Genomic DNA, 72,089 nt, shown 5'->3' with positions numbered 1-72,089 from the left:
ATCTCCAGAGGTCCCTTCCAGCCTTAATGATTCTATGATTCTGTTATTCAGTGTCTGAGAATTTGCAATGGAAAGGCACTGATACAAAGGAAACACAAGTTTCTATTTGATGATCCAATATTAATGCTGTAAACGAGGAAATAAATAAAATTTTCATTACAGTATGTGTCCCTCTCTCYTTATCATAAGCACTACCTATATTGTATGTTTGGGTTAGATGGTTACATTCAGTTATCTAGTAAGCCAGTGATCATTACTGAACTTCTTTTTCCTAAATCAGTGAGTATTTTAATCTATMTACAGTCTTCAACAGTGTTTTTCTGGTTGGTTAATCTTTATGCAAATGCTGAGTGGAGGCTGTTCCTGTTTTTTAATGCAGCTGTTGGTATTCTGTTGCTGGTTGCTGAGCAACAAAAGTATTTAATTTACTGATTTATAGGAAAAAAAAAGAAAAACTTTATCTGTGAGGCAGTAGATCTTCCATCAATAGAGCATCATTCTGACTGTTAACAAATTTTGTCAAATATACAACATAAGCACTTATAACAACTTTATTTTTTGAGCCTAGTAGATCAATTTCCTTTGAGTTGTCTGTAACCAATGGAGAGAAGAGAAATCAGGCTTGGGAAGTCTCCAGTGACAAATGCTGTCTGCTTGCATATATTAGAAATCTGGTACTGCTCTATAAGTTGTCAGTCAATCTAATCACAAAGCCAATCAAGGCTCACTACACTTTTGCAGAACTTGATTCTTATTTCTAATATAGTCTCAAATTTTGCAAATTTGCTGCATAACAAGGCTAGAAGTAGTATTTCTCACTTTTATAAGAACTATGCGTGAAATAAGCTTTAGCAAGTAAATGCTGAGTAGTAATTGACTAGAAATTACTGATTCACAATAACAAGAGTCTGCTTCAAGAAAGGCAGACAATTATTTGTGTCCAAGAAGGGTCTTATTCCCCCTGAAAGCTAACAGCACYGGTGAAAATTTCTCCCTCATCTTTTGTATAGCACAATCTGTGCTGTTTCTGTCTTTGTAGTGGTTGAAACTTTTGCTGTAGCAGTACAAACTCACTGAGAGTCTCTTTCCACYTTTTTTGCAGCTGCTCGTAATGTGTAAAAATCATGCTGTGAACAAGAATGTAAGTCAACRATAGATGTATCCCATGGAGCTATCAGTTCCTGGATGCAAGGGTACTTGAATCTGCAGATTTGTTTTATCAAATGAATGTTTAATCATATGTAACTAGCATGGTTCAGAGACTGAGCTGGTGTGAGCTCAATGATCCACTCTTTTCCTGAGGGTTTACTCTGATGATTAATTACCTTTCAGCATTTTTCATGGTGAGGATAAAGTAGAAGATCAGTAAACACAGCTTAAAGAAGTCAGGAATGGGAATGTGGAGTGCACTGTGTTAGGAGCAAATAAAGGCCTTCACAAGGCAAAGGTAAGTGTAATGGCAAACATTGGAGTGTTTGTCACTCCAATGATACATTAATCTCTATATATCAGAACATGAGGTGCCTGTTCTTCAAAAGCTTGMATGAAGGCTGTTGCAAATCCAGATTTGCAAGCTTAACTGAGCAGGCATATAAAAGGTGCACTCCACATGTAGAAGCAGGAATTAGGCATTAGATTTACAGACATATTGGACTTAGTAATTTATTGAACTTATACRGACTTGTACAAAGTATAGGTGTTTCACCTAACAGTGGAAGGGTGTAAGTGACAAGAAGCACCTGGATGGAAGTATGTCTATAATTCTATTTCTAATCTAATCAAACAGCAGAGAAGAGAATAATAAAAAAGAAGCTCTAGAGTTAGGGAGCTCTGGAGGATTGTCTGGAAAGCAAGGATCCGGAGGAGGAGTAATAAAAAAATTATAGAACATGGAAATAAAATTTGATGAGTAGAAGAGAAAGAAGAGGAAAAATAGAATATATTAAATGAGGAGTGCAGTCAGAAATGGTAAATCTGTTTGAGTACTGGAGGCTCTGTTTGAGTACTCTGGAAATAAAATATGCAATATATGAACTTTCTGAGCATCATAGAAGAATASGTGTTTTCAAAAGAAACTAGATAAGAAAATAGTCCCAAATCTCTCTCTCAATTTGCTAGAATCATCCTAAAGATTTAGGTTTCAGCCTTCCCAGAAACTGTCCTGCAAAGAAAAAGTGTCTCATCACTGGATGAAAAAAACATCAAAAATCAATTTATGAAACACTGAAGCAATGAACATTGCATAAAAGGTACTAAGTTCACAAAGAAAAGGCATCCTTGGGTTGCTGGAGACCTATTTTTTATGAACAAAAGAAAGCGATGTTACAAGCCTATGAAAGAGTGAGCAGCAAACTTCAACAGATTATTATTCAGTGAAAAATATGTAAGACAAGATAAAATTGGATAGCAGACTGTGATGAAATAACTCACATAAAAATAAAATCCCCAAAAGTATGAGACTTAAGTAACTGGCCAGCCAACAGCAAGAAGCAATATCTGTAACTTAAGACAAAAATGAATAGCTACAGCCAGAAGCTAAATCAGTTTTAAACGGTTGTGGAGCAGAGACAGGTGCATCTACATTACTAGTRCTGTACAGTTGCACAAGTACAAGTACTACTGCATTAAACATCCTTTGCCTTCCCAATTATTCCTCATCAGATAAGATAACTCTGATGACCTGGACATCACAAAAGAAGCAAATAGAAGAACATTTGTCATAGAGGGAAAAGTTGATGAATAAGATAGAGTTGCAAAAGGAATATATTATCTCAAAGATATTTATGTCTTAATATATACAATATGACTTTTTGACCATGAAGATAACCTATTAACATAATCAATATTGACCATGGGAGAAAAAATTCCTTTATAGTACCAAGCCATCTTTCCAAAAAAAACCCATATCCACACCAATTCTAGTAGTCTAGTGAAGAGAAGTCTATAGTATGATACAGTATAATATAGTCTCAGGTCACAAAATTAGGTTTTGGTGCAGAAGAACCAGTTTGTATCAAGCAAAGGTACTGGACAATCAAAGACTATGGAAGAATATCTAGATAAAAAAATAGATGTTGAAAACACATTTGATAATATCTTGTGGGGAGCACTCTAAGCAGTGATGAAAAATCAAAGTATCAGCAAGAGAATATCCTGGATACGCTTCATGGAAGAGCTGAGAACACAGCTCTTCCTGAGCGACTGATTTTGCATGGCAGCACAGGTAAGAGAGAATGTTTTCTGTTACCTTGTCTATTCATTCTTATCTGCCATATCACAGGGGCCATATCAGTTAGAAATATAACCTTCATTTAAAGGAATTAATCTGATCAAATGAAAAAGACTACACCTAACTAGAAAACGGAAATATTTTGCAACTGCCCAGATAAAGAAGATAAAAAGATAAAAATGAAGATTAAAAAAAAAAAAAAAAATAAGATAGTAGCAGTAAGAGAGTCTTTGAAATACTTGAGTGTAGGTTACCATAGAGAATACAGTTTATGCAATGCTTCTCTCTTTTGACTTTATTAAAGTCAAAGATAAAGAGTTCAGATTTGGAAACCTGTGCTGTAGATCCCCAGAAGTGAGGAATCTGGTGAGATAAATGCAGTAACACTGAGTAAATATAAAGTCAAACTGAAGTGTTTTAGCAATTTTATAGAACAGGCCTAACTACTAAAGTTGTGAAGTTTGCAAGAGACTGTAGCAAATCTTTTAAGAGGTAGTCCGTATGACTTAATCCAGTCCATAAGAAGGAAGGGAAGATGAAATGAAAGGGTTTTCATTTGGATAATAAAGGCTTTGCAGAGTATTTACCAGTATTTCAGAATGAGCACAAACTATTGARGTTTCAACATCAAAAAAGTCAAAAATCTTTTCAAAGATTTGATTTCTTCAACAACACTATAAAACACATTCTTATTGTATATAAATAAGCAAAGTTAACAGTCCATCACATACAAAAACCTGCCAAAATTAATTGTGCTGCATGAGCAGAAAAGGTTAGAGACAATCTGTCCACATTTGTCAGCAATTTGCAGTGGGAATTTTTTTACCCCAAATAAAATGTAAATAYATAGAGAAACATGTATTCACATATTTATACCTATAATACTGCAGAAAGGGTACATTTGATTCCACAGCAAATAAAACTGACAAGATAACTTGTCTTTTAATTGTTACTGGCACACTTCTGAAGTACTTTTCTGATAAATAAATGAATAAGCATGTRTATGTATGTATGTGTATGCATATCTATACACATACATGTATGTATACACATGCATACATACTCATATGCATGCATACATACACACACACACACACACCTAATTTTTTTTCATGAATCACATTCTTGCCTGAGTCTTCCCAATATCAGTACTACCCAAAGATCTCTCCTACTTTCTATGGTTTTCATTTTAGAGAGTGGTTAGCAACTTGGGTCAAATCATAAGATTCCCAGATGAGTACGCAATTTAAAAAATAGCACTTTGAATCTTTTCTTCTTTACATTTTTGTTTAGAACATATTATAATATTGGCTAACAAATTAAATGRGTCCAAGACAAGGTTTTGATGATCTGCATGTGATCTTCTATGTTGTTTATTCATTTCCATTCTTCCTTATGTGATTTTGGCCAAAATCATCTCATACAATGTCCAATCCCTGTTAATATACATCCTGTTTTCCAGGGATTATTAATCAATTTAAATGTAGCCACTTTAATTTGCRGAGGAATAAAATTAAGGCATGTGGACAAGAGCTATGCTTGTTTGATTTTGTCTTAGGGCCAGAACTCAACACATTACTCGATTTATTTGAGGTAGCCCTCAAATTTTGTGATTTTCTTTCTTATTCCTTTTTTTCACAAGGTAGGTATCTTTAGCTTTTCTTCAGAAGGATGAACCGTAAGACACACGTCTGAGGAGAGGGGAAAGTAACCATAATCTTATCCCAAAATGCTAATTTAGTTGAGATTTACATGTTACAGAACTGGCTGAGTTCTCTCTTGGGGAACCTAGAAGAGGTTAGACTCAAACTCTGCATCCCAGCTACTAACAAACGAACTCAGAAATGAAACCCAGAATGTTTTCTCTAAGTTTAAACCTCTATAAACATTCAAATATTTATAAAAGTGMAAATATCATGTCTATTTATGGCCCTGAATGTTTTTTTTAAACCTCTCTGCACAGCTACAGTTGGAGTGCAGCTTCAATYTAGAGGCCTGCATGTCACATACAATGCAGAGTAAGGCATTTACAATATATATCTAATCTATCTAATGTTAGACCTAATGTTCACTGGATATTTGCAACTATATACCAGGCATTTAATGTCTTTAGGACTATTTCTTAAAATGGCTCTATGTCACATAGGATGAATCTGCTAGGACKGCTATGTGTCTTATTTCTTTAGTTCATCACCTGAGGCTCAATTAGTTTAATGCTTTTCATAGTAATATCATACAGTATGACTATGAATTAAATCTCAATCTATGTGTTCAATTTTGCCTAAAGAGATATAACTGTTTAACAAAATCTAAAAACAAAGCTAAAAAGGATCATAAAAAGGAAGGTTATCTTATTGAACTGCCTAGCTGAAATAAAAATTATCAGTGTAGCTTTATTATGACAAGCATCTGTTCTTCTACTTGCAATTAAGACTGAAAAATGAATGCAAGGTAGATAATTTCTAGATAGGTTCATTAAAAAAGACATCAAATATTTGCCATGTATAGGCACCAAATGTTTTATTGAAAAGATTCATTGATTACTGTGTTCACAGTGAGCTTTGAAACATGATGGCAAGCTGGATATTTTTGTCACTTTTTGGAATTCTCAAAACAGAAGCCTTACCACTTCTTCACTGGCATTTTCATCTCTACTCAATAGCAAATCAGTAACAAAAATCTGGCTCAGAGTTTTCATAAATGGGTGGTTATGAAATCTAAGATAATAACGGAGCCATGGCTTCAGAGCCATGTATTGAGTTACACTTAAAGCACATACCCCAGAGTATTAGAACTGTTGTATAAACTGTCAAAATAATGTATTGAATATTAAAATATATTTTAAATACTTGAGGTCTGTGGAAATAGATATCCAAGAAAAAAAYATATATCCCATAGTAAAAGGAACAGCATTTCCTTAAAAAAGTGTAAGGAGCAACATGCTCTACTTTCAACAGAGGAAAATGGTCATTTAAACCCTCACAGTCCAGTACCCAGTCACTACAGATGAGTGTCAAACTTTAGCTTTACTTGTATCTCATTTGAAATRCATTTTTCAAGGACTACCTGGCAGTTAAAATAAGGAACTTCTGAAAGAATAAGCACTTAACTTAGAAGAAGGCACCAGAGTTACACTATAAGTAAAACCAAAGAATACCTGCAAGTAATTCCTCTTCTTCCTTTGACTTCACTACTTTGAGAGCACTTTTGCTCACGTAATTTCAGACTTACACTTCTGTTATCAAATGGTGGGTGGAAAATATGGATATACAAGGTGTAAAAGTATAAAGTCCTTATACAATATTCTAATTCCTTCTCTCAAGTGACCAGCAGGACTTATTGACATTTCTCATCAGATAATAAATTGGTTAGCTTCAGACTCATCTTTAAACTTGAATCTAAGAAAGGAAAGCGCTGAGCCACAACTACCCTACTGTTTTAGAGTAAGTCTTTTGAAATGGCAGATTATTTTATCTGATGCATTTGAATATCTTTCTCAATTTTCTTTTTTTCATTTTGTAGGTGGAAGGAGCTCTCCAGACAAACCTACTCTACTTGCAATGCAAAAAKGAAGAGTAAAACATTAATTAAAGCCAAGCAGGTGTTAAAAAAATCAATTACGTTTTCAAAATCATGCAAATATCAATAAATGCTAAGCAATCATAACATTAGAGTTTGCTACTATGAAAGCAACTTCTGTAAGCTAGCTAGAAACTTGCTTTTTTTCATTCATATGAAGCTTCTCATATGAATCATCTGAAATAAATATAAATAATTCCAATTACAGAGAGAAATTTCTATCCCTGTAAGTATAAAACTCTAGTCTTTTTCTTGAATGCTATTTCTATTTCTCCTATTTTTATAATAAWTTATTTAATTTAGATCTTCAGACTAGAGACCATAGGACCACTTCAAGTCACTTGATCTTCATGGGAATACTTCTATTGATTTCATTGAACTGTGATGATCTCTTGTTTCTTCTTTTCATCTTTGAGTGCACATAGCAAACTAGGTATAACTGCAAAATGAAGCATTTAAAATATTTTATTCCACTGCCCATGCAAGCTTTGGAACTGAGCAAATATAGTGTTATGTATGTCACTTCATAAATGATGTACCCCTCTTTCTCTTTCTCTCTCCAGCACTTAAGACCAATAACTGAACCATGAATGCAATATTTGGCTACCATTTGTTGAGAAATAATCTCAGTTTAACTCTTGAATCATCACCTTATGCATCATTTTTAATAGTACTGCATAATAATCATTATGTAAGAAAAATGTAATAAGGGCATATTTAGTCAACAAACTTATTAGTATGGTTTTACTTATAAACTCTGTTTTGAAGGGGAAGTCTGTGGTATTTACTCATTCATCATTATCTGTTAATGAAATTGAATTAGAATTTGAATTCCATTTTAGCTTCACTAACCATCCTGTTGTTGGTTAATTCCTGTTGGAATTCAGATTTAGTCACCTAAATGTGAACAATTCGTGGGTTTGATTCAGCACAAAGTGCCATCTGAGATTCTCTGACCTCCAGCTCTAGCTCCCATAGATCTTGTGTCATATTTCCAGCTACGTGTGGATGGCACTGTACATCTACATGGCACTGCATGTATTTTAGGTATCTATATGCAATTCAGGAATCTATAAATGAGCTAGATTTCTAAACTCCCATTATAGACATATGGGACATAGACATAGGAAATACAAGCTTTGATCTAGTTGCCTAAATAAACATTCAAAGTGCCATTTGAGATGCCCTGAGATACTTTGCCTGCTCTGCAGTTTTCTGTCTGGGAAAGCATATAGTCTCCCATAAGTCCTATGACATATCTTCCTGTTCCCTGAATATGCTTTCTRCTCTAGAAGTATCTACTCTAGGATGTTTCACATGACATTAGATACTTATGTTTAAGCAATAACCCTACTCAATACAATATTTTTGAGTGCTAGAGAGCTTTTCATCTCATTAAATGTAGTGTAAGATGAATAACTCTTCAAATTCCGTTAAATGTGCTGCCTAGATTTTCATTGACAATAATGGTAGCTTATGCATCTACCTCACACGTAGAGAGCTGTTTTAGCTATCTAAATTTAGGTGTCTGAACACAGAATTAAATTTAATTCGAAATTGTCAGTGTTTTCCTGATGGCAACAGAGACTTATTTACAAACTAAAAACCAAACAAATACTCAACATTTTTTATTTGAAATTCCTTATTTCAAATAAACACCAATGTTATATCCTTTTTAAAACTACCTGCCCTAAATATCGCAATTTTGTATTATATCGTGGATGTACTTATATATACATATATATATATATATATATATATGTATATGTGTATATATGTAAGTGCATATGTATATTTATAAAAGTTGTGGCTACAGGATAGCATCTGAATTTAATTTAATGCTTAAATAGAGTAGAATATGCTTAAATTTTAACATCTGTTGATCACTTGTTTTCTCACTAAGCCCATTTCCATCTAACTAAGCCTAAACTGTGGATATTTTGCATTTCATTATACTTTAGAATGTTGTAGAATATAATTACTAAATTATATATAAGAATATAATATACTGAAGAATAGATTACATAATTCTGCAATTTTTAGTAATTTTGTGTTTGGACAGAGGGTGGAAAACAGTGTCTTTGCTCTACTGATTTTTAATTAAAAGGTAAAAGTATACCTTTTTGTAAAAAAAAAAAATCCAGAAAATTGCCTTATTTTAATAGCAACAACAACAAAAAATTTGTTTTAAGGGTTGAAAGCATGACACTGCCCTATAATCCAGAACRAATTCCTCTTGAGTAAGTATTAGAACCCAGGGAGATTTAACCATTAGAGTAGTTACGTAGATTAAATATTTTATGTGTGTTTAGTGACTAGTCATCATAATATCTACTGAGTTCAACTTAAATTTCTATATAGCTCCTGAAGAAAGCGTTACTGGTCTCATAGTATAACATTTCAGTCCTTYACAAATCCTGTAGGACAATGTTACATGTCATTGAGTCTTATAGGATTACTTCATAGTCATCTAGAAATCCCTTTAATCCATCAGAAATCCTATAGGATGGTTTTGTAAAGACACGAAGGGACACAGTCCTGCTTCTCTCGCAAAGCGGTTCCCTTAGGATGCAGGAATCACATTCACATTTCCTTATAGTGTTGGTAGTAGKTTTCACTTCAGTTCATTGAACTGCTTTGTTTTCTGTGATAGAGATTCAAGTACATATCATATTTAAAGGTGTGTAATAGTTATAACTATTAAATAAATTCAAGTTGCTCTGTTGATTCTAAAAAAAATATAAATTCATCTGCCAAGTAATTACAGCTGCAGTAACACCCAATGTTAAATAAAAGTGATCCCTCTAACATCTAGAAACAACGATCAGTTTGAATCCTAATCTTGATTTCTGGGATCAGTAAATGCGTCTTCTGAATACACTAAATAAATTATCATTTTTCTACCCCCAGTCCTTCCTAGAGAAAAATGGTATACAGAATGAGTTTGAGACAACATGGAAACCATATACATATAAACTATATGCAGATATGCACACAGGGAGACGGAGGTCATTGGTTGAGAAGAAGACCTATGCTGTTTGACTGCAATTATATTACCCATATGAAACTTTGGAAAGGTTTGGAAAAAAGGGAAAAGGAAAAGGAAAAGAAAAATGAAAAGGAAAGGGAAAGGGAAAGGGAAAAGGAAAGGGAAACGGAAAGGGAAAGGGAAAAGAAGAGAGAAAATAATATTTTAGTTCTTGGACACTGTCTAAGTGAACAGGGATGAGGGGTTTGAAAAAAATTACAGTTGCACCTGTAAAGTGATATGAAGCACAGCAGGAAAGGCTTTTACAAGTAGCAGCAGTAGAAGACTAGGAAAAATGTGAATCTGCTGCTGAATGGGAGAGGTGACATAGTGACAAAGTTCTTGAAAAAGGATAAGATACTCAATATCTTCTTTTCCTCAGTCTTTACGGGTAAGASCAGCCTTTAGAAATCCCTGAGCTCTGTGGACAAGTCTAGAGCAAGGCATAGCGTTAATGGAAGCAGATTAGAATAGGAATACTTAAATAAACTGGATATAAACTGACAGTATGCGCTCTTGAGTCCTGAGGGAGCTGGGAAACGTCATTGTGAGGCTGCCTTTGTTGTTTTTGAAGGGCTGTGGTGATCGGGAGAGGTTCCTGAACACTGGAAGAGAACAAACTTCACTCCTATCTTCAAGAAGGGAAAGAAGGAGGACCTACTATAGGCCAAGCAGCCTAGCTTCAGTTCCTGGGAAAATGATGGAGCAAATAATTCTGTAAACCATTTTCTAACACATAAAGGGCAGGAAGATGAGTGGGAGTAGATAGCATGGTTTTATGAAGAGGAAATCATTCTTAATCAACCTGATAGTCTTTTATGATGAGGTGAGCAGCATAATGGATAAAGGGAGAGTAGTCAGTGTTGTCTATCTCAACTTTAGCAAGGCTTCTAGCTTTGTGTTCCATAACACCCTCATAGACAAACTGATGAAGAATGGACTAGAAGAATAGACAGGACTGAAAACTGACTGAACTGCTGAGCTCAAAGGTTTGTGATCAGTGGCATAAAGTCCATCTGGAGGTTAGTCACTGGTGGTGTCCCCCAGCAGTTAATATTTGTGCCAATTCTATTCAACATCAGCTCGATTGATTAGAGCATGGTGTTAATAATGCCAAGGTCRTGGGTTCAATCCCTGTATGGGTCACTTGTTTGAGGGTTRGACTAGATATCTCCAGATGTCCCTTCCAACCTTACTGATTCTRTGATTCACAAGTCAAGGAATTCTAAACAGCATTGCAAAGTCTTCCAGTATTTCAGATCATTAACAAGGTTTCATAAAGTAACATCTTCATTGATGATTTGGATGATGGGGCTGAGTGCACTCTCRGAAAGTTTGCAGGAGCTGAAAAGCTGGAAGGAGTGACCTAATACACCAGTTGGTGTGTTGCCTTTCAAAGGGCMCTCAACTGRCTGGAGAAAAAGGCAGAAAGGAAAKGAATAATTCTGTCCTAGACTTCCRGTTGAAATCCAGAAAGAAATAGAATGTAATTCTCTAAGTCTGCTGACCTCTGATGGTACATTCTTGGAAGTTTAATATGGGAGTCACTGAGTGAATGTCACCGATATTCAAAATAACATTTTAGTTTCAGACTCTGCAAGTAACTAAGTAGCAGAGTATGTAATGCCTATGCTCTGCAAATGTACTTCAAACTATTGTTACAAATATAATTATCTCAGAATTCATTTTGTAGCTAACAAACTTATTAGGTGCTCATTATTTAAAAATCAGAAACTAAGAAGAAGCTCATTATACAATCAATTAGAAGCTTGTTGACTTGAGTCCAGAGCTTGGTGTATTCTGTATAATTCAGAGAATGGCCAATATAAAAGCTCATTGTAGGAATGAAATCCTGAACTTCCAAAGTCACTAGAAAACTTCTTTTGACCTTTTTAGATTAGGATCCATATATATTCAGAATATTGTCTAAATCTCACGTCAAAATATTTCATGTTTAATACTTCGTGTTTCTGTAGGAAATCTGTTAGATATTGTGTAATTGTATTCATAATATTGCCTACAGCCTTCTCTTGTCGGCTGAGATTTCAGAAATCTGCTTTCAGTTATCAGGAGAATTTGAAAAGCATACCAGAGCAAGATGCATGATTTGTCTAATTTTCACCTTGTCATTTATCATTTTGATTATGCTGACAAAAATATGGTTCATCTGCAAGATGTGCAAATGATACACAAAACACCCAGCTGCTAAGTTTAGTTCAGCATACTTTGAAGCCCATAACTCCCTCTCTCTAAGCAGCCATGACGTAAGGCCCCAGCAGCAGGAAGTTTATTTCTATTACAAAGAAAAAGTAGATAGATGAGGAAATTAGATATCCTAGGTAAAACAAAAACAAATGCAGCTGTAATTCTGATGGGTTATTGTGTCTTCATTCTTTGGCCTTAATTTTGTACATATATTAAGACTAGTGTAACTATAGTCATGATGGGAAAGACAGAGAATAGCGTAGTCTTGAGGATGACACTTGGGAGTGCTAATAAGATGCTATGGCCCCTATTGAAATCAGTGCAGTTGTACAGTAGGTCAATAACATTTGTCTCATTCTATTACATTTTAAGTTTCAATGGAATTTCAACTATCATTTCAGCCCCATATCAATGTAGATATTCAGGGTAAAATTTTGACCTAGTTGAAGGTGGTAGCAATACTCTCAATAACTGCTCAGGCTTTCAGTCTTATTGTTTACTGGTTTTCTTCACTGTAATGTGATTTGCTCTGAGAMAAATGCTATGATTTGAAATTGAGTCAACTTGGCAAGCATAAATTCCACCTGTTTCAGTGTGTCTCATCAGAACACACTCTGTAAGTATCCTGTGACCTGAGTCTTCTCCCTCTAGCAAAGGGTATTGTCAAAGGACTGAAAAGAAAAAAATTCTAAGTATCTGAATTAGGTAAACAAATGTCATAGATGTTCTGTGGGTGAGATTCCTTATAGTAGGCAATATGAAGTCAGAGGGGGAAAAAGTCAATTTTCAAGATATTACTCTATATATGTAAAATGCTATTATGGAATAGTTCACCATCTACTTTTATGTTTCTTAATGGGAAATTTGAATCCTTACTGAATTCATCAACTTCTAAGAGTAAACAAAGGGAAGTTCTGTTGGCAAAATAAGGGAGATGTGATTGATGACACTTGTGGCCTCCAGTTCCTCATAGGAAACTTTACTGGAATTAGGAAAATTAACTTCATTTCCATGCCTGTTGATCCATGTTTTATTTTTAATTGATATATTTAACCCTAGTTTTACATTAAATAAAGTCTTAGTTTGAATCAATTTCTTTTAAAATACAGTCTTTTACAAATAGCCACTTCTGTGACATTTCACATTATAAAATGACCCATACACTTCTAGAAGCATAGTTAATTTAAAGTGCTTCAGAAAATATTTCAGAAATGCTTCAGAAGGCATGGACAGTTGAACATTATGAATTTCAATGAATCCATTCACACTCAGACTGGAGGGAATAAAGCCAATACGCTGTTTCTTCTATATGACTCAGTCACTTTTCCTTTTCCACTGCAGGCAATAGCTAAGTAAAACATATCCTGAATCATGACCTGAAGGAAGAGTGAGGAACTCTCACTCTTTTATGCAGAGTGAGAAATTCTCGGTAGTTTTAAACATGCTTTGGTGCCCAGTTCACTGAATTTCAATCAGAATTCTGCCATAAAGCTCCTTTGAAACCTTTAGACTTATCTATCCTCTCAGACCATCTTACTTGTTTTCACTCTATGTCATATGACTTCCTTAAAAGAAAATCCTTTTTTTTTTTTTTTTTTCCAGAGAGTTTCCATTTAGCTGTAGGAAGGCTGTCTGACTTCCTACCTATTTCAGTCAAGATTTCTCTTCTCTCTCTGTAAAAATCTTTCAAAGAACAATTCTGTGTTCAGATATTGCTGATCTTTTTAACACATCCCTTTGGCTTCTTTATTTCGCATTATAAATTTGATCAGTCTTTTTTCCTTCCAGCCCCAACACCTTCCATGGTGTCATGGTGGGTACATGAGAAGGCCTAGCTTTTTTGATCACACTTTTGCAGCCAGCTCTGAAACTATGTGTTTGTCCTCAKGTATCAGGACAGGTTCCATAGATCTTCTATGCAGAAACCTGTTTTCACAAACTGGAGCGTTCAATCTTTCAGCTTACTGCTCTGCTGTATATTCAAAATTTCCATAGATACACCCTCTCTCAGAACTCAAGACAGAAAGTATGAATCTTCTGGAGGTGGATTTTTTTTTCTTTTTAATTCTCTTGACAAAATGACTGCTTTGAACAACTGAAACATAGGGACTTATTCACTTGCCTAAACATAGACATATAGTACTATTTAAAATATTTGTTCTGGCCTCTAGCTGCTGATTCAGGAAAATGTGATCTTTTCTGTGACAAAATGTGACAGTTTTATGTCATACTATTAACTCAGTGAGGCTCTGGGTATCCTAGGGCATTTCAAAAGACATGAGGTTTCTGAATTTTTTTAACTAAGTCTGAAGGGGAAGGATTTGGCCTGTTGTCATTATGAATTCAGAATTAAATTACCTAAAAACACAGATATAGCCTATATCTACATCAATAAAGCATGGGTAGTTTGAAATTCTACTTTATATTTGAAAATAAGTTTATTCTTGGATTAAAAACCCAAAATCTTTTACTGTTCAATAAAAGCTTTTTCCAATGCTCTTTGAAGTCAATGGAAAGAGTCCAAAATTACTTTGGCTTTGGAACAGGCCACAGATTCCTTTGCCCATATATCTTTGATAACTATATCCTACTGTCTTTCATTTTTTCAGTCCATAAGGAAATAGTTTTTTGCTATTATTAGTAACATTAATTCCAGTCAATATTTGTCATGTATCATGCATACAAGCTTTTCTTGAAGAGATGCAAAGAAGTAACAAGTATTCGTGACAATAGACACTATCTTTGAAAGCCATATTGATTAATAAGAGAGACAAATATGGATTTAGTAAATTAAAAAATAATCTCTTGAAGTGAAGAAGTGAGGAATAATATTTCATATAGATACTTAATATAAGCAGAAATGACTTTTCCTTCATGGAAAATTAAGTTATTTTTTTCTTCCTATTAGCATTTCAATTGAAAGTATTTCCACTCATTTCCTTCTTAATGGAAGTGTATAAATAGCAACAGCCCCTAAGAACTGTGGGGTGGGTTTTTTAAGCAGAAAAATCTTTTTACATTAAGAACCTTAATGAAGTCTCAAAAGAGGATTGGTGAAAAGAGTGTACCAATCAAATGACTTATTTTAACTCAGTAAATATGTATTGATTATTGATATTTTGATTTTTATACTGATTCATATTTATGTCTCAGACAGTCCTTACCACTTTTCATTGTTGGTCACTTTTAGCAGAAAACTCATGCGTATAATGTAACGRATTAATGGGCACATTCATTTTAGGCTTCCAGTGTTATCTTTCCTGAAATTGTGTCTCTACATAAAAAATCCTTTCACATGGAGATTTAAATAGTTAAGGTTTATGTTTTTAAAAGGTAATTAAGTATTGCTACAAAAATAAACTATCAACTACCAGAAAGATCCTAATGGGAGCTGAGTGACATATCTGGATGACCAATGACAGTGTACCTAAAATATCACTTTTGTGCTAAAAGTAGGTCTAATTGATATGAGGGTGGAATCATCCTACAGACTGTAGGTTCACTAGTTTATTGTATATATAGGGACAAGGGACAGAYTTGTGGATCTGCTTGAATTCTACTGATTTCAGCTAGATTTCATTTAGGAACAGAAAATTAGCTTTCAAAATGGATATCCAAAAAAATACGTAAACAAAAAAATATATGGGAACAATATGCATCTTCTTCTCTCTCTATCTCCCCCTCTTCCCCCCCCACAAATGATCAAGCCTTTAAAGTTACATACATTTTTAATATACTCTAGTATTGAGATGCTCAATATACTTTAAGATATTTTTATACTATGAAATACAGCTGTACTCTAAGATRTCATTTTATAATATATCTTTAGCTAGTTCTCAAAATCTTTCTTCTTACATAGAATGTTTAAGTTAGGAAACTGTTCTTTATCTACTGCCATTGACTTTAATTTTGTTTCAGTATTATAATTTGGGCTTTTAGAATTATAAAAAACAAGTAGTGCCTAACTATAATTTTAGTTTAATGAGAATCCTTTAATGCTGCTGTTGTTCTTATAACTTATGAAGTGAAAAGTCATTGCAATAGTTACTATAAGATTAATTCCTCTTTTCATCACAACRTTCAAAGTCAAAAAATTAGGAGACCTATTGATGTAGCAGTCTTCAAAGTATGAAAGTAGTGCTTCTTACACTGAGAAAGACAACCGATAGAGAAACTAAAATAGATTCACAGAATGATGACATTTTAAAAAGATAGAAATATATATTTTTAATAGGGAAATTATTTCCAGGGAATGATGGAGAAATTGAGACTTTCTGATTTTATGAATTAACTTCTTTTAGGCAGAGGAAAGCTACGAATTTTCTAGGTTTTTTTTTCTGTTTTTTACTATGAGTTTATTTTGGTAAAGATGTCTAGAGCTTGAAATAGTTTGAAAGTGGATTGTGGGTTTCTTTCTCCTATTTTCTTTCTGTGCTCAAAAATAAATGTAAAATAAACTTTGATCTATGGAGCAGGAGAGCCAAAAAAGGATTGTTAGCATTATAAATATTAGCTGATGTTTCTTCGTACTAAGTTATACCAAATACATTTCCATCCAATAATGGAGTGTCTTAATTYTAGGCAGAAATCCAAGGAAGGAATCAAATTAAAAAGTTGTCTCTATTAACAGAGGCTCTAAAATAGTCTTAATAATGACTATGGTGTATTTGTAAACATTTCTTTCTCTAGAAGAAATGTAAAAGGATGAGTAGGACAGCTTGCTTTCAACCTATAAATATAGGTGCTCTTCCCACYGAGGAAGAGACTGAAAAGACAAAGAAGTAGGCTAAAAGACTTACTCTAGTCCTAGGCTAATCCTAGCCTACATGACTTGGAGGATCCTTTCAACACAATGTGTAGTCTAATTTCCTAATGAAAATGAGGAATACATGAGATCCTTTTTTCTTTCTGTCAACATCCATCTGGCTCCCACTGAGGAAAAGGCAGAAGGGAGGACACAGATATCATCTGTTCTGTTCGGCAGCTAAGGCCTTGCCAGCCATTACATCTGTACCAATTTGTCAATTAGCATGTGAATAGGCTTAAACTATTTAAATTAGAAACTGTATTTTGTGCCGCCAGTAGCAGTACAATATTGCAATAACGGTACCTCACAAAGCATCACATTAGCACCGAGTATTTTAATGCTATTAAGCTTTTGTAATAATACTGGCATGACTAGTATGGAGATGCAGACAAATATAGAGGGCATGGAGTCTCTCAAGTTTTTTCTGTCCTACTGGACAATAAGGGAAAGGTACCAGGCAAAGGACTCTGGTCATTTCTAATTCTTAAATGTTAGCTTGCTTCCTACACCAACTAGCTTCAACTACCCTTCTCCAAAACAATACCTAATCTTYGTTCAGCGGATACTTCACTCTAGAGACTACCATCAAAAGCAGTATGGACAACACTACTCTAACCTTTCTCCAACTTATACTTTTCTCCATCAAACAATCCCTCACGCTGTCATATCAGCATGATGCGTTGAGTGCATGCCTTCAGATTCATGACAGGAGAAAAGAGAAAAATCAAAACCCCACGCAGACTCTGGTGAATTGCCACACCATGCTCACATTACTTTTGACACGGAAATGAGGAAAGCACACAAACRATTATATCATACAGCTACAGGGACCACATGGACTCCAGTGGTGACCCAAAGCCAAATGCTKTGTCATGGGGATGTGAGCCTTTTAAAGAAGGAGCTGTAAACTTTGTTGATAAGTGGCAATGGTCACTGCTACTTGACCTTTGGATCAGGGATTGGTCCCTTGAACGTGAAGCAGTATTCACAAAACCTTGTTCTCCTCCCTTACCTCATTTTCTCTTGTTGAGTAGGGGGTACTCATGGAAGAAGACAACAATCTATTCCTGGGAGCTTTATTCTGTTATAGATGCTACAGCAGACGGTGACAGGGAAAATAATGATTTCTCTTCCTTCTCTGCCACTATGTAGTAAACTATCCAGCAAACTTCTGCTTTCGTTCCATAATTATACCAGTAATTACAAATCTCAGTCTCCTCCTATATATACAGCAACTTGGCTTTTCTCCAGAAATTTCTCAAGGAGAGTGAAGAGCTCTGCCAGCTGGAGGACTGAGAGGAGACAGTAGCTGAAATAAAGCCTTCCTCCTGCTTTTCTGTTCCTAGTTATTGGAGCAAGAATGCTGGCTATTGTGTAGGGTCCTAAAGTCCCTACTTGGAGCTAATSTTTTCTGTGTTTCAGTGAATCATATTGGACATAATAAATCCATTAGGATCTATTTTTAAGTAGTTAAAGTTTTTATCAAACAATTGATTCTATGATCCTATAATATAAGAAAGGAGGTATTCATTTCAGAGTTATCCCTTTCAGTCTGTTTGTTAGTGTTATTTGTGACTAAAGTATGTAAGGGGCAACAGCTCTTCCCTCTCCTGCTTCCCCTTTCCCCGCTAAAGGAGACAAAAGAAAGATTATTAAAGAGAATAAGAAAAATATTTTTGAATTATGAATGTAAATATCCAAAGAAGCTGGGTAGAATTATAAGACAGGTTTTAAAAAGCATAAAAAAGACTGAATAGTTAGAACAAATAATTACAGAATGTTTATGTTAATTATATTTAACATGTGGAAATGAAGCAGAAAGTCAAAAAGCCGCTCTTTCCAGAATCAGGACTGAAGTCCTGACTGAACTACTGCCTTTTCTCACCTGCAAAGGCTCACCTGCAAAAGCTCACCTGCTCTACTGCCTATTTAGAATACAAAGAGTGATGCAGTGCGTGGTAGTATGCTTCTGGCATGTCTAATAGCRTTAGAACTAGTTCAATTACCAAGAGCAGACAGAGATGCAGCTCAATGCATGACATTTCTTTTTGGTCATACTTACTGTATTTTCAGGAAAAAAGAAGCAAATGTGTGTGTGTTGGGGTGGGGCCAGGATGCATACCCAGACCCTATCTCCTGTCCTCRTTATCCTGTCTTCAGCTTTGGGTCTTTTTAATTCCTCCTACCTACTACCTACTTCAGATAGGAGTTTGCTAGTGAATCACATCCCCACCTTGCTGGTCTGCTGCCCCCATCCGCATGCTCCATAAYAGAGACTAAGTTCACACAGAAAATAAGTAGGAACAGAATTTAATAAGAAGAAGGACAGATTGTGGTATTCAGATACAGGGTCTGGATAGACCACGAAGCTGATCATAAGCTTGTTTATGCATGATTTGCCTCTTATCTCCTTTCCTCTCCACTTCCTCATGCTTGTTCTTCCCTGATCCACTTTGTTTCCTCYCTTTCCTTGCCTTTTGCACTTCCCCAGAACATACAATAATAAGCTTTGCACATCCCAACAATCCTCATAAAAATCCCRTAATAAATTTTACATAATCTCACAAGCCCTCTCACATATGCCATAATAAATCTGTGTTTTCCCAAGAGTCTCATGATAATATGGTCTCCCCCATTTCTTATCAGTTACAAAGTTCTGGTGAAGTATCTTCCAGGCTACACTTGAGGAGTTTCTTCAGTGGTGAGTTGGGCTGTGAGCTGAGAGTTCTGGTCCTTGTTGTTGTCTCTATTACTTCCTATTCATTATGGTTTTATTAGGGTTCGCTTGTTACTTTTCCTACCTTATTTTTGTTTGTTTATGTTGAAAACCTAGTAAACATGATGTCTTTACATTTCAGTTATATACATATCCTTACATTTCAAAAATGTTTACTAAAATTGTCAATAACATGAGCAGATTTCCACGAGTGGAAATCATCCTGTATAACTTGAAATATCTTCAAAGTTGTCTACATTCAAGCTACTCAGCTTAGACTCCATTTATGCTTAATAGAGAGTAATAGATATTACCCAAGAAAAATGTATTGCATTTATTTTAAACATCTACTTTTGACTGAGTCAAAATGCTAATTTCTCTTCATTAACAATTAAGAGATCCAAAGATGTTTAGGTTTTCTAACTTTAGGTGATATTAATCCTATCAACCTCTCACTTAAGTGTACAATTTAAGACATCTTCATTTCAGCCTCCTCTCTAAATCTTCATATCTGGGTCATGTCAAAGTCCTGCTGAGTCCTTCTGCCTAACRTACTCACTCTGTAGACATCTATTATATTGCATCTTATTCCTGATGTCCAGATGTATTTTTTTTTCTAACTATAACTTTACATGCAAATTTGAAAAAGTATTTTATTGGGGGGAAATGTAACAATAAAGTTTTTTTTCTCTCTTTCTCGCTCTCTTTTTTTTAAAAAAGGAAAGTCTCTTCTGTACTCCTCCATCTTTTCGTTCCCCTGTATTTTCTGACTGAACATACTGCTATCGCACTATCACTCTATCTTTTCCATAATCTCCTTTATCTTATTTTGAATGTAAATGCTTTGTGAAAGACCATATCTTTGCACATGCCTGTGTGCATATGTCTATAAGCACAGAATATCATTAATTTGCAAGASCACATTGATTTACAGGCTTTTAAAGACTCATCTTTTTTAAAATACTTTTATTATCTTGGTTCTAAGAAAGTGTTATGACCTTACTTTAATGAGGCACTCATAATCTCTCTGTACAAGGTCTATCCATTGCAACTGATCAATATCCAGAATATATTCCTGTTTCCAAAGAAAGAAAGAAAGAAAGAAAGAAGCCTTTTATTTTCTCTTGTATGATTTGATTTTATGGTATTTAAGTACACTTGAGGTTAAACTTCAGCATGCTTAAGTGCTTTATTATGCAAAAGCTTCTAAAGGGGATATCCTGAATTCTCTTCTCCCTTTCTKTCTAGTAATATTTACAAAGTACTTTCTAGGTATTGTGCAAGGGTTATGAAGCCAGTGCTCAAGCAGCTATCATTTCATTCCCTAGATCCAATTCTGAGAGGCCGAGAATTTTCATAAAGAGGGGAATGTAATGGAGGCCATTAATTAAAGATTGGAAACTGAATTGATTCTAGGGTGATGGTTTTATTTCTGGTCTGCAAACACTGACAGGTATAATGACTATTATGTTAACGTATCTTTTCTCCGTCAGCTCTTCATTGTATATAGGACTAGAACAAACCCTTTATTATTTTTTCTTTTTTTAAATCATTTCTCTTCTTCCTCTTTCCATTCTCACTCTTTTTTTCTATTTTCTTTCTATTCTCCTATTATTTTCAGATTACCAGTTTTACTCTACCTTTATTTTTAATTCATGACTCATTCCTGCTCTCCTTCTTTTCTTCACTCTAAACCCTTGCTTTGTAATGTGTGTACTTGTGCCTAATCACCCCAAAAGGAAAATGGGCACTAGGAAAGGAAAGACTAAGGAGAAAAAAAGGATATACTAATATTAATGAAAACTGTAGTCAGGTAGCCAAAATTGACATGCCTTTCTTTACTTGTTGGCCTTCTCTTCCATTCCTTTTAGGCTTGCTGAGTATTTAACATGGCTTTCCTTAGGCAACTGTTCCCCCAGTTACATTGCATACCTCCTGCAACATCTTTCTAATTGTTTTTTCACTGAAGCAATTGGCATCTCTGGGTTCAGCAGATGAATTGTCCTTCACTTCCAGCATTCTGAACTCCTTATGACACTTGACTTCATTAACTACTTTACTTGCCTTTCTTTTAAAGTCAAGGTATCTATACTAAAAAACTTGAGAGACAGCACAACTCTTATGTGTCAGAACATGTGTGAGGACAAGGAATGGAACAGGATTTCAGCTGGGGATGTACATGTTCTTCAGCTCCTACACAGCAGCATAACTTCTCCCTTTTCTTACCATAGCTTCTGAACCTGGTTCATTCAGGTAAGGAGATGGAAGGGAGCTACAGCATTTGCAATGAACTTTCCCAGCTCTGAGAGTAGGGGACATAAGGTAGAAGGTTTCAGAGTCCTCTGGTAAATCCATGTATGTCTACACATATTGCTATCCTGCTTTTCGTCTTTTGCTTATGCATGTAACAAGTGCTAGTCACAATATGCAATGCACTTGTCTGTATGGTACATAGACCAGATCTGTATGAGCTAGGCTGAGTGCCAGAAGTAGCCTAAAGAAAACAGCAAGGAGCAAGGTCAGATATAATCTGCTCCTCATCTAGGACATGTAGTAATAGACATGTATAGACATGTAGATTCAAGTCCGCTAAGGTTGTGGAACTGTGGGTCATCAGACATGGGCCGTGTTGAAGGCGTATCTCAAGATGGCATATCTTCTTCCAATATCAAAACATAAAATCTCTAATACTAACATAGTGTATCACTGGTTTCCACCTACAAGTCAACACGTGGACAATAGGATAGAAAATAGAGGAAAAAGATATCAAGCAAATCAATACACTCATTTTATGATGGCCAGCAAAATCAGTCTGATCCATTTTATATAAAAATTCTCTGACTTCCCTGCTCCACATTAACTTATACTTAGCAGACTGGATTTTTGTGCATCAATTTATATCCCTTATCCTGCAGCTACAGAATGCCATCTGTACATACCAGAGGGGTCAGCACAATGTAAATTAGTGTGATAATACAGAATTTTCTATTCATTGACATACACTGCTAATATATTACATGAATTGAAAAATAATTCATGCACATTTTTTTCTCTTTAATATCCAGCTATATATTGGTGAAGTATTTCCTCTATTTTTCCCCATTTTTTCCTAAAATTTCTACTTTTTTTTTGTATTTTTCCTGTAGTTCTCTCTTCAGCCCCACTTATTCTTCCTCATATTTTCCAGATTTTTTTATTATTATTATTGTATTTAAATTTTCTGTCTTTCTTCCACTCTCTTGTCTTAATCTCCCAATAACACAATAAATTAAAGATATGAAGCTAGGAAGTAGACATCTGATATATTAGTTGGTATATTCATTACTAAAGTCCTCCTAATCAATATGATTCCCAATAGAATGGTAGTGTTCTACAACAAAAGGAGAATTTCAAAATGAAGGTGGGAAGTATCAGAAAGAAACATGAGGACCTAAAGAGAGAGAGAGAAAGGAAAAGAGCCACTATTAAGGCAGGATTTCCTTCTCATGGGTTATCATTGCCCCATTTGCACATGATCATTTATACTGTAAACAAACAAATAAACAGGTTGTAAAATGAATGTACAAAATGTTCTATTTTATGACCATGTGTCACCTGGCAAATATATGGTATGGTACTTTGGAGAATCTCCATAACTGATCCATTGTTTGCTGCTACGCGCTTATTCAGCATTTCTGCAATCGCATGCCAATTTCATTTGAAAGAGTGGGAATTTTATAGACCGCTCATGCTCRCTCAAAAGGAGATAGAATGATAATGGTAATATAACAAATTAATATTTATATAAGACTTAAATTTATTTTCTTTATTTTTGGTGATGCTTTATATTTATTCTAACTTTTAGAGAAATGACTAARTTGGTTCAGATTTTTTCAGCCAGTAGTATTCTCTTTGTGACACTGTCACTTTTTGTGACATTCTGTGGTCAGTCTATCTTTTTATGACAAAATTTATTTACATATCATGACCTATTGTCTGACTGTATACTGTGAGATAGGAGTGATCTGAGATACCGTTCTTGATCTACTTAGACCATATCCTGATTCTATCATAGATGAAGACTGTTCCAGTCAACAGTTACCAAAGGAAAGGAAAGGAAATCAAAGTGTGTGAGCAGAAAGGGAGTAGCAGTGCACTTTGATATTCTGAGGAAGATGATAAAGGATTGGATGTTTGGGGAGTGCCCAGCACCATGCTTTCTCTGAAGGCAGGACACAGAATGCTCCTCTTGGAACCAGYACTTCATGGTCCCCTGTAAAGATTCCCACCCGCAGTGTACATTCAATCATTGTGTAAAAGGGTGACAGAATTTGCTTTCTAAAAAATATTTTACACTTTGAAAATATTCTGAAAAGTGTACAGAATTGTTACAAGGATTCATGAGAAAATGAATGGTTCAGTGAACCAATAAATAGTTTCTTGAGGAGTTGTATCTCTCAGGTGGTTGGCCAGTTTTTCCATAGAGTTAAGCTAGGAGGTTTTGGAGGCGGTTCTCTCCACATATAGATACAAGCATGTCTTTAGGTGCTTACAACGTGAGTGTCTAAATGTGAGTCAATGAAGATTGGGGAGAGTCATTCAGGTACCTAAACAAATAGATATCAAATTCATTTCAGACACCTGAGCACCTAGGGCATTTAAATGGCATCTAAAGAAACTGTTCTCATATTCACAGGATAGCAGGATTAAAAAAAAAAAAAAATCTCATTTGCATTGACATTTATAATGTCTTTTCACTACCAGCTAAATTAAATTGAAAGAGAAGTGTAACAAATATAATATTGAAGATAAAAATATCACTAGGAAGAAAAAAAGAGAGTTTTCGTGGAAAGTCAGAGTGAAGGCTAAGGTACTCATTGGGGAGACAGTCTACAAATTAATTCAAATGTAGTCAAATTGAAAAGAGCAGCATACACATTTTGAAATGTTATATTACTATCAAAGTGCACTTTCCTATTCCTTCTGGACTGCCCAAGATATCCTTGGTTACTGCCTTCAAAATATTATGCTAAATGGAAAGGAGGAAAAAAAGAAGTAATCTCTACTAATGTTTACCTTTTGCTGCATAATACAGTCCTCCATACCAGATGATTTATTGATAATAAAATGGGTTAGAATTAGCACAAAGGCGAAACCACAAAATTCCTTGATACAGAAATTCTAGAAAAGCGTACTTTTTTAACATTCCAAACACATTTTAACATTCCATTTAGATAAGCTCAAACATTTTTGGCCTGATTCAAATAATAGTAATAGTGCCATYTGATACTGTTGTATCATTTCATGTAGCGTTTTATTTAACCTATAGAGTAGTAAAGACAAATAATGTGTACAAAAATAGTGTATATAATGTAAAATTGTAACATAATATCAGATCTATAGTTTTCTATATCTAYATGAAATGAGTGCAGATGATAATGTTGAAGTGATAGCTCCAGCAAAGTGATAGCTTGCCTACCAAAACTAAAGAATTGTCAGAATGAGACTATACCTTCTTGGTAGAGAAGTCCATTTAGTCTTATAGGTTTTTTATATCAGTATCCTTTAGAAGAATTTTTAGGGAAAAAATACAGGTGGCAGCCAGTGCACAGTAATATTTCTCTTAATATTTCATCCTATCTTGCATCACTCTCACTCTCAAGGATTTCCCCAGCTTGAGGATCCATCTTAGCATTTAATAAGATACCCAAAATTTAATTAAATAAAATATTTCAATTATCTTTGCTTGAAAACATTAAAATGAACTTAGTCCTAGATTAATGACAACTCCACATGCTCCAAAAAGAAAGTGTCTATCAAAATTAGAATTCTGTGTCAGTCAAAAGATGAAGTTATTGAAGAACTGAAGATTCAAGAAATATAAAGAAATTGAAAAATAGGGGGAAAAAAACTTATTTCCTTTGAATTTAGCCTGTGGGAATTATGAGTTACTGATGAAAAGGAAAAGGGCATACAAAATATAGTAGGATTATATCTTTCCTTGCAAGCACTTTTATCTTTAATAGATATTGATAGATATTTATCACAGATCTTTATGTCTTTTTTAATTTGAGCATCTTTTACTGATCATGGACACCTGAAAGCAGCATCACACACTTACTTTATGAGTATACAAAAGTTATCTAAAATATATGTTATTCCATTAAGTATTAATATGATTGTCATCCTTGGTGCAATTACTTGGCAAGTCTCTAATGACCAAGCAGTCGTCAGCCACATGGGAACATGCAGACTTCCTTTTCTCCTTGCAACAGGTCAAATCCACYATCTTCCTGAGCTGCTGTCTTCCTCCTCTTTACTTCTTTTCCTCTTGGTACCTTATTTATTGTCATATCAATGCCCTTTTAAAAAATCATTCATGATTTCACTTCTTTCTTTTACAACATTACCATATAGTACAAATTCAGTAATCTTACTTCTGAATTCTTTTTTTCTACTTCCTTATCTTTTTTTTTTCTTTCTTTTTTAGGTCTTGAAACCTTTATGATCCCTTTATACTTCCCTGTTTACAGAATGAAATGATAGCAGCACCATGATAGTTCATTAACTTCTCCCTATAAAATGGGACCCTAGGTCACAACAGCTGGGGTAATATTATGCCATAGGAAAGAGGGCAATTCTCATCCTGCTAGAAAATGTTTGCAGAAGTGGAAGCTTTTATAGTACCACCTAAAGATAGATGGAAACAAGGTTTTCAAAAATTGAATGGTAAAAGTTTATTGCATGCCCTCTTAGGTGCTAAGAGTCCTCTATTTGGCTCAACAGATAAGTTTTTCTTACTATATAATGATAAAGGAGATTACAGAACGATGGCAGGTTTGGTTCAGAGTTGTGGTGTGAAGTTGTAGAGAAGAATGAGGAACAGGTAGACCTTACTGCATGTGGTTAAGAACTGTGGCAGAATAACATGCCCTGAGCAGATGCTAATGTGGAGATAGTGTTTAGAAGCTCAAAAGTGGGACTGACAGAGCTTCAGATAACTGAACTGGCACATTGGATAAATCTAGAATATTAATGCATGTAGACAGTGTTGAGCACATTGTCCCTATTGAAGATTTAAAACTGGGCTTGGCTGGGTGTGAGAAACTAGTTGCTAACATTTAGCATTAAGATTTTAAGATCAGATCAGTTTTAGAGCTTTCATATTCGAATTCTTGAAACATTAAAAAATGATTAGTTAGTGCTTTTAGAAAATCTAACAGCTGTTCTACAGTAGAGTCCTTGATAACTTTTGCACTTCAGGGAGGGTTTTTTTTGAATGAAGATGGCTGACCTGTGATCCTCAAGGGTAGTAGTTCAGAGTATAGCTTGCCAAGAGGCAAGTTTCAGTAAAGTAGGCATTTTTTGTTTTAAACATATGTTAGAGAAAACTGTGAATCAAATTAGTAACTATTGTTGACTCAAATGCCCTGTTATATCAGGAGCTGTGCATGGTCTACCTCAGTTCAGCGAAACATCACAATGTTAAATCTGCATTTTTGGGGCAGTCCCCCAAGCAGGTCTGTCCCAGTGCTGCAAATGCTATAGACATTGGGATGCTACCCCCATTCTGATGGAAAGTTGCCTCAGATGCAGTAAAAGTTTATTAAATCAACCAAGTTTCAGGTAAAACAAGTTTCAGTTTGTGGGTAACATGTCAGAATGTTTAAACAAGCAAAGTTTTACTGTTAATTTTCAAACCATTTCAGTTTGGGAACAGTTATGAGTAGGAAAGAATATTGTGTCCTTTTATGGTAGAAAGTAACCTCCTTACTATTAACCATCTAACCCTTAAGCTTGCTAAAATCATCCTGAATCCTTCCTAAGACTTTGATAGGTTTTGAATTAGGCTCAAGATAATGCTCAAGCAGAGTGAGTGTGAAAGAAGAGCTGAACACATAAATTTTGAAGACAAGTTCAATAAACATGGAGATTGAAGTTGGAAGTAGTGATTTAATCAAGTGAAGGAATAAAAATGTGTCCTACATCTGTCTTAGTTTAGGCATCAACATTTTAAAAGTCTACATCTGATCAAATCACTGCAATCCCTATTTATAATCATGATATTCTAGATACTCTTCAGAAGGCAACTCTTATTATTTAAAGTCAAATGAATTCCCCCCCTCTAAAAAAAAGAATAAGAGTTTGTACTATTTTGTCCGAGTTTTGATCTACTGAATATGGCTCTTCTGTTATACATGCAACTTCATGTTCTTTCTGAGCCTATTTCCATTTCCTATTTCCCTGTTCACACTGCAAAAGCCTAATTATTCTTAGTACCACCCAATGGATGTTACCATCAGTTATAGGTCAAAAGATTGTTGAGCATGACCTACAGTTTGTCAGGAAAAGGTAATGGAGAGAGAAATAAAACAGTAGGGATGTGCCAAAGTCAAAAATAARCTGGAAGGTGACTTGCAAACTTTATATCAAAAACTAGTTAACCTTACAGTTATACATGGAAGACCACAGTAAACTAAATTTGAATTTATGGTCAGTCATTTATTTATATTTATATACATATGTATGAATGAGTCATTTAAGTTCCCAAAAGTCTCACTAAGAATTTTTCTTCAAAGATCCTGTAATATCAGACCTAAAATCGCTACTGCATTAATAGTACTCCTAGATGATACATTTACTGATGCAATTTGATGAAAGTACTTTTAAATGACTTCTTTRCTCTTTAATATTCCTTAAAAGTACTGTTTGCTAGTTTTTGATCACTGTAATGCCAAGAAACACTTGTTATCGTTTCACAATGTACGCAAAGTCTACAAAATAGCTATACTTGAATTGAAATTTCTCAAGAATATATAGAACAATCAATCAATGACTTTGCAGTGAATGGGAAACAGCAGAACTGACAAAAAAACAAGGCTGATTTAGAGTCATTTTTTGTGTCTCTAATTTTTGTGCCAGGTGTTCCACTTTGTTCATTCCTCTTAAGGGTTATTCTATATCTAATGTAAGGCTAAATAATTGTCCAAGGATTTCTGCACTTCTCTTTTCATATTAGTGGTCATAGTATTGCTCATCAGTTATCTTTATGGTGATCTTTGCTTGCTGAGAAATAAGATGAATTGCTTTCATTACTGAGTAAAAGTGATTTTTTTTTTTTAGTTTTACTTCTGATGGTGCAAAAATATTAGTTATGATACAAGAAATAATGATAAACATAACAACTATTATGAGAGCTGATTTTTAATCAGCTCACTTGCTAATTCACATTAATTGATTATCATTTCTGATCTTTAAATGCATCTATCCCTCATATCCTTCCATCTATCCAGATGTGAGTTTTTTTTCTTTTTTTTTTTTTTTTTTCCTTTAGAGATTTTTTTAAAGATTTCTGTTTCTACTGTTCACAATTATCAGGTTGCTTTGATGGTCTTATGACCATCTATGCATTCTTATAATGTCCCTTGTGAAAAACAGAAAACGAATAAAGATTATATTTCTGTCATCTAGCAYCAGCTACCCTCCTGTTCCTGTTTTTGTTTGTTTTTGACAATGCTACAATATATTGTATTTCTCAGATGTATGGAGCCAGAAAGAAAATAAAAGACGAAATTTTGGTATCACTTGAAAATATTCATAGCAAATGTTCCTTCTCTTGCATAAGAGATCAAGTTTAGTGTATATAAAGGATTAGTTTCAAAAAAATGGTATATGTAAACTTTACTTACAGGAGCTTTGCGTTGAATACACTTGCAAGTGATTTGGAAGAGGTGAATAGTGAAGTGGTTTAATTAGCAATGACAGCTAAGTGTCTTTAGGTTAATCAAGTCTCAAGGTTATTATGAAGAACTTCAGAAAGGCTTTGGTGAATAGACAGTATAATTCTGGTTTAAATTAGTTTTATTGAAGGTAAAATGGTACACTTTGGAAGGAATAAAATAACCTATCTGTGTGTGTCTGAATTCTAAATGAACTGCAAGACAATAAGAAAAAAGCAAGGCATCATCCCTGACAGTTCAATAGAAACTTCTGCAGTGAAGATTATAAAGCAAAAAAAATGTTTACTTAAAATAGGATGCATAAAAGTGTCATCAGCTCTTATAATGTTATTACATATATCAGAAATATGTCACCAGCAAAAATACTGTATTTGTATTCAGTTACTTCAATGAACAGATTAAGAGAAAGAAGAAAGGGATTTCTAATTCAATCTTGATAGAAAAAGAGTGAATATTCAATTTCTTCCTGTTCCTCTTGGGCCACATTTACTATTGTCAATAAGATCTGCTCTGATTCCAATACCTAACCTGTGATTATACAGGGTTCTGAAAAGAGAAAAAATATGTTTCACTAGAAAGCTGACAGACATACGATTGATCACTATAGCTATAAATGCAGATTAACAGAAAAAAAATAAAAATAAGAGAGTGCTTTCTACACATTTCAAAGAGCTGGCATTATGGCTAGGCTGCCAGCAGCCATCACGCGGGATGTCAGGAGTTGTATCACAAACATCAGGGTTTCAGCTATAACCCAGTTATCTGACTGCGTTTGATGGATGAGAATGCCTTCGTGGAATACTGCTCAACGCGTATATGCTTACTTCCCTTCGCAGAGAGGCTGTGATCTCTTTATTAAAGTTCATATGTTTCACCTATCTTCAATGACATTACAATATGGGCTTCAGTCAAATGAGATCGCCACAAAACTGTCAAACAAATTGTTATTGTCTCCTAATGTAACTAGTGTTACATTTTTTTAATAAAATACGCAAAAAAAAAAGTGATTTGAGAGCTGCTCCAAAGTCTTCTAGTTTCATATGCTATTTTATAATAYGACTACTAGGGATTATGTTAGACTAGACAAAAGGTCTGTATTTGATGACTGTAGTTAATTTATTTTAATGTTATAGCTGTCAGGTTTTATACCATTATAATATTTTCTTTGATAACATTAACAAACTTTTTATGAAAAAAAAAAAAAAAAGACTGGTTCAGCAGTTACTGTGATCAATGTATTTCACAACATTTTAATACATGTTACACTGCATTCCATTTAATTCTGACGAATGAAGTCACAGTTATATACATTAAACTTAATAATATGATCTGTTCACAATTCAGTAAATTTTCTAAATATTCACAATCAGAAGGCATCTGAGAAATAAGATATTCAATTTGACTAATTTGGAGTTTCTGTTCTTTTAAGCACTGARCAGCTGAAGAGAATAAAAAATGATTTATAAAATTTTTGATATTTTCTCTGTTGCAACAGAGAATATCAATATTTTAATTTCAATATATTAATAATAAGGGTTAATATTTTTAGAAATGTGTCCTTTTCTGTCTCATGCAAACAATCCAGTTACAGACTGATTGGCTCTGAACCTGTTCCTAGTTTACAGAATCTGTGAAAATACCTTTACTGAGGATTAAATTTGGAATAGACTACAAGTCAAAACAAGTTATGGGGAGTTCCATCATCTCCTTTCTGAACTCCCAAATTTATTAAAAAAAAAAGGAAGGAAAAAAGAGACTCAAAAAAAGTTGTAGGATTGTCCGAATCCCTTCTAATAGAAAGAGTAGCCAGGGAAAAGGTTTCCCTTTTAGGGAAGCTGAACACAGCCATGCTTAATAATGAAATAATACTGATATCTAAAACCCTATCTAGGTCAATCACAAAAGACTTGTGATGGTGCTGAAAAGAGTTTGATAGGATCTTGAATTTTAGTGACAATACAACCCTTCTGATGGTTTGGAATGGGTCCTTCAGTGAATCCTGCTAAGTTGAAGTCATCCAAAAGATAAGATGAWAGAAGTATGTCTGTGTAAAGAAATTCTGATTGAAATTCCCTAATAGAAATTCCATGTCTTACTGCCTTTATTTTAGAGAGATGGTATTTCTGAATGTAATTTTGGGTATGTTTCCACTTCATAGAATGTCATTTAATTTTCCACTCCCAAGATAATACCCTCAGAAAGTAAAATGTGAGACTTACATTCACCATCTAAAATGTGACAAGTACTTGAAACATAGGTTTAATTTGAAGAAACTGAATGTCATCTTAGTTAGATTTATACTAATCCACAGAAAAATTAAAAATTACCTTACTGAACTCAGTTTGGATCAAGAGCTATGATTCTCAGATGAGCCCAGATTTGGATTTTATTTGTTTATTTTTAATACTGTGGTGGAGGTGAGTAAGAAGTAAGAGGGAGAGATGAAGGCTATGCAAGGTAAAATCAGCAAAATTTGCAAACTTTAAAATCAAATATAAGGCCAAAGAGTCAACTCACCATAAAAATTCCAAAGATTTCATGTCTCAGTTTATGTGACATTTGGCTTTGATTAGCTTCACAGCACCACCAACAAGCCTATTAATAAGAAATACCTTGTCTGTAGAACATATTTGTCTGGTAAGTTACTATAGACTAAAATTAGATTTAGATTGCATTATGCAGTAAAATTATTCCTTTTGATGTATTCTGGCTTTTTTGGTTAAAAGTCTAAGGAATTTGAAATAGTCATGCACAGGTGCTGGTAAATGGGAACTGTCAAACTTTTATTTAACAAGATCATTTTATTCAGCTCTGTATCACAACATCTTTAGAAATTCTGGGGGGGGGGGAGAGAGGAAAAGGGGAAAAGTGTTAGTCATCATTTAAAAATAGAACTGTGGGAATAGAGTGTTATAACTGCTTCTAAGGTTATTGTTTAAATTTCAAATATTTCAGTATTACATGTTATGAAGTTCTAAATCACAAATTATTCGTGAACTTTAGTTTACTTTCTAGTTAAGACTCATCAGCAAAATTTGCCACCATTTTTAGAATTTTATTTGATCCAATTTGACTATTTTAAAAGTAAATTGATAATTAGTTAAGTTTCTTATTTAAATTCTTCTAATATTGACTCTAATTTATTGACTCATGCCCTTTTTATTTTAGATATGTATTCATTCCCATTTAATTTAATGCAGTATAATTTATAATAACTTAGATTATGTAATTTTTTTTTTCATTCAAATGTTTTTATCGATATTGGAAACTACCACCGTTTCATACCTCTCTCATTAAGCAATACAAATCCAGAAACTCTAAGTTATCACACCTTCCAGTAATTCTTAATTTTCACTTTTTACAAAATTAAGGAGTGACAGAATTTTTAAAATTTTCAGCTAAATTGCAATTTTAATAAAATTAAAACATTTTTCAGTATCTTATTGATTTTAATTTGAGATCCTAGTAAAATAAAATTTGAATTTTCTTCAAATTTATTTCAACTCTCACAGCTTCACTCCATTTTTTATGCAACAATAAGATTAATTTCAGTACTTTCAATTAATGTTTTCAGCTAATTTCAATACTGTATATGCAATATTCATATGCTTTTCAAATCAAAGTATTTAATATTATTAAAGCAGACTTTTGGTTGTTGCAAAGACATTTTTTCTTTCTAACTTGTAGTTATATCTCATTTACACCTGCAGCTGATATAAAAATGGAGAAGAACTTAGTGAGAGAAAGTGATCTGGTTTCTTAAAAATACAAATAACTTTCAAGTGGATTGTCCTACTTGACAGATTTGGAGAAAAGATAATGAAAAATCTTCTCATGAAACCATTTAATCAGAATATACTTGTTTATTAAAAATAAATGTCTTGTTTCCAGGTAGATTAGCTTTTACAGTTTGTTAGTGACTCAGATTCAGGAAGAAGACTAGTGCAGTCCCACGAGAACAAAACGGCCAGGGCTTCTAGCCTTTGCACTACAGGGGTAAGAACCTGAGAGTTCTGCAAAACTCAGGAATTCTGAGTTATTCGCTATGAAGATGAATGTTCCAGCAGCAAAGTATCAGGATGACACTTAGCATCTTAGGATAAATCTTCTACTCTGGGGCTGCCCTCGGCATTAATTATTCTAGGGTGAGTAGTGCAGAAGTTCAGAAGTTCTTTGCTTTGGAAGAGTTAGCCATGGCAGGAATTCCAGGCAGATAGACTTTAAGTTCACTCATAAATCTGATCTAAGTAGGGCCCTTAGATCTGCTTGGGGCAGCCTTGAAAAATATATATCTCAAGCTTGAAGTGTTCCTGGGCTCTATAATACGAACTTGCCAAATCCTGGGAGCAGGCAAACCCCTTAACCATACCTGACATTTCGTTAACTTTGCTCTTCCTGACTAGACAATTGTTCTCCAAAGCTTTATAAGTGATATTGTATATATGGGKGTGTGTGTGTATAAGGGCGAGTGTGTGGATGGATGGATGGAGCATGAAAATATATTAAATGTAATCTAAAATGTACCACAGAATGACAGAATATACCTTAAAGCATTTCTTGATACATACGTACATACTGTGCGCTGAGAAGTTGTTGTATACTGATTAGAAAATAACTCCCAATTTTAAGGTATACTTGTTGCTTTAGTATGCAGCCCCGATGAGACTACTCTGCCAAAGTGAGTCTCCAGTCATGAAAGATCAATGAATCATAGTCACAAGCTAATTTGTCAAATTTTCAGTTAATGTTTTTCATTTAAGGTTGTGAGGATTGAAGATTAATTTTATAAGAACAAAAGTATTGTTTTTATGATTCAAGATCTCTAGCAGACTAAATTTATTGATTTTTTTTCCTATTTTAATATACTGTTTTGTAAAGAATATTCAGATTTGAGTAAAGTTGTTTTTGGGGAGTGTTTCACTGCTATCTGAAAGATGATAAACATAGTCGGTGTCTAGAAATATCATAGAGCTGATATCATTAAAATATCTTGAAAGAGAACAAAGATTTTGTCAGGCATGGCAGTTACTGCATTGAATCTAACCACAAGTGGTGATACAGTGGTTTGAGGGTAAGAGGGAAAAGTGGAGATTAGAGCAGACTATGAAAAGGTATATTCTTTCCAAATAAGATGTAAAGAGTGAAAGAGAGATTTTTAGGCGGACACATAGAATAAGGAGCCATATATGGATATCCCATTAATGTTCCTATTTTGCACATGTATTCTGTAGTAATATATAACAAAATAATAAAGAATGAGTTATMCAGAATCTTTTCTTGCAAAAATCTGAAAACAAAACAAAAAACAAAAGCCTTCTGCAATTTTACAATAGCATAAAATATTCTAAAGATACTTAGGTGTTTCACGAACAGCACTCAGAAGAAAAGATGCAAAGCAATTCAGCAACAGCAAGTATTTGTTTATATACATATGGTTACTGAGAAAACAAAGAAATACATTATGGCATGCAACTATGGAAGCTTTTTTCATGTTGGAAATGAGAGCACAGATGTAGCGCTTTTATTCTATGGATATAGACCAGGATACTGGAGCTAGAAGTAACCATATTTGAGAGTGAGGTAATGTATGGCATCACAACATCTCCCACATCGTGTGACTTGGAGCATATACTACAGCAGATGGTGCTAACAGAAAGGGGATTACAGTCCCAGAGTTCGATGGGTAATTTGTTCCTGTAGGATATGTGAACTGCTGAATCCTCTCAGATCCCATTGTGACCGTATAGGAGGGCAGGAGCTCAAAATTTTATTTCCTAGATTCTGTGCAAGAGACCACAGGAGAAGCAATCTGGTTTATCTTTAATATGTCAGTTTGCAAAATGCTTTCGGACAAAATGCATTAAAGAATGCAAATTTTTGTTTTCTAGGGAAAAGTTAAAACCTTCACGTGGCAGGGAAAAACAGTTGTAAAAACAAATTAAAGAACTTCAGAATGATACCAAATTTGTACATTTCGGAACATATCAGATATTAAAAAGAACAGAGAAAAGCTAAAGATGTACAATCCCTCTTTGACAACCTCTTAGCTATCCTTCATGAAAATAGAGGTCAGCAGATATCATTTCTTCTTGAAGTATCAAATGTAGGTTTTGATCCTGAAAACAGATATACTCTTGTCTCCCTTTCTGCAAACGAATGGAGTTTCACTTGATTGTTGTTATACTTGAATTTGAGTACCTGCTTGGAATTTGGGCCTCCCTATACAAAAAGTAAAATTTTCATTACATATTTAGAGAAATCAACCTACTAATATCAAATAACTTTTTAAAAATCCTATTAAATCTTTTATTTTTTCTATTTTCAAGGGATTAAGTGGGATTATTTAAGGGTTACAATCTGCAGAAGGTACAAAGTGGCATTCCGGATTTCTTTTTTTTAAGTTTTAAAACTGCAACACTATGGTATCTGTCTCACAGTTTACCTTGGAATGAGAGACAACAAACCAGTGCTACGAGCTTCCTGATTTATCCTGAAAAGGATAAAAATCTGTCCAGAAATAATGACGATATAGGCACATCAGTATGATAAGCTTTCAGCCTAGTAATTAGCATGTATTTTGAAGGTTACCTTCACTGGAAATCTAAAGTAAGTAAGGAATAAATAAATAAATAAATGAGATCACAGCTAATACCACCAGCTCACATTTCTGTTTGAAAGGTGGCTATAAATTTCCTAAAACGTTTCTTTTTACATGTTTTTAGTAATTTGGTCTTTGTCCAGCCATGTCTAATAAAGCAGAACAGTGTCATTTCACATCTTTTTGAGATGAGGAAACTGAGGTACAGGAAAGAAGTGAGAAAAAATAGAAGAGTCTGGAATTGGAGTTGATGCAAGCCCTTGAACTGCTGAAAAACCTTGCTTATCAACAATAGATAAAATGCACTGTTCCCTTCCCCCAGCAACTAATTTTTTGTTCAGTACTGTCTAAGAGGACACCTTAGCAAGAGGTCAATATGAGAGTGTTGAGCTGGGTTAGTTCATTTTGATTAAAAGAATAAGATAGGTCAGAAAATCTTGTTCTCTGGTTGAGCATGACTCTTAGAAGAAGGTTTGATGTGCAAATATCCTGTCTCGTTTACTACATCAAAACTTGCTTTCTCTAATATTCACTTAAATTGGCTTTTTCCACAGGCACTATAGATGGTAAACTTATTTTCTCAAGGACTTGGAAAAAGTAAATACAAAAAAAGGGCACGAACAAAGTCTGAGTAAATTCATCCGAAATTTGTAACAGGATATTTGCAGATTTTCTCCTATACTTGTTCAAATGTCTGCTGGAAGTTTAAAAAGAAAGTAGAATAGGACATAAAATAAGCATTTTCATTTTAAATGTCACAATAACTGGTAACCGCAGAAATCATCCATTTATGTGGAGCAGATATATGGCTTATTTCTGCTTAAAATTAACAATTTTTCCTCATTTAGCAAGTACATCGAGAGTATGCACTGTATTTTGTACATATATTTGTCTCTTTCAGGGCACTGAGATGCTTTCAGTTTTTCTTCTCGGTGGGAGCTATGGCTTTTGTTTGTTTTTCATGTGTCATAACACAACTGAACATCTGACAGAAAAAGAAAGTTCTTCAGCACTTCTCTAATGTAACCATGTTACTTTGTTTCAAGAAATTTCAAAGCAATGATAGAATTCATCTTTACTTTATGTTGCATCAGAATAACTATTTCTTTATATTTTGGTAGATTTGATAGGCAATCATAAAACCCATGATTTTATTATGAAATTATATGAACTTAATATATTTGGGACCTGTACTCCATTTGCTAATTTGAATGAAGTTGAGTAACACTAAAGAAATAAAAATTTAAAAACAGAAAAAAAGACATATACTAATGCTGCACAATCACATCATCAATTTTCCTTAGGAAATCAAGCTGAGGATCATCCCTCATAGGATCATATCCTATATAAAGTCACCATTCCTGAGGAAAAATAAACAGGTTTGCATTGCTAACATCACAAAAGACAAATGAAAGATATTTTAGAACTAAGTATTAATGCCTTTTTTAATTGCAAAAGTTAGGTGAGCTTAAGAGATGGCTCAAGGCATATTCTAAATTCAAAGAAAAGTTTCAAGTTCAAACAACTCTAAAAATGTAACATTTCTGGTCTGAAAATCTATTATTTTTTTAAAGTTGTTACCTACATTTTTAATGATAAAATGATGTCCTCAAAATGGAATTCATGTTAATTTGTTGTTTGTTTTTTTAAGAACAAGATTTTGGAGATATTCATCCAGAAAAATTGTCATATCTATTATCTGCATGATTTAAACAACAGTTTTAGCACTACATACAAGTAATGGACTTTACCATCACAGCACTAATGGCTATAAAATGTCACAAAATGAGAGAGTATCGCTATCTCAGATACTAAGCTCTTCTATGGTAACACTTATTTTCTGAATAAATACACTTTTCAACATGCAAATGTCTACCTGTCACCATTCATCATGATCATTTTAATAGTATCTCCTGTTGACCTGATCATCTGGACTGCCTACTGCAAAACCTTTACTATTTTGCAGCCCATTAATTTTACAAATTTTAATTGTGTATAGTTTTGACAGCTTTAATTTTCTTAGYATCCTAGTGAGATCTTATCAAAAGATGGCAAGTTATTTAAATTAATGCCCTAATTGGTGCATTAGTTGTGACTGTAAAGATGGGGAGAAGGAGAGACAAGCAAAAAGAAAAGGTTAGGAAATTGTCATCTGAGTCTGACTGCAAGGTTAGAGTTAAATGATGACATTAAGCATAGCCTTCAGAAAGGGATAACCAGTAATTGGGATTATCCTACTCGACACTAAGTTTTAAATATAATTTTTTAGGATGAGTTCATCAGTGGTTATTTCTTCTTTTTATGTGTGGCGGATGAAGTAATTTAGTATATCTATGATACAGTGTTAGCTCAAGTGAGTCAGCCAAAGCTAAGCTTAAGTTTAGTTTCTGTATTATTTTCTTGTTCCCAGTCATTATTTCATTAACGTCAATGCAGATTCATTCAAGTTACTCACTTAAACAAGGTTATAGTCCAAGTCATTATGCCTTCTAAATGTGTTGCYTTATTTTAGATTTTTCCAAATTTTAGATTCAATGCACTCCATTTCAACATAACAAACAACTGTCAAACTGAAAAGAACAATACAACACTTTCCTGAGGAAAGGGAGTGGGCAATACTAAAATCAGGTTAAATGTATGTGGTTTGAGCACTAATCCTTTAAAAGCCAGCCTGGCTTGCTCTCATCCAGCTGCTTCCAAACTTCTCTGTACAGGTGACATACTTGGTTCTCCTACAYCACAGAGGTAAATCAAAGCCAGAACATTGCTTACTGAAGACTTTTAGTTTTGCCTTGTCATGTTCTTTTAATTCCTTTGTCATTGGAAAGCTTTGTCCTGATCTTTCTTGAGAGCCTATAACCTCGCAGTTCCTTTTTGACATCACAGCTATTTTTCTGCCAGTGCAGTTTAATGTCCATAGTTACTGGAGCTTCAAAGTCATCAGCTGACAAGCTGGTATTTGAGATATATATGTGAACTGYAAAGGGAGAGAAAAGTTCTTAGTTCAATGGAAACAGAAAATAAATGYGTTGTGACTCAAAAATAGAATTTAAAAAGCAAGTTCTGGGTATTCAAAATAGCAGAAGTTTTCTTTTATAKAGGGAATTATCAATCTGAAGAGCTTTGGTTTATTTTTTATTAAACACACAAATGCGCTCAAAACTTTCATTTTGGCTCCTTGTTTAATAGCTGTACAGTTTTAAAAAWTTCAAATTCAGAATCCTTTATTCAAAATGAAAGACAGTTTATTAAAAGAAAGTCAGTTTATTAAAAGACTATATAGAAATGTGTCTTAAAAATACAAGTGAAGGATCCCACTTGTACTGACATGTACTGACATTTTAAGGCGTAAAGAAGTATTAAAAAGATAGAATTAATACAATCATGAGGAAGTGCATATATATGCTCTAAAAATGGTAGCTCTTGGTTGCCTGCATAAAATGGCAGAAACATTTCTCACTGCACAAGCTGGTAATCTCTTATAATGTTGTATTCAAGACTGAAAGTCCCTCTGCTCTATTCACTGGAGAATTATGCCCTCCCATTTCACATTCACTGCTTTTGCTCCTGGTGCACAGCTGTTCCTACTGCATTGCCCTTCTGAGCTGCAAGGTAACAGTTCTCTTTCGGAGGTTACAGTATAAGGGGAAATCACATTATGCTTCTCTAGGCAAATTTTCTTTGGGGATATAAAACCCCTTGAAACAGAATATGCAGTCAGTCAGTCTTCTTGATAGTAATACAGAGTCAAGGGTGCTTGATCTATTATTCCTCGTATAAAAAGAAAGAGAAATATTAAATGACTATAGAAAGGTCAGTTATTTGATTAACAATAAGTATTACAAAAGAATTTCACTTTGGAGGATGTCAGTATTCAGTTAAAACCTTAAAATCCCCTCAGACAATTTTACACCTCCCTTTGTAGTTCTATGATGCTCCAAAAAGATCCCTTGGCATGGTGGCCCATACTTATTTTTCTTTTTTCTTTTTTGGAGTCAGGATCAAATCCCTGTGTTTCTTAAGCATCCTAATTCTGGAAGTAAACATAAAGGAAAAAAAAAAAAAGAATAAGACTTTTCTAGAATATTTGAGAAGCTATTGTAACGTTGCTATTTTTTAAGTCAAAATCTTTACATATATTTGGCCTGTATTMATAAATATTTTGTGACAATAAAAAATACATTTTTCCATGAACAAATACTTCACTGGAAGAAGGAAAAAACATAGCCTTATGGGTAACTTTCCAGATGGCTGTGTTTATGGGAAAAAGGAAAGAATATTATCAATCCAAAATGATGCTACCATAATTCATAAACAAAACTAGATAGTTTAATGTCAAAAAGTCACTGACTAGATTTTCCAGTGCAGATTGCATATAAATTAAGTGAGGATACCAAATAGAAGTCCAGCTGATATAGATGCTTCCATGTTTTAAATTTCCACTAAGGAAACTAGTGTGTTGTTAATATCTTTAGTCATTAAGATTAATATCTTTCTCTTAAACAAATTATTTTAGTCWTCTTGGTTATTTTTATTTGCAAGTTAGTAGAACAYGCTCTGKTTTTTTGTTTGTTTGTCTGTTTGTTTGTTTTCCTCATTTTAAATGCACTGAAAAAGTCTRAGAACTTGAGGTAAGCTCTGGAAAATTAACAGAATTAGAGAGGCTGTTGTTTTGGGGTCGTACTGCTCTCCTCTTACACTGACTTTTCCTGTTCTATGCCAGACAAAAAATATTTATATCTCTGATTCTTTGCCATTGTTGGATAACAGAAATATGTTAAAAGTGTAAAAACATCAGTGTCACAGAAATATTTTTGACAACTACTTTTCTAGTAATTGTGTAATAATAATATTAAGGGATTTTATTCATGCTTTTGTCTAAATAGAACTTTACTTGAGTAACTCTCATACTAATGTAATGTAGAAAAGTAGGGTATAAATAGTCGTTCCTATAATTCAAATATAATGACAAAATTATAATTAGATGAACATATAGACCAACTCTACAGTATATGCCCATCTGAAATATATTAGTAGCTAGTTATGCATGTGGACCCACTAACAAAGATGTATTTCTAATGGAAAATTGTACTGATTCTGGAAATACATCTTTCTATATCAGAGTAGACTCTCTCTTGTTAATGCCATCAACTCTGTTTGTCTCGGGCACATTCATTGCTTTCATTTAGCCTGGATCAGAACCTGGAGTTGTGCTCACCTACTGACAGTCACTTCTTCCTGGATGCCTTTACTTAGCATGCTTCCCTTCCTCCCTCCCTGGTCTTTCTCATTACCCTCTATTTTCCCTCTTACTCTCGCTGAGTGTCATTTGTGACTTTTTACATCTTCTCCTCACACTTCCCAAACCTATCATTTCTTCTGCCATAATCTTTTTAGCCATACTTTTTTGACTCAAGTCCCTTCTTCTTCTGCTTTTTTCTTCCTTAATGTCTTMTCTAGAAGAGCCATAGCTATCAAGTCTTGTAACAGAGTCAAAATACAGCCACAAAGAATATCCCTGTTCATTCTGATCATATCACTTGTAATGGGAATCCCTTCACTGAGTATTTCCTGTTCACTGCTGTATAATTCAAGATGCTTATTACGAACTCCAACACTGTTCAAGTTTCCACTTGTACTAGCGTTCCAGCTCTAGCCATATCACTACTGTGTCAAGGAGCAGAAGTTTCATCACCTTCATTTCATTTCTCCCTCAAAGGTTTCTGTGCTTCTGTCCATGTTCCCTCTCATTATCCTCATTAGTTCATTCAGACTTCAGGACTTCTGGAATTTCCTTCCTTCAGAATCCCTCTCTGCTGTGACACCTAATAAAAATCAGTTGATGAATATTGTTAGGCTGTAGTACAGAGAGCAGAAAACATAACATAGCTAAACAAAAGGGTGCACAAAGCTAGACCTGTAATTAATTGTGGTGTTGTGAGTGGAGCACATCACTGGAAATCAGAAAACAACAGTACTGACTGGGGTGGGTTTATGTTCCATGAGCTGCTGTTTTCTCTTACAGTAAGTACATATTATGGAAYAGAAATAGCTTTCTATTAAAAACTAGCCTTAGGCATTTACAGGCAACTCCGAATTACATAACTATTTCAGAAGTTTCCAGAGARCCATTTAACTTACATATCGTTACATATTAAGGACCACATAGATCCTGAGATCAGGAACAGTATATTCTMTGTGTTGGATTTCATTGGTGAGAAATACTATAGATAACAATTACTCTCAGCCTTCCAGTTGCTTGCAACAACTCATTAGCAACTTGGACTAATATTTTTGATAAAACTGTGACTGTTGTATACTTGTACTACGTCAAAATCAGTAATGCTATGATTAAAGCATTTTGAATCTATATATAGTAATATTTGATCTCAATGAAATATAGTGATTTTAGAATTTGTTGTGAAGCTTGGCAAAGCATGAAAGCATGAARAACATGAAAAAAGTAAAAGGTAAAGATAAGAAATAGAAAGCTCCAAAATACAGATATTTTAGTGGAAGAGAGAGAGAAAAAATAATACTGGCAAAAGTATATTGCTCAATAACATTTGATTTAGTGATTAAAATTCTGATGAAATAGCTAAAATTGTTGATAAAAGTCTGAAGAATATAACTCTAAAATATATCATTTCTATCAATGGAATATTCTAGAATTATTTAAAAGAAGTGAAAAGAATTAAGGAACAGAAAAAGTGGTAGGCTATCTTCACCAGTGTAACCTTAGAATTAGTTGCCTAGACTACAGAACTCTAGACCAACAGTGCTTTTCTTTTTGCATGAGTTAAGTATTTAATATAACTTTGGATCAATATTTGTCCTTGCAAACAGCTGCTGACAGTCAACGCATATATTTAGTTTTATGTAAATAAAAGAGAACACTTTTTTGTTTGTAAACGGGAAAATATTACTATAATTTTCAAAACAAGAGTGGAAATATAATATGTAATGACACTGTTCCTTTAGAGCAAGAACTTGCTAGGCAGAAGTATTAGAGTTTGGTAAAAACACTATGATGTTCAGATTTTCTCAAGAAATCTTAGCACTCTTGCTGGGAAGCTGAGATATGTGCCTAGAAAGTTTGCCTACAAAATTATAGATCTGAATGATCATCTGTAACAGATTTAAAGTTGTAACTGAATAGTGAATCAAAGCTTTATGTAGGAGATTATTCCAATGTTCATAAACTGGCTAAGCGGAGTGGCATAGCATTGGTCGATCCTTTGCCTCTTTGGAGACTTCAAATTATGGTCCACCAGGAGCCGTTGTTTGAGTCATTGGTTGTCCAGAATACTTAAATTCGCCCTGGGAGACAGCGCACACTGAAGGATGGGGGGGACAATTAACCTGTCCCAATACAAGGTAGGTAATAAAAGCTCTCTTCTTGCAGGAAAGAGAGGCATTTACAGGCARCCCTGAATTACATAACTATTTCAGAAGTTTCCAGAGAACCATTCAACTTATGTATCATTACATATTAAGGACCACATAGATCCTGAGATCAGGAACAGTATATTCTATGTGTTGGATTTCCACTGATGAGAAATACTGTAGATAATAGTTACTCTCAGCCTTCCAGTTGCTTTCAACAACTCATTAGCAACTTGGACTAATATCTTTGATAAAACTGTGACTTTTGTCACAGAAGAAATGCCTTTCTTTCTTATAGGAAAAAAAATCAGGAGCATTTTTCTAAACCAGTGGTAACACAGTCTGTACTATCATACCTTCTTTATTAAAAWATATATATATATATATATATATATATATATATAATCTGTGTGTGTGTGTGTGTGTGTGTGTGTGTGTGTATGTATGTATTTCTCATTTGAAATCAAAATTTTTGCTTTGGATTATCTATTTGTGTGGCATTCAGAATGTCAAGGCAAATTATATAAAACGGTACATGTTATTATTTGAATATTAATTTCACTGCTCTTTAAGGCAGTTTTGAAACTGCAGAGCTTTAAATATTTTTAAAATCAAATTTTTATATTTTAATAACAGATGTCATCACATCAAAAACTTGAAGACAATTATTAATGCCAATGTATATATTGTTGCTGTTCTTTGACAGATGGAGTTAATAGTTTTATTTAAAAATATTAGGATTCTGCTTAAAACTTCTGACAACAAAGAAGAATAGGCTTAGTCTAAAAATCTTATTAATATTTAATGGCATCTGTCATCTGTTAAACTACATCATGCTGCATCATCTGGAATCAACTACATTCAATGTTGTTTCTCTCTCATTGCCTGCCCAGATAACATACTCAGCCCAAGAATAGCTGAAATGAGTCATTATGGTTTAAAGTGCAGTAATTCAGATTTTTCCTATGTATTTAAAGACATAGCTTTTCTCACGAAACCTTGTTACCAGTTAATTGATAAACTGCATCCTTTACATTATTACTGTTGTTTTGGKGTGTGTGTGTGTAAGCAGAGGATATGGATTTCTAATTTCAACTGAAATGGTCTATAGTTTTAAATCATTAGCTAAACATTAACTAAAGGAAAGGCTGCATTCTAGGAATCTACAATTCTTTCTGCCAAAGATAAATTGTTCCTATACCTTTTCTTTTTCTTATATGTTTTCCTCTGGTTTTGTTTTACTACAGTAACTTTTATGTGCCTGCTTTATGACTGTAACTRTTTATTTTATGGTAGAGAATAGTCTGTATCCAATCAAGGATCTTGACCTCATTGTGCTAAACTCGACATAAAAGCAGGAAAAAAATCTGTATTTCAGACAACTTATAATTTAAGAGTAAAATTAATGTTTGCTCTATACTATCAAGTTAGGTTCCCTCGATAAACTCTGGAGCATGAATCAGCCCTCCTGTCTTTGACACTTATCTCTGACAACAGAGGGAGCCTAGATGACTTGCTTAAACTAGATACCTCATTTTCAGACAGATTAAGTCWGATGAGTTGACTCTTTCCTTAAGTATGATATAAGAGAGAGCAAACAGATACAGACAGAAATCTGTCAGACTACAAGGAAACAGTGAGACAATATTACTCGTCATGATCAGCAGTGATCTCAAAACACCATCTGCTTAATTGTTGTTACTTTTTTTCTAAGCATCATAGCAAAGGAGAGATTTCAAAGAGAACAATGAGTGAGTGCTTTGTGCATGCTTCTGTGAAATACCAACAATAAAGAGAGGTGGCAAGGGAGCAATCAAAAAGACTCACTTATCCACTTGTTAAATTTCTAACAGAGAACTGAATCCATAATCAGAATCAGGAGACAACCTCTCAGTACTGAATGAAGGACAAAAGCAAGTCTGTGAAGGGCCTTGAAATGTAAAACATACAGTTCATGTTTGATTCAATATAGAAGAAGATACCAGAGGAGGAACATAGAAGAAGAGGGCTATGGTCAGAGATCAAGATGAAGAAACTGTATTTGCAGCAGCATTCTTACTGGACAAAAGTAAGTCAAAATGCATTTCTTAAGCCAAAGAACATATATTTGAATAGTCAAAGTAAAAATATATTGGACTACATTTTAGCCATGTGGATGCTCCCCAGACATGCTAGGCAATATGAATCTGTAAGATAAAATGGTTACGAAGACTATAAAATTTGGGTTTGGATGGCATTCAGGATGTGATTCATTTCACCTAACTTTGTAAGCAGTTGCATGTGGATGGGTTTCCTTTTTTGGCAACAGATAGAAACAAGCATTTTTAGWGTATAATTCTTCCCATCTTAAAATGGAAGTAGCTGGGGTAGCTTCAGCAAAAAGCTAACTCTGATCTAACCTCTAACAATTTATAAGAAATGTCAAGATACGGGTCAAAATTTTGAAAAGCTAAGATTTCTGAGCTAGAGAGGCAAGTCCGTGGAAAGAACCTGGAGGCACCTTTTAGAATATTTCCTTGTTGTTGTTGTYGTTGTTGTTATGAGACAAAGCAGGCTATCTCCTACATACCAGTTTTCACAGAATCATTAAGGTTGGAAGGGATCTCTGGAGATCATCTAGTCCAATCTCACCACTCAGCAGGGTCACCTAGAGCATGTTACAGACAGGGCTGCATCCAGGCGGGCCTTGAAGATCTCCACAGAAGGAGACTCCACAACCTCTCTGGGCAACCTGTCCCAGTGCTCCGTCACTCGCACAGGGAAGAAATTCCCCCTCACGCTCAGGCAGAACTTCCTGTGCTTCAATTTCTGCCCATTGCCTCTTGTCCTGTCACATGGGACAACTGAAAAGAGTTTGGCCCCGTCCCCTTGACACCCTCCCTTCAGGTACTTGTACACATTGATAAGATCCCCCCTCAAGTCTTCTCTTCCCCAGGCTAGTTTTGTTCCACCAGTCTAAGTACAGGCCATATGTAAACAATTGGCTTTGCCATCATCTTCACCTCTCAGTGTTGCACTATATACCTCAATGCAGGTTTCAAATACATTTCAAATAGCAAAGTAAAATGTCTACCACTTCTTACCTTACATATACTATGCAAAGAATGTAGGTGACTCTTCCTGTTTTTAGCAAAGCATTAGATGATAGAAACTAGACCACAGTGTTTATGGTCTAGTAAAGTGCTAGTAAAAGTTTTAATCAGAGCTCTTGGCACTTGCAAGACCAACATCCTGAAAATAATTTACTTCCTTTGAAGTCAATCAAACGTTTGATAATAGAAAATAGTTCAAATATCCCATCTACAAATATCCCAGCGATTTCTACTAATGTTTACTGGGAGTTTAAGCTCCTACCCTAATTAAAAAAAAAAAAAAAAAAAAAAAGTAAAATGTTTTCTGGCATTCTTAAATTAAGTAAGATTAAAAAGTAGACTGAAAAATTATTTGAGAAAATAATTATTTTTATATTTTCAAAAATATCTAACTCAAAGAATAGACCTATTTCTTTAGCATATGTGCAATTATTCTTGGACAGATGACAGGTAAAGTCAAATGTACAGAGTGCCAATGAAATAAACATTCATTTTAAAACAGCTACAGATTTGTCTCTTGACTAAATTACTCTCTGAATTTGGCACTTTTTGAGGATTTTGCATTAGTTTTTACTTGAAAAATTGTGCTGCATAACATAAAGATAYTATGTAAATAATAAGAGTAAGTCCAAATGAGTTTTGAAATGAAATCTAAGGGTCAACTGTGCAAGAAACGGGTTTTCAAAAGAAATAAGAAATTTAAAAGAATGTTGTTGCAGTCAACACAGAATGTCAGTTCGACATCCCAGCAGTATAGATACAAATACAAAATAAAAGTCTAATATAAAAGGGAAAAATGGAGGAAACTTAACTCTGTTAGAGTTACCGTGATGAATGACTACGGGAACTGAGAGTCCTCTGCACTGCTTTAGGCTAAGCCCAGAGAACTGAACCAAACTCTATCTTCTCTCCCTCTTCTTTCCCCTCCCCAGATCTTTTTAATAACAATGAAAAAATTACTGTCCTATTTTAATTTATATTTACTTTCTGATGGCCTGATTAGACATTTTATCATGATTGCTTAACAGAAACTTGTTAGCAGAATGTTAAGTCAATCCAATGAATTTAATTTTTTCCCTTCTCCTTCTAACCACTAGATGATGTAATGAAAACCGTCAGTCAGAAAGTTTAAAATCAGTGCTAATGAGTAGTTTCTATTTTGGAAAATTTCATAAATCTCTAAATATAAATCTAAAAGTTTCACGTTTTTCTAAAACCTTCTCAACTTACCTTTAAATTTGTAACTGCTCAGCTGGAATCCAGCATTTCCCAATTTATAACGGCTTTTGACCTGAAAACCTCTGAACATGCAACAACTTCATTGTCACCACTAGAAGTGAGCAAAAGAGGAGAAACAATGCGAATAAACAGCTAAGAAGAGGTAACAGGCCAGGCACAATGAGGGAGATCAGAACAGTGGGTGGAGTGAGACAAAACAAAGAAGAAGAACATGCTGCTCTTCCCTGCAACAGGAGATACACAGATCATTTTTTTTTTTAAAGAAAGTGGGAAGGAGAGGAAAAGACCTAGAGGGGAGACAAAATAAAAAAAAAGAGAATAAATACGTACAAAATCGGGGAGGGACTAGAAGCAAGAAAAGTTATTAAAGGCCAAATTTTCCCTTCATAATACATGAATTTGCAAAGACTGCTGAATGTATGACTACAATTTAAAACTCAAATATACATCTCTATTAGGAAACTAAGTATACCTGGGACTGTTCATTAGCACTGAGGTTGTGTGACATGAACTGGCCCAAATCCAGACTGACCCTTACTTCTCAAAATAGAGTAGTGGCATCCCAATTGCCTGTTAGGAATGTTTCCTTACTCAGTCCTAAACTATGCCTGAAAACAGTCAGAAGAGTTATTGTGAGCCAGAACTATTCTACAGAACATTTTAACTATTTAGCAGTATAGTGTTCCAACAGCCAGGAGTATTCCCTGGCACTGTTTRATTTACTAGTATAGATTCAACTACAAGACATACGATATTCTGTCCATGATGAATATACCATGTTGTGTATAGACTCCTTCAGCCATGAAGCAGTGATTATATACTCATCTGTGATTTATTTGTACAGGTAAACTAGGTAGCTCCAGTAGGATGACTAAAATCAGTGAAATTGTAACCAGTTTAAAAGGATCATGGTTTTAGAAGCTATGAGTTATATTCTGTCCTCCATTACAAAGTTCACACAGTCCTCCTCTTCTTTCAATTTTTTAAACCTCTTTTTTTTTTCCAAGTGAAACATCTCACAGAGGTAAATAAATCATAGAATGGTAAGGTTGGAAGGGACCTCTGGAGATCATCTGGTTCAACCCTCAGCATAGCCCCGTATGGGGATAGAACTCACAACTATGGCAATAGCAGCACTACGCTCTAACCAACTGAGCTATGAAAAACTGATTATTTTTTATCTGAATGAGAAATGGAAAATATGCAAACTTTTTCATACTTTGAATTCAAATTATCCTAGGAACAAAAATATGTGTTGGGAAATACAGTGCTTTCAGATTGTATCACAATAGTGAAAAATAAACCTCCTAAACATGCCAAAACAAACAAACAAATTGTGGGAAACAATTAAATATTTAACAAAATTAAATTACTCTAACTTTCTTTTAGGTTAAATGAAACTCAGTTCATCTACAATTCAGYAAAATATACAGTGACACAGGTGAAGTCAAATACTAATCCCTTAACTTCATGCATTACACAATTCAATAAGAAGTTCTAGGTAGCAATTTCAAATGCCTGGGCAGATAATTAACTAATTTATCTGGAGCTTCATGCTTGGGTTTGTTGAAAAGTATTTTCTTTTTCAACTGTATATGACTGTATATGCCTCATCTTAGTGTGAGATTCTTCTTTTTTCTTGGACATAGTACTCATTTAATAAGGATTTAAGACAAAAAAGTTGGCTGGAATGAGATCTCTGAACAATTCTTTCAAGAGAGAAATTATATTTATTATCGACAAGGTTCATCCTAGCTCTTGAGCATGGAGGAGAGAAAGTCACAAAGAGTGTTCATCTTTGTCGTATTTCCTGCAGGCCTGTCAACACAATGAACTGAGCAGGAGAGTATTTCCACAGTTGATTTCCTCCTTGAGTTCTGCACGCAGCCTGTCCCACMGCTTCTGTCCAAGCACATGAACCTAGGTGCCAGGCTATTTTGGTCCAGMAAACATTATTATCTACTGATAAACTTCCTGGCCATGCAGGATACTGCCAATGATAAAGAAAGATCTTCTTCTCCATGTACCACCTAGCTCCATGGTRCTTCATAGAATCGCCTTAGAATTTGCCCTTTTGGCCAAGAAGGCCAATGGTCTCCTGGGGTACATTAGGAAGAGTGTTGCCAGCAGGTTGAGGGAGGTGATCCTGCCCCTCTACTCAGCCCKGGKGAGGCCTCATCTCGAGTCCTGTGTCCAGTTCTGGGCTYCCCAGDACAAGAGAGACATGGAGCTACTGSAGAGAGTCCAGCATAGGGCTACGAAGATGATCAGAGGGCTGGAGCACCTGCCCTRTGAGGAACGGCTGYGAGAGCTGGGCCTCTTCAGCCTSGGGAAGAGAAGACTGAGGGGGGATCWKATCAATGTGTACAAGTACCTGAAGGGAGGGTGTCAAGGGGATGGGGCCAAACTCTTCTCAGTTGTCCCATGTGACAGGACAAGAGGCAACGGGCAGAAATTGAAGCACAGGAAGTTCTGCCTGAGCGTGAGGGCGAATTTCTTCCCTGTGCGAGTGACGGAGCACTGGCACAGGTTGCCCCGAGAGGTTGTGGAGTCTCCTTCTGTGGAGATCTTCAAGGCCCGCCTGGATGCAACCCTGTCTACCATACTCTAGATGACCCTACTGAGCGGGGAGGTTGGACTAGATGATCTCCAGAGATCCCTTCCAACCTTAATGATTCTATGATTCTAAAGACAGTCACTTCTCCTCTAGATGTTTCCTTGAGCAGCATAAAACTTTAGCTAACTTGCTTTATAGATAATGTAGGGATACAAATGAATAAATATTTCTGAAATAGAAATTAAGTTGAAAAACTGAATTCTCAATTTTGAATGAAATTTGAATTTTATCTTTCTAGGATTTTGTAGTAACTGGCTTGTTTGAATAGACAATAATTCATATTTATTAGCAATATATTTTCTAATTAAAAAATGAAGCAAATAATAATCAACAAGATTATGTAAAAATTAAAGATAGCAGTAGACATATTTTAACAGTTCCCCTTGTCCACCCTTGGATGAGGAAAAAGAAGCATTCTTAAAGGAAGCAAGAAGGTAAGACTAAGTCTCTACTTTTACCGTTTGCACATTATACACCTTTTCACTTTAGATATTTTCTGCTTGCTCACATTCTGTAATTTATTCTTGTATATTTAGAAACTGGATGTATATTTTTATTTGAGTCTGTTTTTTCACTTCTGGGCCACTGCACATTAGGATTTTTCATGCCCTACTACAGCCATCATAAGATATGTGAGATATGATTAAGTCAAGTTGAAGACTTTGATTAAAAATCTCCAAAGGGTTAAAAATGTGTTCTCATCACCAAGGCTTAGACAGATAGCTTTGACAGCATCAAATCCTGCATAAGAAAACTCTTCAGTGTGAACTCAGCTGTCACTACCTGCTCAGCCACTTCTGTGCTGCTGTAAACTCTCACTCTCTATTAAATATCTAAACTGGCAGATGAAAAAAAGCCTCTGATTTAGATTTTGCAATAAAATAATGAAAGTTCAAAGCACAGCACAGCCAGCTTAGTTTCAGATGACCGATTCTACTGTGAGAACTATGTACAGGAAGTTGAACATAGAATTAAAAAAAAAAAAAAAAAAAAAAAGATAAATCTCTTGTAAATTCCAATTGTCCATTCCTCCAGCCCCTCTGCCCCCCCAATTTGGCTTTCTAAAAAGCACAGCTTAAACAGTTTGATACTCACAGTGTGGCCAAATGCAATAGAGAGGATGTGACTATTTCTATAAAGTTGTCTATCAAACAAATAKCATCAAAACAAAAAACATCAAAAACAAATAGCAGTCAAAGGTTTTTGATGTATACAGATCATCAAAGGAAAAAATAAAATTGATGATTCTACAGTTGGTGCAACCTACCAATTTCATTAGAAGGCTGAAGAGAGGCTTGATTTCAACACATCTCATTTCTGATATGGGAAATTAACTCTACAGAGGCGTAGTACATACATGTTAAGGTTACATGTCACTAAAGCTGCTGTAATGACCATACTGCAGTGTAGATACAGTGTGCTACTAATACCAAAAGTTGATATGGATACCAGTGTCAATCTACCGCTGCAGCACATAGCTTCTCTGACTGCTTTTACAGACAATATAATCACCTACAAGATATATGGAAGAGGAAGGGGACTTGCACTTGACTATAGACTTCTTGCTTACAGGAGTCTATTGATAAATAAAGGATTCTATTTTCTCATGGTTTGCAAATCAATACTTTTAATAGAGGATTGTTCAGGTCATTGAAATGATYGTATGTGAGTGGAAAAAACAGAAAGACACAAGCTGATAAATTTTATAAACTATAAACACTTGCATCTCTGATACACCTAAAATTATTATAATGACACTGCTTTGATATTTATTTTGTTATCAGGCAGCATATTAGCACAGACAATTCTTTTAGTATTAGTAAAGATGCAATTGTTTTTAGAAATATCTGCATATTGGTTCATACTCATAGCTACCACTATTTTGCATTGCTCAACTCAAGACAACTAGGATGTCAGTGGACCTGCTCCTATTGCTCTTAACTCTTTGGACATCATTTCTTCTTAGCTTGTCATAAGATCATAAAAGATTTGTGAAGTCACTCACTAAGTTAAATATCAGTACATGAGGCATATATGTACTTTCTTTCAGAAGCTATTCATTATCATTTTAATCAGAGATAAAACTGCTCTAACATATTCTGATAATAAACTTGTGCAACAAACAAGAATGCTAAAGTGCTTCTTCAGCAATTTTTTACACAGGTTTTTGTAGTAGTGTGTAACAAATCTGGCGAAGCCAGCTTTTCTTTCAAAAGTCAAATTTTTTTCATTAAAGCACTRGAATATTTTCATTTTCATCAGTCCAGTTCCCATCAGTCCCCAGAGCTGAAGACTGAAAACAAAACRGGTAAGTAGAAAGTAAGATAACTGGTATCTGTGGAAAAGAGAGAAAACATGGCATGGTAATTTTGTAGAACAGACTTGAACATGCAGCATTGTTGCTTACATACAAACAGGAGAGTTAGTTTGTTAATTTGGAACTGACTATTGACTATTTAATTCAATATAGGAAAAAAAAAAAAAAAGGCAGTTTACTAATCCATAATCAAATACAAAAGCTCAGATAGTGTTGTCCTTTCCTACTCTTTAAGAATATTAAAATTCTATACTCCTTATGAAGGAAATAACTATTATTCATATTGAATTTCAATACAGAAAATCAGTTTAAATTACTTGGACAAGGACCTAACTTCACTTTTCACAATTAGGCCAGCTCACGCATTTTCAATTTCTTTGTGCGAATGTCAATTTAAGCTCTGCACATAGCTGATAAATCTCGCAGTAGCCTACCTTTCCTAGTAATGATGCCTTAGGCAAGGCCTGTGTGGCCAAGAAGAAGAAAGGTTTAAGGTATTTAATAAAATTTCCTAAATCTTCTTATTTCTTCCCCCTAATAAGCTACCATGCCTTGAGACTTTCAAAGCCCTGACGGTTTTCAATCCTCCTTGTGATTATGTAAGTTATGTTTAACCAAACAATACTGAAAGATGTATCTAAGCAACTAACCAACATTTCAATTTGCAATATCAAGCATTAAATACTGTCAGTTATCAATATGGCATTTAGAACAAACAAATAAAACCCCTCCTCCCATTACCGAAATATTTGTCTGGTATATTTGAATAAATATCTGAAGATATCACACTGTTCTCAAGGGTTTATTTTATTATGTTTTTTATTGAACAAAACCAGACACAATATGTTTTGAATATATATATATTTCTATCTGGATTTTAAGCTGAGTTCTAAAACATGATTTTCCAGTTCCTAGAATCAATACAATGCATGTATCAGTTTTTTTTTTTTATTTMTTTTCATAATCTCATAGTACTTATAGAAAAAAAAAAGGAATGGGGAGAAAAATAAAGATTAAGAACAAAGGTAATTACTCGGTAGTTTCAATTTTGCATATACAGAAAAGCAGTGTTGTTTCCTCCTCCCTGCCATATTTTGTYTTTCATTGTGGCAGAAATCTATCTCGTTATACACTGTTCTCTTAAATTAATGTACATTGTAATATTTGAGTACACGTTTCAGTTTTTCTTAGTGAATAGTTCAAATTATATTTAAACATACTTCATCACAATTTGGTGTGAATTCCCACATCAACAACACATTTTAAGGGCACGCACAGTTCCCATTTCTCTGACTACCTCCTGAGCARTTTTATGTCATATTTACAGCAAAGTAGGAGTTAGGCTGACATTTGAGCAGCAGCTGATGTATGCAACGGTCTACAATATGTGTTTAAGAAGTACAAAGATTCCTGAAATGCACTGTACGTTTTATTTTCTAAGCACTCTCATCTTCTCAGCTTGGAAATAGAATTCCTTCACAAGAGATTCAAGTCTGCAATATTACCAGTGAAACTACAGCCTCTAACTGAAATGTTCATCYACTGTGGGAACATCTTCGGGAGTCAGTGAGAATGGCCAGCTACTGCAAAACCACTGTGGGCCTATCGACATCATCTTCCACACGTGCAGTCTCTCTCCCTCCACAGAGGAATTAACACAAGCTCCACAGCCACTGTCAGTATTTTTCATAGGAGACTGCAAAGCTCTTCTCTCTCAGTAGTGGAAGGCTCTTCATTAGTAGTAATAGGAACAACAATGGTGCTTCATGATTTCATAAAATTACTAATATTAGGAAAACATCTTCTGTGAAGAGATCTCGAGACATCAGAATTCAGCAAGTATTTTGTTTTGCTTTTTATTTTTTTCTTCTTTTTTTGTGTTTTTTTTTTTTGTTTGTTTGTTTGTTTTTATGGAACCTCTATGGTATAATTGTGTAGAAAAGCACTTGTTTATTRGGCAGAGGCAGACAAGAGTGTCTAGTGGCTATTTAGGGGCTGAGTAGGACACAAAAAGACAGCAAGTTAGAAGCAAGAATAAAAGAAAAAGAAAGATGATGGATGACTTGGACAAAAAGGAAAGTCTTAAGTTTATTATATGATGGAAATTATAAACTAGCAACCRAACCTAAGTGCCATATGCCATGATATTTGCTTAAAAGATTTCCCAAAGATTGACATTAGCAGGGTCTAGGCAGAGAATATGCCAAAGGCTATGATACCTTGACTGCAGTGACTTGCCTACTTTTCAAATGGAGGCAATCATTCTCCATCCCAGAAAACTAATTTTAACTCATTTAGTAAGTCCTTTGCCTGCTAAATTATCCAGTCAGCATCTTACTAAAGGAGGAAATGAATGTTATTTTCCAATACACAGAAATAAAATGCTACTTTAAAACATAAACTAGCTAAGAATCATGTTATATAAGGTTCTGCTCAGCTTACAGCAAAAATGAAAAAGTGAAATGAGAAGCAGCGATGCATAAACTCAATRTATTCTTACAAACTAGGGGTATGTTAGATTTGCCTTGTTAAATATTCTTAAGCAATTTTTAATTGACAACATATGYTGAACATCACATAGCAATGTGTGCAAAGCACTTTACATCTGTCATAGCCTCCTGAAGCTAATCCCTCTTTAATGTGCTTGCTTTCTTTGTATTGCTGCAGGCTTTGTTTCTGTTTACTGTCTTCCAAAAAGAAGAGGGAAAAACAAGTTAGCTGTCAGCAGGAACAGGCTTATTTTACAAAGATTTTAATTCTATTAATCTTTTGACTGGATATCTGTTAAGAAATCATTATTACTAGAGACAATGACTTACACAGAAAGAGAAAGTCAAATTCTATTTCTTTCAAGGTGAATTATATGCTTTAGCTGAGCTTCTAAAAATGTGATTCCAGATCTCACTGGAATTTCATCATTCTTTTGATTTTATTTTATTGAAAAAAATAATAATTTTATCAGATTTATTTTTTCTGTAGTACTGAACTTTTCTGTTGACTATGAAATTTAGCTCCTACTATTTTTGTGTCTTTATAATAGTTACACTCTTGTAGTGCCCTAAATAGAGATAGGCTTTAGAATCTGTCTGTTCAACTTTATATTAAAGTGTTGCATAACGTTACTCAAAGCATTTATCTGTATCATTGCTGCCTTATTTGAAAAAAAATTAACAATGGTTATTCTCCTATATACATTACTTTGGGATGTATGCACAAAAAACACAAAGTAAAGTGTAAATTTTATTATAGGAAACGTTTTCTGCATTTCTAATTTTATCTGGCCTTTGCCTATAAAAAGCATCACAGGGTATGGTACAAAAGGTTATGTCTTTTCTAAGGAGTTCTGGAATAGAAGCAATATGCTTACAAAAGTCAGCATGTGAGAGAAAGCTCACAGAAAAAAAARRRRAAAAGAAAAAGCTATTTTATAACAGTTCCATTCTTGAAGAACATTGCTTTTTTGTACAGCAAGTAAAATAAGGTAGTAGAAAAACATGCTGAATAGGTCAAGCACTGGAACTTCCCTTTGCAGAATGGTTTGATTACTTTTTAGTTGCTTTCTTTTTGTGAGGAGAAAACAGAGATATTTCAAAATGTCTAGATGAATAAGACTCCAAATAGGAGTGGAGGGAGAGGGAACAGGGGGACGAGGGGTCTTCAGAGAGACCCAGTGATATAAGAATCTGACATCTGACATTACATCACGGAATTTACAGAGCAGCAGATGATACAGCTGAATTGGATACTTGCAGTGTGAAACATCTAAAGAATTTGGAAACTTCAGGCATTATGTCTCACACTGGCCTTTCTGGAAAGCAACTAGAAACTAAGCTTGGAAGTCCTTCTTTCTTAAACAGATTCCAAGGTGTAGGTAGGCAGGTTGTCAAGAAGACAGGGAAATCAGGTTAACTTTCACCATGAGACAGAGTTCACTGAAACCAGGAATCAATGTAATTTCTACAAAATGTCTTTTCTGAATGGGAAAACGTCACAGAAAGCCTCCTGACAAGACATAAAACAAAAACACTAAAAAAATCTGATCAATTCTGAAACACAAATAAAAATACTAGATACTTACAATGAGAAACACAGTTTAAAAAAGATCTAATGCTGAAGGTGTGCTTCATTTCAGTTCAGCCAATAACCTAGAAAAACACAGTTTACTCACAGACTCAATGCAACTGTCTAAAAATTATAATTTTATCATGTATTGGGTATTTCAGAATATAATGTTGCATATTTATAGTTTAATGGGATATTGAAGTTGAATTCCAGGAAAGAGAAAGCAAGAGGAACTCCATTTTGAGGCTTACTTTCTTGTATGCTCCTTTCAGATGAGGAAGTTGTTCAGATAGCTTAGCAATCAGCAACAACGAACCAAAATAAACAGAATTAAAACAACACACAAAAAAAATAATGTAATCTATTTTATTCCTAGCTTAATCTCCTTTAGAGAGGGAGCCTTGATTTTTTCTTATGAGAATTATTGAAATCCTGACATGTAGATATTTCATACCCTGTAGAGWAGATGAGAATTATCTTTTCTGTTCTCTGTCTCAGGCACAGACAGTTCAACACCATTCCCAGCAGCACTACTGAAATTGTCTGTAGCACAAACTGGAAGCACTGCTGCCTGGCTAGCAGATTTTGAGTATGATATAAATCTTATTTGCAATGTGATCCAGAGATAAAGACAGAGACAAGATATAATGAAACAAAACTGATAATCCCACTCTGGGTTCTTACAACATGAAAAAAAGGCCTGGCTTGCGGTAATTTGTTACCATTCTTCATCAAAATGAGACAATACTTATTTGACATGCTGTACAGTCACCATGGATTGAGTAAAAGGACATATAAAAATATTACAGTAGAACTTTCATAGTTTTCCATAACTCTTTAGTGAAATAATTGTTCTGCTCTGAGAAAACAAGCCCTCTGGACTTTTCTGCTGAATCCAGAGTCTTTGCTCAGTGCTTTTGTATGGAAGTGTACACCAAGCCTATGGAATTTTCACGGTTGTAAGAGTTTGTATTTATTTTTTAGATTTTGTTAAAGGGGAAGGAATTATATCAAGAAGATGTCAGATCAAACATGAAATTGGAGAAATTACTGCTACTGCTTTTGTAATGTATTATTTCAACTAACTATTTCAGTCTATCTTCAGTTTGAAAGTATCTCGTTTTCTTTGAAGTAAAAGAGTAGTTTGTTACAGTGAATCCACCCTGCAGGGAGGAACAAAAGAACACTGTGAATAGAAATCATATTAAAGAAAGCAGGTGGAAAACTAATGTATGTTGTTCTACATACATTTTCTTTGGAACTGAAGCTAATTTAAGAGGTTCCCACCCTCTACGCAAACACATACACCTTGACCCCCCACTGCTTGTTCTCATTCACCACCCTCTCTTTTGTGCCACRGCAAACATTTGTAAGGCCGTGAAGTAAAACAGATCTCTGAAATCAACTGTGTTAACAAAGAGTCTCCAAGGCTTATTATTCACATCAGTGACTCAGTTTACAGCACAGCATTACAAATGGTTGCACTGCCACACTGGAGAAGTGATGAGTTGTAGCACTGGGTCAGGAATGAGCAAGTGATGTGAGAAGCGATCTTCTAAACCAGCGTTACCACTGAGGAGTGCATGCAACTGCATTCTGAAAACCAGGAGGAAAGATGGTTTTCAGGTGCTGTACATGCATGATGAAGGTTTTCTTTAATGAAGTCTGGGCATTCAGGACTTTTGTTTAATATTGGTTAGCTGTTCAGGAAATGCTGACTTGTTTTATTATCACTATTAGATCAGGCTAAATAGTGTTTAAGCATATTCAGTGCTTGCCTGGAGCTGCTTAGATCTCTTTGGTGGGCCATAGACCAGACTGAGGTATTATGACTCATTCTCTTCATATAAGAATGAAGACACTGACCTGGCCCTCATGAGTAATTGTGCAGAAGACTTGACCGAGGGTAATAGCAAGGAGATTTGAGTACGTATTTGATCCTTGAGTAAGACTAAAGAAAAAAAAATACATACATACATATACATATACATATATATATATATATATGACAGACTGAGTTTAGATACTGTGTCCAACCTGTAAGGAAAATAACTGTTCTCAGTGACCAGAACTGGAATTTGACTAAAAAGGATAAGTCACCAGTTTATACTGTCCATCCTTTGCCCTCTTTTATACTATAGACAAATTTGGCGTTGATACACCAGAGAGTTAGAAACRAATAGAATTCACTGTGCCATAAGTAATGCTAATAGTACTATAAAATGTGGTCATTCCAATCCAACGAGAATGCAGTAAATTATTACTTCCATTTTATTTTGACATATTAACAAATCCTGACAAAATACAGTTTTATTTCACTTTATCACTCTATGTACACATCAATAAAACAAATGAGATCCCAGATTTAGAAATAATAAAAAAGGCCCATAACTATTTATACCAAAGCAAGTATATTTGCTGGCAGTGCCTGTATACAGAGGTGTTAGCATAAGAGAAAACCAGCCAAGAAAATGGTTAACATTTACATCTTTTTGAAGTTAATTGGGACTAAAGAAAGACTTTATATATATACAAAATATTGCTCAATATGAATAAAAGCTTTGCCTGCTCTGCTATTGAAAGTATATCATTTCTACCTCTTTGTGTATGTCTCCTTTCCATTCTCCACTGARCTTGCTTTCCTGTGCCTCTTACAGGCAGGGGGCAAACATAAGACTCAATTAAGGACACACAGCGAAGCCCAGAGATTCTAATTTCAATCTTCTTCACAACAGCAGAGTGGAAGAACAGTTTTATCCACTTGTTTTAACAAAATAATAATAAYAATAATAGCAACAGTTTCTAATCTGACTTTAATGGAAGTTTTGATTTTGTATTCTTTTCGAATGTGAYTTACAGCAGTCCTTCTTGCATCACCTAATGACTGCTTAACACTAATGTTGACAAATCTATTAAAAACATGCATGTGATGATTGAAATGTCTTTCTTTCCTTCAAATAAGAGATAGTGAAATAACAGCATATGATGCTGTTAAAGACTGAGTACAGACATGCAAACAAAAAACCAGCATTAGCATGACCTTGTCTTTTTTTATTTGTTTAAATTTTTGAGTGAAATCTTAGTAAGTTTTATTAAGCATTATCACCAATGATTTTCTCAGAGACATTAACATAGTGGCAGAGACCTTAACTCACATTGTTTCTCAATGCATTTTAGCTTTCTTGTAAAATGTATTCTCTAAGGCATCATAGTCAGTTTAAATTATAATACTCTGGCTGCTGACTATTACTGAAACAACTTTAAATACTGTGTGTTTTGCTGTAAATTGACTGTTCAGATTTACTGCAAAGTGAGGGAGGGCAATCTGAAAATTAAATCAGTTATTTTGATCTAACGCAAGACACAGAGAGAGTAAACATTTATCTTTGACTCTCTTGATTAAAAAAAGAAGAACACTAAACCTGCAGAAAACAAGTAGAAGTGAAAGTGGGAAGGTAAAATAAAAAAATAAGACAAATTATCTTCATCACTCAGAGACTGAATATCACTTCAAAGATCATATCTGGTTTATCTTAAACTTTTTCAAAATACATGGTGCTAACAAAACAAACAATCGAGACTCGGTGGCATGTTAGAGGACAACCATATTATAGTAAGCAGACAATGAAAGCCAATGTCCATACTGCATAGTTTTATTTTTAGCAAGCAATATTATTAATTGGCAAGTTATTTTATTTAAATCAGTGGGAACCCAGTGGGGGATCAGAAATACTCCTGTGTWGCAATTTTCTCCCTCAAATCTCTTCTAATTGCAGGCACAGAGGCGCAGAAGAGGAAACTCCCCAATTATGTCACTAGGTCTGCTCAAAATTTTTCTGAGATATCGAATATATGCTATGAGTTAGCAGTCACTTCTGACATGGAGTTTTTCATAGCTGCTCTACCACTGACAACTGGCATGTGGCACAGACAGACATATACTCTGCCCATGGCTAAAGTAAGAGATGTTTTTTTCTTACATTTTCTCTTTGTCTTAGGCAAGTTGTATTCTCCTTCTCTTCTCTTCTCTCTTCTCCTTGGTTATCAGACAAAATTGCCACTAGACCAGACAATGGGATTGATTTTTTATTATTATTTTGCTGGATGCTGTGAGAAATATATTTGTCAGATATTTCTTTAGAAAAAAGATACTTCCCTCAACCCAAGCAAAATATTCTGTCTTTCAGTGCTGCTTTGGGGGCACTGTGGTCCTGCATTATGTGAAAAACACAAAATAAGCTTGCATCTTAAAGATCTTCCCCAAGAAATGGAAATACTTGTTTTGGAAACTACTTTTAGAGACAAAAAAGCTTTGAGATGTATCAACACCTGGCAGTTTCACAATGGAGAAAAAAAGGCAGAGCTAGTCACAAAATACTTTTCTGATTGTCATGAAGTTCCATGAGGAGAGATAAAAATACAGAACTGAAAGTCTTTTTCACGTAAATCTTAAACTTTTTTTCTAACAGGAAAAAAGAAAAATGGCTTTCTGAAAATTTACATTTTTTAACATTTAAGAAATCTTTAGAAAATCTGTTCTTCTGGAATCTGTTTCTTTTTTCAGCTTCTCAATTGTTTTTAAAATCATTTTTGACACCAGTAATTTTCAAGACAGTTGCATCTAGATGAGGGTGGAGTGCTCATCTAAATCACCATTTGAAAGGAAAAGCGTCTAGGATTCTGAAGTGGAGTCCTTTGAGCATAATCAGAAAGGATTTGCTGTCATTTTGGAAAGCTCCTCCTTTAATGAATATACCTTAGGGCAGTTTTCTTTGAGTGCTGATGGCCAACAAGATAAAACTGATGTATCTGTTCAAATTATAGAGAACATAGTCAGAATAGATGACGTCAAAAAACATGCAAATCTTTAAGATTGTTGGAAAGTTTTCTTTTGKGTTTTTTGTTTGCTTGTTTTGTTTTGTTTTTCCTGAATAGTGTGCAAAATGAATTAGACATCTCATTCACAAAGAATTATGCATCTTTGTCATAGCAAAAAATGGCTTTTCTTGATTTTTTCCCCCAAGTCCTTTTATAAATGCAGATGGTATCTGCATTTATTTTGAAGTAGGAAAGAAAAGAGGGAGAGAGGATAAAATTRCTATTTAATTGGATATTCTAGCTAGGGATATTGGAGAAAGAGAGTCTTTCCTAATGACTTAGTTCAGGAAGTATCATTCAGGTATATTATCTTCATTCTCAATTTCACAGAAAATGGTAGCAAATCATTTTGAATGTTGTGACATGCAGTTGCTTTTTTTGATTGTTTTTGATTTTTTTTAACATGAAATCCTTCTTTCAGGGCTCAGTTTCAAAGGTGAATGTACATGATAGCATTGCTTGAAATTTTAAGCTCCTCAGAGCATCGGCTAAGAGTGCAGATTCACATGATGAGYAGCTGATCTGACCGCTCGTGGCCGCGGTGGGCCCGTCCTGCTATGCCTATCCCATCCTTCCTTCCCACTTTCAATAGTCTTGCGCTGTCTCTGGTGCTTGTCCATCAGAGGCAGCAAAATGTTACCGGTTTTCGGTTAGTTTCGTAGCTTACCAAAGGACTAAACATGTAACAGGGCTGAAACAAGGGAGGAAACAGGACTGCAAAGCTAAGAGCAGAAAGGGATACTTTTTCGCATACTTTTTCCAGCAACATTAGATCAGCTTAACCATCTTGTCTAAACTCATGCTAAACTTATAGATCACTTCCTGGACAACTCTGCAGTAAATAATTGATTGTGAAAGCTTCCCCATACCACAGGATTTGTGTACTACTAGACCTTGGGAAAAGCTTATTTAAATGTTCATGACTGCTACTAACCAATAAAACACCCTGACTTGTTTTCATTTTTGCTGAGTGGGACAAGTAGGAAAATGCAAGTGCTTATAGATGTAAAAACAGCTTTTACAATGACTTATTATCCCGATTAAACTGATAGCTAGCTCATTAAAATCAATTTACTAGAAGTAAGGTGCTAATGTGCTAATCATGCTCAATGTTAACAGAATTTAGTACTAGATTAATAAACTAGAAGTCATTATATGTACCTGCTCTAGCTCTGTGTTTTCTGGTACAATAAGAGTGCTGAATATTAATTGTAGGTCTGTTCATAACTATCAAATTAAATTACCTTGATGTTTTAGGACAAAGCTCCAGGTATGTCTTTTTGGTAACAATAAATATATTTTTAAAATGACTTATTTGCTAGCTAAATTGGTGCGTTCTTATCCAAGTTTTCAGGATTTATTCACTAACTATAATGAATGCTACAGAATTTGAATGAAGTGACAGTTGTTGATGCTTTTGGCTTTCTTTTGGCATTACAGAATGTATTTGGCTGATTTTCACAAGTCTGATATGTTACGGTATTTTCCCTTAACTTTAGGTGTGCTTGGCTGGAACAGAAAGAACACAGTCTCGTCAATAATGTCAACACAGATCAGTATGATATGAAAAGAAATAATAAAAACAGCTTGGAGAACAATTTACTTGACCTTCAATTCTGTTACCTCTGAAGATTATTAGGTAGCCAATAATTATGTAGGTATTTGTTCAAAATATGATAATTCTATTCTTTYAACTTCAGCCATTGAAAATTTTTCTAACAAAACTTATCTTTCATGTTCTTTTTCCTTCCCTTTCAGTTTTATATTTCTATTGAAAGCTTCTCTGCCCACATAGAAATAAATGTGTTTTCTCATTKTTTATAACAGAAAGATGATACTACTTTGGACTTTACTTACATATGCTATGAGAAATGCAAATATTCATATGAAGYAGAAAACATCCATTCATCTTTGCTATATGACAAACTGGACTTTCTAGTCTGACATTATTTACAGGGGATTTAATATTTAAATTTATATCAGCTTTATAGTACAAAGGAACGTCTATATTCAGTTCATTTGTAGAGCAGAAGAGGGTTAAGGAAGTTTTCTTCAAGGTGGATCAAGGCAGACCTTCTGAAGAGCAAAAGGTTAACTATTTCCACTGAAGTGCTCTTGAAACAATTATTTTGTATTTTAGACAGAAGCAGGTGGCATGTTTTATTTTACAGCCTGGAGAAATAAATCAAGAAGGTCAGATTTGAAAAGTTCACAATAATATTGAATATATTAACACCTGCAAACCATTACTGGGATTAAACAGTGAAGGATCTAATATTTATCTCGATAAAGAAAAGAAAAATTAACATGATGASCATATCTCTTTTTATAGATTTCTAACTTTTTAGTATACAAAACAGATTTCCTGTTCATTTATTTTATGTTTAGTATTTACTTCATTTAAGAGGAGGGAATAAAAGCTCTAAATACAATTCTCTTTATCTTTACATAAAGAGAAATATCTGTTACTGACTTGTACTTGCATTGCCCACTTGACAGGCATTGTTGCACTTGAAACTTACTTCTCAAGAGAGAAGACAGACTCCACAATGTCATGTTTTAACTCTAAATGCTAAATCTATGCCTGAGAGATAGCTGAGGAGAATACTTCACGGTGTTTTTAAAGAATGCTGAAGACTCATGTACTATACAGTTGGGTGTAACATCACTCATAGGCTTCTCAGGGAAAAAATAAGACATAGGAAACCTTCCAGATTTTATGTTTAGACAGTGTCACATCTGTATAAGCAACAATTATCTGTCATTATTAGGACTATGCAGGACTATCAAATAGTGTTTATCTAATGACTTTAAGTCTACACTAAAAAGAAAATAGCTAAGCAGAAGGACTTCATTACAAGACTTAACATGTATTTACACTAATAAAAATCAAAGCAGGAAACTGCTTTCATCGATGGTTAGGATATGAAGCTGAGAAGCATTGTTATACCCTACACATTTATCTCTCTGTGGCAAAAGTTTTTTAGAGAGGAATGGCTGGAGCAAAAAGTTAACGGTCTGAACTGTGTGATTGCTAAAAATCATCACTCTGACAACTTCAAAATAACTCTTCCAGTTACTTCATTTCTTTCCTTAAAGCTGTCTCCTTTATATCCATTAAAAATTGCATTCTTTTGACTGCATCAGTTGAAAATTCATTGGTTTGATTTTAAGCTACATTTCATTTTGGTTTGTAGGGTTCTGAAGATTAAAAATCTTAGAGAATGTGATATCTCAAAGTTCACACCTTTAATTTGTTACATTTTTCCATTCTGCATTGTAGAGTTGTACACTTCACTTTTCTTAAATACACAGGATTCCTGTGCAGCACTAAGCAGATTAAAGTAATATTATTTCCACTGTTTAATGCCAAAGGAATATGAGCAAGAGCCAATAAAGGATTTAAACACCTAGCACAGGGCTTCAGGTGTATTGTAAGTCCCTAAATCCAAAAATATGATTTTGAAAAAACTTTCATAGCCACCATGTGGATGTGCCCTACTTTTTTCTTTCAGTGTTTCAGGTCCTTTGAACTGCACTTATGTAAAAGTWCTCCAGCCTCTTTTGCAGCCTGCAAAGCTATCTCTTTTTATCTAAGTATATGGAAATACRTGTAATGTGCAAGTTGCCTCATAGAGGCACCCATAAACCACGTCAACACTGACAAATAACTTTTCAGTGCAGGCCCAGACTTCATTGTAGCAACATATTAACTCCTTGGCTCTTTTTTGTAGTAAATAAATTAGCTCCTTTGGAATCAAAATCCATGTATATCTCCAGGAATGGCTCATTTCACACTTCTCCTCTAGTAAAACAGTATGATTGAAAATGCACAATCTGAAGAGGACTGCTCCCTTCCATTCTGCACATCTGCACTCTCTTCCAAAGCTTTTCTAAAACCCATCTATCACATCACACTGTTAACTTTACATTATATATGTAGATATGCACAGACACAGACACACACATATATAAAGCTTTGCAGGCTGCAATGTTGACCCCAGCATCATTTCAAACACTCAACTACAACAGAGAAACTAGCACCAAAGAATAATAAGGGCCCAGATACTACATAGGGCTCAGAAAATTTCAAGTACTTCAGGTCATGCTTTGGAGACGCAACCCGTTGCTTTAAAAAAGACTATCCTTGGGCTGTGGGGACACAAAACATTTTATATTATTTTACTTTGGACAAAAGATGAATATCTGGGTCACATGTATTTGATCAGGTCAATGTGGCCATGGGCTATGTAAATGTTACGTATACATAGTACATACATACTATTTATACATATGTACATGCTGKTTTTGGCCCATGCCACCTGATGCACAATGATGCCTGGACATGAATGAGTAAATAGTATTGTTCTGGAAGCATTTCCAGTAGGTAGCATGGATATGGTCAGTCTTGTTCAGTGGGAAAAATGAGCTGAGGCTTATGAACTAATTATGGTTCTACCTAACTTCAAAGCTAAAAACCAGTCACTAAACTGCCATACTTAGTAATACAGACATAGCATGGGACTAGATATCTAGCCCAGATTCAATAGTGTATCACATCCTTCTTAGCAGAGTAACAGCCAAAGATACTAGATTCCGAATGGAGTTTTCTCTGTCTTTCTCATCAAATATGTGACATGGTGCCTTAAACAGTGAGTAAGATAAAAAGTAAGTCAGAACATTTTTCTGTAATTTAGTAAGTAGGTGGAGGTTTGGATTTGAATCAGTTTGAATCAATTTCTATCAACTCAAGGAGCCTTGGATTTGAATTCTAAGCACAACTGAAGTATTTGTTAATTCCTCTTTCACTGAATTTCTATATCATGYGTGGCACCATAGAAAACTATGAAAAAAATTTAGAGTAATAGATTCTGTTCTGATAGTCTAAGCAACTAAAGGGGAAGTACTCCACTACCTTATTTCTAGAAATGTAAATAATTTCTTAAAGGTTGCCCTACATCTCTGCTAATATTAGATGACAATAAACAGTGGACCAAGATGTAGTATTGTCATGCCAAACAGCTAGAAGTTGGCTCACATCTAGTTGATCTTCCTACAGAGATGAAACAATTTCTCTCACTTAGAAAAGTAAACAGCAAACAATCATAGATTTAAAACAGGGGAGGGTTTTTTTCTCTCTCTCTCTCTTTTTTTTTTCTCTCACTAAAATATTATATTATTCAAGGCTGCAGGTTAGCTTTGGCTCAACATAAAGCCAGCTATTAATTGCCCACACAGGGCTTCTTTGCTGGAGTAATATGAAATCTCAACTCCAGTTTGCAAAGACTTACACATATACTTAATTGTAGGCACATCTCCATGGTCCAGTGCTGTGCAGTGAATAAACAGTCTGTCTGAATGAAACATGATGTTCCACTGAGGCTACATTTCAGCAGAGCTAATTAGCTCAGATTTAACCCCCATGCTAATGCTACGCTAACTTCTCACTTGCTCATTCTGAAATACTGAAGCTGTGTAGCCCTAGTTTGTTCCACGTAGACGTAACCTTCGGACATTGTGAGTGGAAGCAGGATTCTAATGGAAGCAGAGGGAGTTGAATGCTGCACAGCTTTGAATATTCCTACTTTTGGTATGTACAGCTGAGCATATGTAAATCTTATATAGGGCCAGAGTTTTAGGTTATAAGCATATTGGATGATTATGGAAACTAGCCTTATAAAAGAAAAGGATTTTGAGTGATCCAATTCTCAAACTCAAAGAAATGGGAAAACATAGTCTTAGACACTTCAAATGAGGTGATTCAGGAAATAAGTTTAAAAATAGTAATTATATTATCCAAAACTGAAGAAATAGTATTCAGTCTTCTTACCATTTTTAAGTGAAGTTTTCCTTGTTGATTGAAATTTAAGATTATATCTGTATCTAGCACTTTTGAAATCCTGTCTTTCCTAGCTGTGTTCTCACATGACTACACAGCAGCTCTCTTTTACTTTTCTCCCCGGGTTCCTCTTCCCCATAATGCCCTGATTTTCCCAAAAAGGAAACACAAAGTTACAGGTCAGCTGGGAGCTTTGAGATATTCCAACAGATAGGTTAAATAGCTGAAGTAAGGAAAATTTGGCTGTTGTGAATTAAAAGTAACCAAAAAGGGTCCAAAGTATTAGTTTTTTCTGAACTCTGAAATAATCTATAGAAGAGTTATATTGCTATTAAATATGCCCTAAAATATGATCAGTGTAATTGTTTAAATTTCATAGTAATGTTTAGGCTATTACTAGTCATTTCATGCTTGTGAGAAGCAGTTTTAGAGAGGAAGCTCAGTAAATAATGAATGGCACATAGAACATATTTGTCTAGATACTACTGATCACTTTTCACTCACAAGTGGCAGAAAGAAAGTGAAGCAATGAAAGAGCAAACAACTGGCATCAAAAGAGTGTAAATATATTGAAAATTACAAGGTCTAAGCCAAGTTTTTAAGTGATATCACTGAAGACAATAAGAGAGCATTATACTACAGGTTATTAAATTCTTATATTGTAATATTATAGTAGTTTCCAGAAGTTTGAAAAGCTCCAGCTTTTAGGCAGCTCCAATGCACTAGGTACACCACACACTGCTAAAGTCAGCTGCAATGCATACACTGCAAATGTATCTTTTCCACTCTTTAGTGGAAAAGAAAGGTAGTATATATTGAAATCTGAATTGGAGATGTTCTTCTAGTCTTGCATAGACTTGATTAGTCACTAAAAAAACCCTTCATTCCACATATGGACAAAAATAAAGAGGTTTTGAAGTAACAATTCAGAAAATAGACGCATTAAGACAATACTATCCTGACCTTTAAAGCATTCATTGGAGGCTGAAGAAGGTAATATTCTAAGGCCGCCTGATGCCGGCTGAGACCTACTGAGTAGAACCAAAATGTAAACCCTGACTTCCTATTTCCAAGTAGATTTTCTAATTCTTGCCTCTGGCTTTTGTGAATCTGTTTCTCCTCAGAAATTTCAAATGCTATTGTATTCCACATTTTTTTTTCACAATATTAACAATTTCTAATGAAAAGTCACCTTATGGAAATAAACTAAACAAATCAAACTATTATCTTCAAATTATCAATTAAGAGATACTGACTTGTTCTGGGTCCTAGGCACCATCACAAATGTTGAAAGGGAGTCCTAATCACTCAGGTACCAATATTATATTTTTCTGAAATATTTTGATCATCAAGTAAAATATATATATATATTGAAAATGATCATATAAAATGTGTAGAACATTTGTGACTGCTAGGCTAAGATGATTTGGTAAGAGAGCCCCAGCACCATTATCATGCTGGACAGGAAACAGCATAGGCAAGAACAAGAAGGGGGATACACTCCAGGAAATATGTGAGCACATGCTCTTGGGAACACACAGGCAGAAGGAGACATTGAGAGAGAAATACAGAAGGAGACACATGGCTAGTGACATTGCTGAAGACATGGCTGAAGAGGAACCCTTGGAAGGAGATGCTCTAGGCCAACATCTGGAGGGCACTGATGAAACCTGTCCCAAGGCAGAGACACCCCCAAAGGGTCTGTAGCTTGTAGAGGACCCACATTTGTGCAAGTGCACCCTCAAAGGCACTACAGTTCATGGGCAACCCAGACTGGAGCAGAGGAAATCTAGTAAGAAATACGGAGGACTGCTAGATAGAAACAATTATGCACATGATCCCAAAATCCCATGCCTTGTGGAAGGAACTGTGGGAGACCGAGTGTAACCCATGGGGAAAACAAGGAAATTTGAGACTAAGAAGGTGGGAGTAGAGGTGCTTGGCTTATCTTGAGCCTATGGAAGGTGGAAAAAACATGTTTACTTAAGTGCTTGTTTAATTTTTKACATTTTATTTTTCTCAATACCTGAAGTAGTCATTAAACACTTGTGTTAACTGGCAATGAATTAAATTGCATAAAAAAATCCCTGAGTTGAGACCATTTTGCTCAAAACATACAAGGGAAATATTTTCTCTAAAACATGAAACTTATCTAGTTAAAACTGAAGAAGATTATTCTAAACAGCTTTATCATTTTTGGATTGATTTGTTTTGTTGTGTGTGTTAGAATCACATTACAGCCTTACTTCCCAACCTTCAGATCTACCAAGGCATGACACAAACAATCAAAACATATAATAAAGGACCAAAAAGTGAAATATTTATTTTAAATTACATGTCACATCATATTTGACCAATCAGAATATTCTGAATTAATAGCTTTTATTAATGATGTTCTCTGACTATGCTCAGGCAAATGTAAGTGAGAAACAGAAAATCAAAAACACCACTACAAGCGTTAATATGGATTCTCCACAATAAGTTTGATTTGAAATCTGGAATACAATTTCCTTAGCATTTCATATAAGGTAGGTAAAAACATATTGCTGAAATCAGTAGTCCAGGTTCTTGACCTTAATCAGGGAAAAGGCTATTGTCTTTGTGATCAGAGCAATGGTTATAGAGTAATTAAACAAATGCATCTTTTTCTGGCATTTGTGCTAAAAGGAAACAAGTCTGGCTGGAAATAGTTTTATTCAAGATGATCAGAGTAGTCAGGTGTGTGTGAAATACTTCTGTATTTTATATTCAATTCTTGATGAGAAATTCCCATTTCATTGCTCATATTAAAGAAAAAGCACATCTGTTGTTTTGGAGTCAAATTCATAACATAACAAAAATTCAGATCCAAAAAGGGATATAGGGAGGTGTCTAATTCTAAATATTGCAATAGCCAAAAACATCACTTAGTCACTTGCACTATGTTTTATTGTCCAAGAATGACTAGTGCAGACTGATTCATTTCCATAGTGCTTGAAACTAAGTCTCTCTAGTAGATGTATCTTAGAAAGAGTTACCTGGAGAAGACCAACTAAAACAGGGACAACGAGTAAGCTAAAAAATAGTAGTATAGATTATCACAAGTCCAATGTTTGTACAAATTCTTCTTTTATCTAGTAATAAAGACAAAGCTTATGATCCTGTAAAAAACAATACTTCTTCTGTATTCACTATTTTGTCCGGACTGCTCAGTCTCAAGTCCCATTTAAAGCCAACTGTTTTCATTAGAGACTTCATGGAATCACAGAACGGTTGAGGTTGGAAGGGACCTCTGGAGATCGTCTAGTCCAACCTCTGTGCTAAACTAAAGCAGGGTCACCTAGAGCATATTGCCTACAACCCTGTCCATGTGGCTTTTGAATATCTCCAAGCATGAAGACTCCACAACCTCTCTGGGCAACCTGTTCCAGTGCTCTGTCATCCTCACAGTAAAGAAGTTTTTCCTCATGTTCAGAGGGAACTGCCTGTGTTTCAGTTTGCACCTGTTGCCTCTTGTTTTATTATTAGGCACCACTTAGAAAAGTCCAGCCCCATCCTCTTGACACTTACCCTTCAGATACTTACATATATCCCCATTCAGACCTCTCCTTTTCAGGCTTAACAGTCACCACTCTCTCAGTTTCCCCTCACAGGGCAGATGCTCCAGTCCTCTGATCATCTCTATAGCCTACATTGGACTGCTCCAGTAGCTCCATCTCTCACTTGTATTGGAGAACCCAGAATTGAACCCAGTACTCCAGATGTGGCTTCACCAGTACAGAGTAAGGGGGGAGGATCATCTCTCTCGACTTGCTAGCAATGCTCTTCCTAAGGCAGCCCGGGAGCCTGTTGGACTTCTTGGCCACACGGACACCCTACATAGCTCATAGTGAACTCCTTGTCCACCCCCAGGTCATTCTCTGCAGAACTGCTTTCCAGCAGGTTAACCCTCAGCCTATACTGGTCCATGATGTCATTCTTCTCTAGGTGCAGGACCCTGCACTTCCCTTCGCTGAACTTCATGAGGTTCCTCTCTGCCCATCTCTCCAGTATTTTACACTGAATAGTTTTTGAATTAAATGTATCAACATATAACTGTATTCTTTATGAATACATGATGATTGAAGTACTTAAATTTGAAAAACGTTAGATATGTTATATTCAAGGATTGTTATTAACAATATGGAGAATTATTTTAAAATAGATGTATTTTATAGCTATAAAATTTTGATTTAGCATTACTCCTCTAAAAATTTAGCTTTTCTCTTCCATTGAAAATTGAACACTTTATAGCAGTTACAAACATATATATATATATATATATATACACACACACACATATATGACACAGAGAGAGAGAGAAGAAGAGAGAGATATGCACATGTAATCACCACCCTAAACCTGATGTTTTTAAAAAAGGAAAAAAAATAAAAATAAAAGATATGCTGTGGTACAAGGAGGAAAAAACTATTTTTGCCACTTTCCTAAAACATATAATGCAGTTGGCCATACACAAAAGCAGCTATGTTCTGATTTCAGGATTCACGCCAGCAATCCATGAAAACACATTACCTACCAATAAAAACAGCTGTAAATTTAGGTCATCATTCAGCAAAGCACAGTAATCCTATGGGATTTAAATGTACACTGAAGTATCTTGCTGAACTGGACTAACGTATTTTGAGGTGTCTGAGAAAAAGGAACTACACTTTAAAATAGAAGGTATATATTTTCCTCAAGAAATATCTGTTCTGCTCTGTGGTGAACAATAGGCAAAATTCTGCACCGCCTGACATCTG

This window comes from Rhea americana, unplaced genomic scaffold, assembly GCF_003343005.1.
Source record: "Rhea americana isolate MKP2758 unplaced genomic scaffold, rheAme1 scaffold_3, whole genome shotgun sequence".
Taxonomy (NCBI): domain Eukaryota; kingdom Metazoa; phylum Chordata; class Aves; order Rheiformes; family Rheidae; genus Rhea; species Rhea americana.
This window is presented reverse-complemented; position numbering follows the sequence as displayed.